The sequence below is a fragment of the Theobroma cacao genome, chromosome 4 (genome assembly GCF_000208745.1).
Source record: "Theobroma cacao cultivar B97-61/B2 chromosome 4, Criollo_cocoa_genome_V2, whole genome shotgun sequence".
Classification (NCBI taxonomy): Eukaryota; Viridiplantae; Streptophyta; class Magnoliopsida; order Malvales; family Malvaceae; genus Theobroma; species Theobroma cacao.
In genome coordinates this window covers 27407039-27476584 of record NC_030853.1, presented here as the reverse complement: position 1 = coordinate 27476584, position 69546 = coordinate 27407039, and the positions used below count along the sequence as shown (strand labels likewise).

At 34.5% G+C, this 69546-nt stretch overlaps 11 protein-coding genes and 3 pseudogenes across 16 annotated transcripts in view; 6 read left to right on the top strand and 8 right to left on the bottom strand.

Moving 5' to 3' along the window:
• LOC18602914 (ATP-dependent (S)-NAD(P)H-hydrate dehydratase) overlaps positions 1 to 1601 on the top strand; it is a 4731-nt gene extending 3130 nt beyond the window's left edge. For both annotated transcript variants that reach the window (XM_007034577.2, XM_018119694.1), the window contains exons 8-12: positions 206 to 267; positions 643 to 709; positions 946 to 1011; positions 1124 to 1252; positions 1330 to 1601. In XM_007034577.2, coding sequence (XP_007034639.2) covers positions 206 to 267; positions 643 to 709; positions 946 to 1011; positions 1124 to 1252; positions 1330 to 1357 — 352 coding nt within the window. In that variant the 3' untranslated portion in view covers positions 1358 to 1601. The remainder of the gene's footprint in view (positions 1 to 205; positions 268 to 642; positions 710 to 945; positions 1012 to 1123; positions 1253 to 1329) is intronic.
• On the bottom strand, positions 1945 to 4280 carry LOC18602913 (nuclear transcription factor Y subunit C-3). The gene is made up of 2 exons (XM_007034574.2): positions 4003 to 4280; positions 1945 to 3091 (listed from the first exon to the last, which is right to left on the bottom strand). Exon 2 carries the CDS (start codon positions 3038 to 3040, stop codon positions 2270 to 2272), a length of 771 nt encoding a protein of 256 aa, XP_007034636.2. The 5' UTR covers positions 3041 to 3091; positions 4003 to 4280; the 3' UTR covers positions 1945 to 2269.
• On the bottom strand, positions 7732 to 11150 carry LOC18602910 (stem-specific protein TSJT1). 2 transcript variants are annotated; one of them, XM_007034571.2, is made up of 5 exons: positions 10699 to 11150; positions 8941 to 9181; positions 8713 to 8833; positions 8489 to 8598; positions 7732 to 8060 (listed from the first exon to the last, which is right to left on the bottom strand). In XM_007034571.2, the coding sequence occupies exons 1-5, from the start codon at positions 10899 to 10901 to the stop codon at positions 8025 to 8027; spliced, it is 711 nt and encodes a 236-aa protein (XP_007034633.1). In that variant the 5' UTR covers positions 10902 to 11150; the 3' UTR covers positions 7732 to 8024. The 2 variants fall into 2 exon arrangements, with proteins under 2 accessions (XP_007034633.1, XP_017975287.1); XM_018119798.1 differs by lacking the exon at positions 7732 to 8060 and adding an exon at positions 8085 to 8417.
• Positions 19863 to 22143, bottom strand: LOC18602909 (probable aquaporin NIP7-1). Its single transcript, XM_018119308.1, has 5 exons — positions 21839 to 22143; positions 21056 to 21280; positions 20788 to 20982; positions 20527 to 20588; positions 19863 to 20404 (listed from the first exon to the last, which is right to left on the bottom strand). Exons 1-5 carry the CDS (start codon positions 22040 to 22042, stop codon positions 20182 to 20184), a joined length of 909 nt encoding a protein of 302 aa, XP_017974797.1. The 5' UTR covers positions 22043 to 22143; the 3' UTR covers positions 19863 to 20181.
• Positions 24356 to 25542, top strand: LOC108661635 (annotated as a pseudogene).
• Positions 27083 to 28305, top strand: LOC108661634 (annotated as a pseudogene).
• LOC18602907 (basic 7S globulin 2) lies at positions 29456 to 30999 on the bottom strand. The gene has a single exon (XM_018118817.1). The coding sequence runs from the start codon at positions 30947 to 30949 to the stop codon at positions 29639 to 29641; it is 1311 nt and encodes a 436-aa protein (XP_017974306.1). The 5' UTR covers positions 30950 to 30999; the 3' UTR covers positions 29456 to 29638.
• Positions 34795 to 35983, bottom strand: LOC18602906 (annotated as a pseudogene).
• LOC18602905 (basic 7S globulin) lies at positions 39445 to 40924 on the bottom strand (the record flags this gene model as incomplete). Its single annotated transcript, XM_018119111.1, has 1 exon — positions 39445 to 40924. A coding segment is annotated over one exon (1371 nt), but the record flags the coding sequence as incomplete, so codon positions are not given.
• On the bottom strand, positions 41882 to 43472 carry LOC18602904 (basic 7S globulin 2). Its single transcript, XM_007034564.2, has one exon. The coding sequence runs from the start codon at positions 43324 to 43326 to the stop codon at positions 42064 to 42066; it is 1263 nt and encodes a 420-aa protein (XP_007034626.2). The 5' UTR covers positions 43327 to 43472; the 3' UTR covers positions 41882 to 42063.
• On the bottom strand, positions 45443 to 46967 carry LOC18602902 (basic 7S globulin 2). Its single transcript, XM_007034562.2, has one exon. It carries the CDS (start codon positions 46708 to 46710, stop codon positions 45547 to 45549), a length of 1164 nt encoding a protein of 387 aa, XP_007034624.2. The 5' UTR covers positions 46711 to 46967; the 3' UTR covers positions 45443 to 45546.
• Positions 47827 to 52046, top strand: LOC18602900 (dual specificity protein phosphatase 1). The gene is made up of 6 exons (XM_018120208.1): positions 47827 to 48113; positions 48802 to 48945; positions 49040 to 49175; positions 49765 to 49885; positions 50895 to 51040; positions 51737 to 52046. The coding sequence occupies exons 2-6, from the start codon at positions 48838 to 48840 to the stop codon at positions 51766 to 51768; spliced, it is 543 nt and encodes a 180-aa protein (XP_017975697.1). The 5' UTR covers positions 47827 to 48113; positions 48802 to 48837; the 3' UTR covers positions 51769 to 52046.
• LOC18602899 (dual specificity protein phosphatase 1B) lies at positions 52454 to 55783 on the top strand. Of its 4 annotated transcripts, none has more exons than XM_007034555.2 (6): positions 52454 to 52763; positions 53596 to 53744; positions 53883 to 54018; positions 54450 to 54570; positions 55165 to 55310; positions 55469 to 55783. In XM_007034555.2, exons 2-6 carry the CDS (start codon positions 53646 to 53648, stop codon positions 55549 to 55551), a joined length of 585 nt encoding a protein of 194 aa, XP_007034617.1. In that variant the 5' UTR covers positions 52454 to 52763; positions 53596 to 53645; the 3' UTR covers positions 55552 to 55783. The 4 variants fall into 4 exon arrangements, with proteins under 4 accessions (XP_007034617.1, XP_017975696.1, XP_017975695.1 ...); XM_018120206.1 differs by having other exon boundaries at positions 52610 to 52763; positions 53604 to 53744; XM_007034556.2 differs by having other exon boundaries at positions 52611 to 52763; positions 53576 to 53744.
• On the top strand, positions 59380 to 60880 carry LOC18602898 (transcription factor MUTE). Its single transcript, XM_007034553.2, has 3 exons — positions 59380 to 59503; positions 59618 to 60004; positions 60716 to 60880. The coding sequence occupies exons 1-3, from the start codon at positions 59408 to 59410 to the stop codon at positions 60806 to 60808; spliced, it is 576 nt and encodes a 191-aa protein (XP_007034615.2). The 5' UTR covers positions 59380 to 59407; the 3' UTR covers positions 60809 to 60880.

The following is a 69546-nucleotide window of genomic DNA, read 5'->3' as shown; positions in this document are numbered from 1 at the left end:
AGCTGATAAGTGTCCATTTTTAGCACTAGGACCACATTCTTTGGGTTTTCATTTGTTAGTGTAATATTTGCTTTATTCCATGCCTTGTATATGATTTTGTAAATAATTGGTCATTAGATGGTCTATTTTTTTCCCCTTTTTGCAAATGGAAGGAATTTATTGCACTATTCTGAAAATTTTCTAATTTGAAGTGCCCTTATGTCAGGATTGGTGGTGTAACTATCTTAAGGAAAGGAAAGTGTGACCTCATTAGTGATGGTGAAATAGGTATGGAACCTCACTTGCAAAATTATTATGCTAAATATATTAATTCATATGATTCTACTGCATTTATGCAGTGTTGTTACTCATATCTAGCAGCCCAAAGCCCTCTGACATTTCTTTTTCCATTTCCAAACTCTGTGTTGGTCACTATCTTCCTATGCATGTCAAAATATCAGCAAAGAGTCTTATGAATCGATTTAGTTTAATCCACTTGCATTTTTTTTCTTTCTATCTTCTTTTTTCTTTTTTCTTTTTTTTTGCCAAAAGAAGTGCATTTTCTGATTGTTGACTTTCTGTGATTTATGAAGCACCATTGTTTTTTTTTTTGTTTTTTTGTTGGGAAATTGTGCAAGTGTTTTAATGCTCTGTGTTATGCAGTCCAATCAGTGGGAATTTATGGATCCCCACGGCGCTGTGGTGGCCAAGGTGATATACTTTCTGGAAGGTAATTGAATCCTTAAAATTTCATCTTACATTTATATAATTCCTTTGATTTTTATAATATCTATTTCCAATATATGGGGAAAATAATTCATGAATATCCCTTTTGCTTTTCTTGTGCATTGTACATTCCATTGGACCTATTTTCTTACCCTTTCTATTGGAGCAATGCATCTTTCCCACCATGCAGCTTTCAATAGCTTAGAATAATTTTCTTCTTTCATGGGGCTTTTCTGCCAGTGTTGCGGTATTTTTGTCTTGGGCTCGTCAACATATGTTAGCCACTGAAGGGAAACCAATCATCAGGTAGTACTGGAGAGAATTGTCTCATATTCCTGTAACTTGCTAATCGCTATGGTTCCTTAATCTTCTCTTTTACATGTTCATTGGTTGTTTTATTAAAAATGGGATCATACAGTCCAAAAAATCCAACTGTGTTGGGCTGCATTGCGGCCTCTGCTTTATTGAGGAAGGCTGCATCTCTTGCTTTTGAGCATCAGAAAAGGTCAACTCTCACCACTGATATCATTGAATGCTTGGGACAAAGGTACCTCTCCTATGATTAGAATGAATTGAAAGTGAGAAATAAAATTTCAATCTAACCATATACTTCTATTGTTGCAGTTTGGAGGCTATTTGTCCAGCATCTTGATAACGTCCACACTTATGTCCTGCACCCACTCGGTAGACTGCTTCCTCAACAAAAACACTTTGTGCCAAAACTCTTCTTCAATGTAATGTACAATGATCTTGGTGTTTCCATGCAATGTTAATAAAAGCATACTGTAAAATTATGGCTTCAACGGATTGAATAGGCTTTTCCAATCCTTGTTTAGGAAGCATGGGGTATTGTCTTCTTGCATCTTTAATTTACCATCTGTTGGATTGGGTGGTTATCATGGATGGCTTCTTTCAGGTACTTAGGATTTCCTCTTGCACAGTGATTGAGGGTTGCCTTGGGGGTCCCAAACACTTACATTAACACCATAAACATGAGAAAATGCGGTCTGCATAGTTGGTTGAGAATGCATTCATACTGGACAGATGTGTACAGGCAGGTCAGAAACATCAGCTGCACAAATAAAGCTGACTACTTTGTCAAGGAATTAATTGCTTTGAATAAGTACAGTATGTTCAAGAAAATTCCCTCGAGAACCATTAGCTTCAACTTACATTATTAAAAAGAAGAAAGATGATCATTTTTCTTTCACTTTAATGCTAAAGATTTGGCATTTGTGATAAATGAATTTAAGAAACAGGTTATAGCTTGGAGAATAACATGAGACAGCCATAGACCTCGGTATTCACATACAAAAGGCCATGCAATTCCAATTCTTTACAGCACTTTTGAGTTTCACATCCTCAATGTAAATGAGAATAATTATAAGTTGAAAGAAAAAAGAACTATGGGCCCTATAACAAGCATCTTTTAACTGTTACACTATATATAGAGGAGTAATTAACTTGTAATGCAAACACTAATACTATGTAGACTTCAATCGCAGACTATGTCAATTCACTTGCATTCTCCTTTATGCCTTTCAAGTAGCCATTAGCATCCCATTTAAGAATCTGAAGGTGGCTGCTGTTGTGGTGGCCACATCTGCTGACCAGCATAAGGGCGAGAGTGTTGGCCATAAAGGGCATGATCCATCACAGGTTTACCCACAGTCATACCTGGAGCACCCACCTGTGGAGCAAGCTGAGGTGGCATGTAATAGTAAGGAAGACCATCAGCTGGACCTCCAACCCTCGGAACTGATGCAAGTACCTCATCTTTTAAATCCTCTCTAGGGACGATATCAACCAGAAAATCAAATATATCAGTCCTTGTAATTGCTGCTGCAATGTCATTCTTCTGGAGTGTCCTCCTCTTATTTTCCTCAGTGTGATTCCACGACCTCAATGTCAACTCTAGAATGAACATCTCACAGGCCCTAGCAAATACTACTGGAGCTTCAGCTGATATCATCCTCACATCCTCATCTGCCTTCATAATCTTCTTAATCCTGGCCAATGGTAGGCTATGATTCTTAAAATCTGTAGTCTGCTCAATTTCTTGATATTGATTTGCCCAAAAGCTCTGGAGTTGTTGTTGCAATTGCTGTTGCTGTTGTTGGTGGATGTGCTGATAAGCAAGTTGGTGTTGTGCCAGCTGAGCTGATGAGGCAGAGAGACCTGCTGGCTGGGTAGGGGATTGGATTGAGCCAACTGATCCGGGAGCAGAGGTTGCCATCATTTGATTTGGTTGATAAGTGGTTACACCATATGGAACTGCTGCTGCAGTACCAACTACACCCGTTGCAGAGGTCTGCCCATGGCCTTGCTGATCCATACCGGTCTAGATTGACTGGGAAGATATTCTTTATGCTACCACTTCTAATGCCTAGCAATACATAAATAATTAAGCATTTTACAAAAGAAAACAAATAGATTGATTTCCAGAAGCCGGAAAGACAGCACAAACTGCCAGAAAACTGCTTCAACAAGTACATTAACAAAAACTACTATTCTAAATGAAAAACACTAGAAATAGAAAAATAGATTTCCAGAACCCAGAAAACTCAGAATATGAATACTTTTGATCTTGATGGCAACTGAACTTATATCTCAAATTCTTAATCAAACCACCAAAACAACTTCATAATTTCAATCAATTCATACTAAACAGTTACAATAAAAAAAAATTAAGGACAATCTAGACATGTGGCATGTCCTGTATTTTTAACCAAAGAAAATTCAGTTTTAAAAATCCTAGCCAGTAAATTTGTTTGTAAGAGGACTTTCTTCATTGCCAGTTGCCAAGTTACTAGTAATACTTGGTCAAAATGTTTCTATAACCGTATAGAATTTGTTGGTCATAGCTAGGACAATGGCTTAACTTCGGACAAGTTGGTTAAACACAGTTGATAAAGAAAGAGCACCATTGATAGTAGAGTTACATCGCTGTTGTTTGCTTGAAAATTCCGCTAAAGCGACAGCCATCACCACAACGCATAACCCAAAGCAGGGGAAGAAAATCCCAATATTCTAAAATAACGCGAAATCCATTTGAATCATTCAACACTCGCAACAACTCCAAAACTAAAACACAGATTACTTACCAGTTCACATAAACAAGCAAAGCTACTGCACTCCCAAAGGTTGCAACTTTACATACATACATACATACATACATAGCAAGCAGTTCGACTGTTTCTTTAGGTACAAAATGGAAGAAAAAAAAAACTTTACCAATTATATTAAAAAAAAACATAAACTAACAGAGTACATTAAAGATGATCAAAGCAACTCTACCTTTTGCTGCTGCTCGTCGTTTGGGTTTCGATCAAGCGATCTTATTCAAAAACTGTAACCCTACAAAAAAAAATTAAAAGAAAAAGGAAAAAAATTGATCGATTCGGTTAAAGAGCGAGAGCGCTATGTGTATACATATAAAGAGAAAGCAAAAGGAGAGAACGGAAAAATGCTTCTTTTTTTTTTTTTTTTGAAATAAGTGTTTGGATTAGTGTGGAAGAGAAAAAAAGTAGGGGTTAAGGAAGGGCTTAATTAAGATTAATTAAGTGTAATTAAACAGAGAGAGAGAGAGAGGAAGTGGATGATGAGTTGTTTAAATAGCTGACCAAACTTTCTTTTCTTCCCACTTCCAAAAGGGTACTTTCTCTTTCAGTTTCAGTTTGACTTTTTTTCCTTACTCTTTTGCCCTTGCTTTTCATTCCTATTTTCCATTCTAGGCTTCATCATTTTTTTTCTTTTAATTTTTGTAACTGTGTCAGACTTTTTTAATTTTTTGAAAAGCCTATATCATACTTTTTTGTTATTAAATTTGGATGATTTTTATTTTTTAGTTCATGAGAAATCACCTTTTTTGTAGAAGATATTTAATGTGAAAAAAAAATTTCTTCTTCTTCTTTTTTGTAAAAAGACAAACGTTTTCCATCATCATTTACATGAAAATTTTGGGTTTTCTTAAGTACTCTTCATAGAATAAAAGAGATGGAAAAGTGTTTGACGTAATTCAATCAATAAATTATATGCTTATATTTATAATCTTATTTTTTTTGCCAATAATGCAATCATGTAATGGTAGTTTATTCAAGAATATGTCATTTTCTCAAAAAGTCAAAGCTTCACTAGCCTAAAGTGAGCATTATAAAAATTTAATCCTAACCCACATTCTAGAAGCACTAGGGAGTTAAACCAAAATATAATACCTAGTAATTAATTGGGTATATAAAGTACTTTAGCCTATGTCACGCTATAAATATCTCAATCTAATAAATTCAACCAAAGATTTGATGACTTACAAGTCACTAATTAATATAAGTATTAATGTTAACCTAAACTTAACTTTGGTTAACATTCATGTTGACTTTGCGTTTAAATAAAGTTGGAGCTATATCTACTCTTACAAAGAATTACCTACCCCGAATCATATGGTAAATTAAATTTTCTTTACGAGATTTAATTTCTTTTAAAAAGTAAAGGTGGCTAAAGATAACCTTCACCACTAGGTGCCTTCCCCCGATATATATTGCCAAAAGCCAATGATAGAGTTAGTTTACGGTAATTTCTCCAGTGAAATTGAATCCCGCTCTCTGGTATTCTCACTTTGTCACAACCCAAAGGTTGTAGTATGGATAGGCCCCTCAATGATAGATTGCAAAGCTGGAATTTTGATGATTTTGTGCAAGGGGGAAGCCTCCCTCTTCTAACAGCTTCTTCCATTCAGGCTCAGTCAGCAGGCTGCAAGCAGTACCAAATCCAACACTAAGGCTATGTCATCGAATTGGCAGTTTCCATATCAACACTGGTATTGCTTTTTTCTTTTTTTTTTTTCTGCAAATCATCAAGATCTTGACACAAACTTTGTCTCTCCAATCACGTGGTATCCGCTGAGAATGGAGAAAAAGAGATGTCAAAAGATTACAAGTCTTTTCGAGTGAAAACTACCCTTAGTATTCAATTGGTGAGACAAGTTTCAGACTTTTGGATTCAGTACATATATATATATACTAACAATGGGCACTTTTTCCTTTTACCAATACGACATATGGATTTAGAACTTGGGTAGAAGTGAGGTGAGATTATATTTACCTTCATAAAGACTACATGGATCAGCATTCGGAATTGACTCAAGCATATGTATTACCTGTGCGAGTCCCCATGGTAAGTGGAAGATCATAGTTGATAGCTTTGATGTGCGGCTAGGATTTAACAATTTGAGCTGCCATTCCACCAGGCCCCCTTCCGATCCTATGTTGTTGAACCCATCTAAATTTGTACCCTTAGATAACTGCCTTTGAAGTTTGAAGTGATACTGTTGTTACATGCCAAACCAGAGACTCTAGGATTGTCATGTTTATAAGGTCACTGAAATTTTCTTAAATGATGTTAGGTTTGGTTGGATTTTAAGTAAGTTCCAATAGGTCGCATGAATTTCTTGCTATGTGTAGATATTAGTTCTATAATCACTCAGAATTTATCAAACTCGTACCAAGCGAGTTAAGACAACTTTTGCCAACTCTGCATAACTGGAAGCAAGTTCCAGGTTATTGGAAAGAGAAAGTGTATTCCCAGATGGGTAGTGAATTGCATCCAAATTCCTAAATTTGTTAGATGATTTTCTTACACTGGGTTTGATATCTGACGCTGAGCTGAAAGAAGGTTATAAGATTTGGTTCTTCAGCTTCCTTCAGCACCTTACCTACCGTCTACCGAGATATATCTCTTTTCAACAAAATCCCATCCCAGAAGTGGTTTTTCCATTTCCTGGAGGGATCAACAATGGGAGCTAAACAAGCATCTGATGCAATTCGTCATCATAATTTATGCCAAGCCAAGAATATCATTATGTCAATGATCTAGATTAAATAATAAAAGTAATCCAAAGATGGCGTGCGAGGGGTAAAGGGCGAAGGGGGCACAGGGAGAAGAGGTAAGTTTTTGAAGGAACAAATTGTATACATTCAACCCTATGGATTTGACAAGAAGCCTCCAAATTGAACGCTTGGGTTTTCATTTTTCAACTTTGGCTGGTGGTGCAGCTGGCCCCTACATCGTTGTTATCCAGTCGGATTATTATTCTGAGACAAAGAGTCCTGTTTGTGGGACCCTTCGGTACGCTGTTGATCTAGAAAGAAACAAAGCATGAAAGTTTAGAGATAAGCTGCTTATACCATTAAATGCAAACGAGTAAGGGAAGAAATGTGCAGGTGGCATTACTGGGATGCTGGAGCTGCATTGCCATTGCAATGGTTGAGAACATAATCTTGCTCGAAAATGCTCGTCCTGGACAATATGGTACAATCCCATGTTTTTGATAATGCTCAACGGATATGGATAGGCCATTTGGTTTCGAGGGATGCTTCGAAAGGATTGGCATTTGTTTGTTCAATAATCGATTGATGTGACCATATCTAACAGTTACTATTTTTCAAATGAAAATTCTACTATCATGGAACTAGCAAGTGACATTGAATCATGACGTTGTTGATAAAAAAAAAAACTCTGGGTTATGATTAACTGGAAACTGGTTTGATTCATACAGGCAGAGGATGCCTCACTTCAGCCGCAGCTGGGGTTACTGTCATGTTATGAATTACTAATAGAGAAACTGGACTTACTATGTCGTATGGGCAAGAAGCCAGGGGAAGGTTCTTTCAGAAGGAAATGTGTTTGTTGCAGGAATAAGGCACCAGGATAAATGAATCTTCAGGACATACAACTAGGATCATTGAATCATCAAGGGTCGAATTCTAGAGCGGGCTACTTTTCCTCAGTTCCTACTCCCCAGAATAAATGAGTTCCCTTTGTATAATCTTCTCGTTTTACCCACCGTTCCTGTCAAATTTGATTACCCTTGTTATGACATCTTGTTTCCAATATAAACGGTAAAAATGTCAATCAACTCAATGAAAAGAAATGTTTGTTCATCTTGTCAATTATGTCGGTGCTTCTCTGCTCAGTCTGCTGTTAAATGTTATGGGATATTTTGGTTGCTATATATAGAAATTACCTTGATCATCATAACAAATTTGGGACCCTCAAACAAACTTTTATTGGACTAGAACTTGAGGCTATACAATGGATGAAAGCTAGAGCAAACGCTAGTTTTAACAAGAAGATAACGCTACCTACAAAGAAGTTACAGCCATCTCTCATAAGCATACAGTTCTTTCCATTCTATTAGCAGTCATACTCAGGTATTCAAATGGAAACTAATGCATATGCATTGCATTTGCAACCACATAAAAACTGCTCCTTTTTTTTTTGTTTTCCCACGGATAGATTTAGGTGCTGGGCAGAAGGAGAAAGATCTACTCTGTGCCTGCGAGAACTGCTGGTCCTTCCACCTGAAATTCCAAACCACCAAACAAAAGTAAGTAATGATAGACTCGGAATTATGTGGTTCAAAGTGAAATCTTTACAGGTAGTTGACATGGACAATTGATGGCGCCTAGCAACCACAAACAAAACAAAACAATAGTCATGTCATAATGGACAAACAGAAACAGGATTTATATGTTACAGGCCTCTTTACTTAATAGGTTATACTTCTTCTTCGGCTGTCAACACAGTAAGAAGCTTTACACCAGCTTCCTTGTGAATGAATTTCCCTTGGTACCACATATCATGCTTTAAAGGTCTGCTATTGAAAAGATTAATCTTTGCGCCTATCATCACATACAACGTATGAACTCCCAAGTAACCTAAATTTGGGAAGAAAAGGCAGTCACAAATGAAGTTGCAGATATATGTATTTATTAGACAATCACGTTACCTTAAATGTAGCACCCCATATCTCCTCTTCTTTAGCGGGAACAGCAGTGATCTTGTTCTTAGGATTCTCGTAGCTCCTTAGTTCTCCAATAGCTGTGGAGAAGAAACAACCTGTAGAAATGAACAAAAAAATTGTCAAGCGAGCTAGTGATCAAGGGAAAGTGAAGTTAACAGTCCACTAGAAAAAAAGAAAAACACTTTTGCACACTGTTTTAGTAAACCCACCTTGAGGGAAAGAAGCAAGAGATTTGCCACAGGCACCTTTAAGCAATTCAGCATTATTAGCAAAGGCCACATATCCGTCAGCCGTGATTCCCCAGTAAAGAGGAACCTTACCAAATTGATCCTGTCAAAATCGTACCACCACCCAACTTGCTGTCAGGGACCAACCGAGCAAGCAATTAAACTCACCAAGACATTTAAGATAAAGTAGGTGAGAGATGATTAACTTACAGAAGCCACAAACAAGGTGGAGGTGGACTTGTCAAAGACAACGAAAGCGAAGCTCCCGCTTAGATGGCCAACCACATGGTTGGGAGGGTAAGGTGCTCTGTCACGAAGAGCCTTGTAAGCTTCAATAACCAATATCACCTCATTGGCTGACTTAGCAAGTCCATATTGCTGCTTTAAACTCCCCAAGTTGTCAAGTGCACCCTCAAACAAACAGAAGATTTCATCTTTCACAGCAAATGATCTGCCATTTACAAGCACCGAAGAAAAAAAGATTAACAGCCATACAACTTAAGGTGGGTAGCAACATATCGTGTACATGAAATTTTAGTGATGAACAAGTTTCCATCAATACACTCAATGATACTTCAACTGATCTTTTAATGAAAAGGTATGGTATTTAGACTTGAATCAACCAGTACTATTTTCTCATAAACAACCTCGGATGCTCTATCAATTAATCTAATTACAAGAAATCAATAATGCTTCAATGCTTTAGCAAAGCACATGAATGACTAGAAAAGTAGAATTCCATTTCCATCACAAAAGAGGTCAAACCCAAATTTGCCAGTAAAACAATTACTCCAAAAAAGCTATTGGTGAAGGGGCAATTTTTCATTAAGGGGGACAAAATTGATTTCCAAAACAAATCCTGACAACCAATCAGAGATCATGATTTTTTCCACAGGCCTCAACCCATCCAGCCTTTAGACTAGGGGGACCAACATTGGAACCCATATAAAAGCAAACCTTATCCTTTATCCGATCCAAAATTGACTCTCCTAGATATAGGCTTTGAGTGATAGGCTAAAACAGAAACACACCTAGGGGAGGTTACTTTATCAAAAGTTAATTAAAAAAAAGTAAAAAGATTAATTATAACGTATCAATTAAATTATCGACCGTCACGTGTCAAGATTAACTTTACTTATCAATTGATGAGTTTTTTAGATGTTTGACACGTGTTCAATTAAATTTCAGCAGACCGTTCGATTGTTGACAGTGTCTGTTACCAGACAAATCTCGTCAGAAGAATCTTTGAGCCTTTCTGTTTGTATGGTTCAAGATAACACGCATGCAGGAATCACCTGACCCCACTGAAAAATTCGCTACGACTACATCGGACAGTCACGGAATCATCTGGTTTCGTCTGAACATCTACGTGATTGTGAAATCCTGGCCATCGCCCATCGGGATATTGAATCCCTCCTCCCTTCCCATTTTTATTATTTCCCAAACGCTAGAATCTATTATTCTCACGGCCAGACCTTTATTTGTATAAAAAACTTTTAAATATTTAATCCCACGTGAGCTTCGGGCACATCGTGGCTTGATTGGCTGTTGATTCTCCTTTCATAACAAAAAAAAAAGGTGACGTAATCGTTGGGTTATCTTTTTTGCCACTCTTCGCTATTCTAAACAATCATCATTTCATCAGCCGTAAATCATTAATCCGATTAAATAACTTACAGTCCTTCTCTCAGTTCCTTCGAAAACATCGGGCATCGGGGGGAAAAAGCAAGAGACTAGGTGAAAAAAACCAAAAGAAAAAAAAAACAATTTTAGTTTTAATTGAAAACTATTTAGTTTTTTTCTCTTTAATTAACTTATTTGTACGGAAAAAATGAAACACGACGTCTTGCAACCCTCCGATCATCAAATTAGTCCACCTATCAACGGTTGAGATCCAGCAGCGAAACCATATAGCCAAAGAAAAACAACATGGCATAGCGTTTTTAATTTTAATTTTAATATTTTTACCTGGGCTGTAGAGCGGACTCGTTGTGGTGAGAATAGGCGAATTGGGCATGGTCGCCGATCTGCATGGACACGGCGGAGGAGTTTGTCTCAAGGAACCGTTTCACCAGAGCATCCGCGGTTATCTTAGGCGACGGAGTTCGGCAACCAGCGGCCACTAGCTCGTCCGGTGGAGACATTATCGAACTGCTAAACACTCCCAACATTTTCTCTCCCGACTAAACCCTCCAACTTCGAAAGAAAGATTTTTTTTTTATATTATTTTCTTTCTTTTTCTTTGCTCTGAACTAAAAGAAGCTACTTTTGAGGGACTCGAATATAGGAATGGAACAATGGAAGGGGAGGCAATTCCATTTATAGGAAAGAAAGCACGACGCGGGCATTCTTGTAAATCCATGAATTTGGGTGTCTGTTTTTATTTTTGATTTTTTTTCTCTGCTTTCCTCTGTTTTTGTGCGCATTAAATGGAGGGATAAATTAATAGTCCAAAAAAAGACGACGTGGCACGTGATGGCGGGTCCCACCAGGTGGGCGATGATTCTTGAGCGTTAGATGCTGACGTCTTGAGAAGGAGGGATGTGGGGTCCACGCACAGGTTTTGTTTCTTTGTCTTTTAGTAGCTCATCATTTTTGATTAACAGCGGTGAAAAGCATTTACTTATTAAAATAAACCTTATTCTGACAAAAATTAAAATTAAATAAACTTAAATTAGATTTTATTTCATGATAATATCTAGTTAATTAAAATATAAATAGTATTAACGTCACGAAAATGTTCACGAATATATCACCGAAAATAGTTAAACTATTATGAATACTAGTTCAATTATCCAATTTCCATGAATTTTCGTGTCAATTTCAGGACATATCACTGTTTTTCACAAAACAGATAAAAGTGCTCATCGACACTGGTCATGCATATCTGCCATGGGCATTTTGAGGCTAATTTAATTTAGTTTATCGATATTTATTGAATTAGTGAATGTATGATTGTCTTTTATAAAAAAAAATCAGGGTCATTAAAATTTTTATTTTTAAAATTTTAAGTTTAAATTTTAAAAATAAAGATTGAGAGTTACGAAAAGGGTTAAAAGTTTTTTTTTTATGTTTTTAATAGAAATAATGAAAATTTTCACTGATTTTTATAAACTTTTGTTTTAAAGAAAGAACCAATTACAAGTTACGTCTAAATTGTATAAACTTTAATGAGATCGTGACTAATTGTGTTAATACTCTAAGTGGAAGGTAAGTTTGCATAAATTTCAACTTATCTAAATTTAGAAGGGTGGTATTTTTGGACAGCTTTGCCTTACCTCTCAACTCTACAGCTACTAATATTAATTAGTATGGGAAATTTCCTAATGTTGAATACAGATAACTATGTATGTTGATCAATTATGTTGGATGCTAGCCAAAAATAGAGAATAAAGGAGTTAAATTTGTCATTTGAGGTGGACGAATTATCATTTATGTTTTGTTAAATCACTTAAAATATAGTTACATGTGAATGGAGATTATTTTGGCCTAATCATATGATTAAAGTTCCTAAACAGCAGCAGTGCATACATCTTTACCCAGAATTTCACCTAAAGAAAAGGTGGGTGACAAATAAGGAAAGGGAAATTTTGAGTATATAATCATATGGTATGTATTTATATATTTTATAATTTTATTATTTACGTAAGATTTACAATTTGAACGAATTCCTTTTGAGTATTTGTTTGAAAATTATATAAACAAATTAAGACTGAAAATTGAAGATTATGAATTGACAAATGCCACTTGAGACGTCAAATGTCAGTAATTAAAGTAAAAAGGATGAAATATTCCAAATTTGAAGCAACGAATAAAATATTATTTAAATTAAAATTTCTCCGCCGTTAATGATCTGAATCAAATAATTTTTAATTATAGATCTTTGATTCCAAACTTGCAATAAACGGGTCTAAGCTGCTAACATGGCAAAACTGGGGATGAAGTGATTGTTTCCTGTGTTCTGGTGGCAACTTGAACCTAAATTAATTGGTCACAAAATGTTGTTTGGTGGGGTCTAAGAATCAATATGTGTTGCTAGTAACATTTTAATTAATACCATGTCAATTAAAATAATTAATTATGCATTGAGGGACAGGCAGGCCACAGATTCTACTACATGTCGTAATCTCATTTTTGCTTAGTGCTTTTCCTAGTCATCCCAAGAAAAAAAATTTCTTATTTTTCTCCCTTTTGTAAAGGAGACACTCATATTTAGGAATCTAGGATTCTATTTAAAAATGCTTAACAACAATATTCTATATTGCATTAATCGTCAAGAATAATTGAATGGTTTGGTTTCTGTGTTAACTATGAATTTAATTATACGGTAAATGATCAAATTAGAGTGAAATTAAATAAGAGAAAAAAAAAAGGGTATTTCTGACCAATTTTATGGAGAAAAACTTGCATGTGTCAGTCACACGGAAAATGAACATGCGTTTGAGATTTTGGGTCTCCAGATTGATGATCAATGATTAATCAAGTTGGTGATGTGAAAAAAGATGGGATGGGAGGAGGAAGGGGTCCACTAAAGTTGGTGGATTAGGTTGAAACTTTTAGATTAATTGACTTGTATACATGGGAAAATTCTTACCTGCAAAAAGAAACAAAATTGAAAAAGGGAGGAATCTCACATTTTTTAGATATATATATAAATATAAGGAGGGGACAACACAGACAACCAAACCCATAGTTTAGCTTTTAGCCCATGGTTTAAGTAGGTCCCATCTCATCTCATTTTCTTTTAAAGATTTTGTTCAATTTTGAAAAAAAAAAAAAATCCCTTCTGATCTGTCCAACAAGTATTCTTGATCATTCACTCGATAAGTTTTTGCCAAACGATTTTTCAACGTAAAATGTTTTGCTGGATTAAAAAAATACGAAAATATCTTATATTTAAAAAAAGTTATAAAATTTTTTTTATCTACTTTCTTCTCTCTTCAAGAACCCTCTAATAAAATCTTGAGATTGATCTTCCTTGAAAATTATTATCTTCCTCTTCTTGTGAGATCTATCCTATAAAATGATAAAATATTATTTTTTATTTTTNTTTTATTTATCATCTTTTTTCTCAACAAAATATTATTAATTATTTTTATTCAATCGTTTCATAGGTATTGTATCACTATAATTATTTTTACTAAGATACTATCATTATTAATATAATATCAAATAATTAAGATAAAATAGAAAATAAGTTAATGATGAAAAATAAATAAATAAATAAATAAATAATTTAAATATTATTATATTTTTTTAATGTTAAAATATATTTTAAACGTATTATTGAATGTTGATATTTTTATCGTGTTATGATAAAAAAAACAATTGATGAACAGAAAATATTTTATATTTAATAATATAAATAACAAAAAATATTTTTGACAATTTATTTAAATAAGTAAAAATATTTAATTTTTTATTTAAATATTTTATATAAAAAAAATTTTTAATAAATTATTTTCCGTCATCAAACAAAGCCTTTTTGCTTATCTGTTTTCCCTTCCACCTCCCTGAGAAAGAAATATATGAAACGAAAAAGGATGTTGATTCCAAAGTTGAGTCCTATTGTTGCAAATTTGATGAGAGGGATAAAATCATACGCCTACCATCATGGGTAATACAAGCATTTCGAAGTGCAAACTAATGATTTAGTGCATTGACAAAGAAAAATTGAATTTGCTAGCAGAAATATGGATTCGGTTCTTCTCCAGTCCTTTGGAGTAGATATAGCAATTCGTGTTAACGTGTCGTAAACGTATCAAATACGATTAGATACGAAACACGTTAAGATTAAATACGAACACGACATGTTTAATATTCGTGTCTTAAATTTGAAACACGTACACGTATACATTTAATACATGTGTAACACGATACGACACGATTAACACATTTATTAAACATATTAATATACGATACAACACAATTAATAACACGTTTAACACGATTAAATAAAAATATTTATAATTAAATATAATTTTATTATTTAAATTTAAAATATATAATTATAAAAAAAATTATAATAAAACAAAAATAATAATAACATCAAATAATCACTAAAAGTTAAAAATTAAGATTGAGCATGTATAATTATATTATACTCTTTATAAAATTAAAAAAACTTATTAAAATAATTATTTAAAATTATTTATATAAGATTAAAATAGTTTTTAACTATTAATTTTTAATAAGTTAATAAATTTGTCACGTATATACGTTTAAACAAGATAACACGATTAAACACGATAACATGATTAAATAAACGTGTTTAAACGTGTTTGTCGTGTCTGACACGATTAGACATGAAACACGTTAACTCTAAATTCAAAACCTGTTTAACCTGTGTCTTTTAGTATCGTATTAACGTGTCGTACTCAAAATTATCAGGTCTACTATGAGGAGGCTAATTCATTTTCCAATGTCTTGTCATGTGGTCTTACTAAAATCTATGGTCTTAAATTAGCCACATTTTTGTACAAATAAGCATCTCCATACATATATCCATTTTATTTTTTTTCAAAAAATAAATTGAATAATCTGCTTGCAAATGTAGAAACTAAATATTGCTATATAATTTTTTTAATAATAGAGAAAGAGGGGATTCGAACCTTACTTTTTAGGCAGGAGATTATGTACCAATCAATTAACTAAATATTCGAATTAACCAATTATATATAAAACAATTATTTTATGCAACTGCACAAGAATTGACAAAATTTATCAATTTAAATTACTTGCCCTTCTGAACTAGTAGTAAATGACAATGATAAATTAGTACTAGGTTGTTAATTATGAATAAAAAATTATTTGCTACATAGGTGAAGGTAAATGAAGTGACGCAAATAGTATTTTTTTTCTTATTTTATGTCATAATATTTAAAAAAATTAGAATTTTTTTCTTATTTTATGTCATAATACTTTAAAAAAAATTTAACTATTAGGAGAAATTTAAATAAATGTTTATTTTTTGTGTAAAATACTCTTATTTTTCTAAGTTTTGATCGAAATTATATAAAATCCATTAGTTTTCGAAATGAACACTTTACTCCAAGAGTGCAAATACCGTTAACAGAAATTGTGAAACGATTAAAATGCCCTTTTTTTCTTTAATAATTTTAAAAAATATTATTATTATACTTAAAAAAAAAAAGAAGGGAGCACCAATCGGTGCTCCCTAAAGGAGTTTCGGTGCTCCCTAGATGCAGAGCCTTTTTTTAATTAATAAAAATAAAATAAAATTATATAATAATAATTATAAAAATTAATCAAGAGTAAAATTGTTTTTTACTTTTGTCATGTCAGTAAGTTGGTGAAAATATTAACGGTTGACTAACAATTGGACTTACGTGTCTAACAGATTGTTAATACCACATCAGTGCTATGTGTTAATGTCACATTAGCATCGCATAAATATACAATAATAAATAGTATTTTAATTAATGATAATTAATTAATCATTAATCATAAAAATTTATTTAATTTAAAATAAAAATATAAAAATTTGATTAAACGTAATTAAAAATAAAATTTTAAATAGTTCAAGAGATATTTTAAGCATTATACTTTATTTTATTAACCAAATTTTTGTGTAGATTTGTACAATTCAGATGAAGCAAATTGATGAAATAAATTATCTTTGAAATAATTTGACAAGTGGTTGACAAGGAATAAAAGAATTCTTTTTTCCTTTTTATCCGATACAACTTCCAAACAATATTATAATTAGTAACTCGAAAAGACAACTCACTAATAATTGAGTGTACGATTAATATACTTCCTATGCATACACATTGCTTGAGCATGCAATTTATATATTTCACATAAAAGAAAATACTTTCTTTGTATTTTAAAATTTGCACCAAGTAAAAATTGGAATTAAATTTTGTAAAGGGAAGACATGCAATGTTTGTCAGCCTTAGGCTACCCTTTCACGAAACTGTCGGCTTGGAAAAGAGTTGGACGGATCGTTGATTTCCAATACAAGGGAATGGCTGTCATGCGTTTGGTGGGGAAGCCAAGGAGTGGGTCTATATATGGCTTGATGTTTACAAGTTGGGTTTTTATGAAGAGAAGAAAAAAATCAATTCTACCAAGGAAAAAGGGGTAAAGCACAGCCACTAGTACCAATGATTGAGACTATAGTGTTATAAATTAACATACAATATTTTGGTTTGAAAGGCAAAGTGACAGCCACTATAAATTTTTCTTCATCGCTCCTTTGACCTTTTGGGTTCCTTCCAAACCAGATAACAACTTTGAGAAGGTGGCATTTCTCAAATATCACTTTGCATCTCCCAATTGACCTGCTTAATTGGGACCACTAGGACATCCCATTTGTATGGAATATAGATCAATTTCTTTTATCATTAATATTATCCAATTCCACAAGAATATCTATGTATGTGTCAGCCATATTGCCAATTTTCAGGGGCCATTTCGAAAATTTGTGTTGCCTTTTTATGGAATGTGTATCATTAAAGGTTCAACAAGAATCCTACCATGTCACAGTTTGTATTAACCATTTATAAGGAATTTGCCGGTGAATTTAGAATAAATTTAAAAAATTAACTGGAGCTGATCGATTTCATCTACATTTCTATATGTTATAAATACAATCTCAAATTTTTAAATACACTAAATAAGCATGAAAACAATATATAAAACCGAACGTCAGTATTAAAAGAAGGTAATTTCATTATCTATAGATTTCGTTTAATTTGATGTTAAAATATTTTCAGTGACAAGCTAATTAATTAATTAATTAATTTTGTCTATTAATAGCAATAATTGTCTAATTTTTATTTATTTCTTCGGTTGGGTTCAATAGTGACAAGAGAATAAATCTAAGGTGAAGTTTGATTTACTGCTTAAGCAAAGATTTAATAGGTTAGTGCTTACTTACTTCGTCATTGCTTTTTGATTACTTTAAAGAATAGGAAAAGAAAAAAAAGAGTAATAGAATAGCCGACAAGAAAGGTGGAAGAAGTGTTTCTTGCAATCAACCCAGGGTGCTTGGAGGGTGGATTGTCCTAGGCTTTTGGAGCTTCATTCATGTCTTTTTTACACATTTAGATCACCTGCCGCTTGTCTGTTAGCTTGATAATACTATGGACGACTCGGTCTCACTAAGCAATACCCTATAAAATAATCAAAGATAAATTTTATACAGTAAAGTAATTTTCTTTACTAAAAGTCTTTTACATGATGCAATTTAAGAATTAATTTTGAGAGAAGTCACCTGGCCCAATTGTCTGCTGAACAGATACGACTTATGCTCCACATTACAGAAATACTAGTCAAATTACTGTCGGGAATGATCTCTTTCATTGAATGAGGTCAGGATCAATTATGAATAAAACTCAAATTTGGAAATCATTTAATATAGAGATAAATGGTCTTATCAACCGAGTGAATTTGTTTTTGATATATAAATTCATTTTTATTATTTTTAAATAATCAACAATATACATACTCTAATTATTTGGAAAATGATGTGTTTAATTGAGTGGGATGGTGTTAATTTTATGCTTACATAATCTCTAGACCCTTGGGTGTCTTCTCCAAAGAGGCCTCTGATGGAACGATGATAAGTTGGTAGACATAGTAGCCATGAAAATTCGTTGCTCGTATTAGTTTTGGTTTTGTGACGTATAGGTTGGAAGACTCGAGAACAGTGCCTGAGGTCCCATTGGCCATTTGCCACGTGGCCACCTCCAGAAAAGGAGGTCCATTATTCATTATTCGGCAACCACAAATTTGAATGGTTGTTGGATTTTTGGGTGGGTTTTAATTACTTGGGAAATTACGTGTACGTGCACGTATGCGTTATGTTTATTATTGTTAGCCTAATTTATTTATTTGGGAAATTACGTATATGTAGTCTTTATTATTGTTAAGCTAAATGATTTTTTTATGATCTGACAGTTCGTTTAAATCAGAATATAATTTTTAATGGTTTTATACATTTAAAGAAAACTGATGCCAAAAATATATAAATTACCGTTAATAGAATTAATAGGTTCAAATATATATATTTGTTAATCTTGTATTCGTTAACTTTTATCTTTAATTTTTTTAAAATGAATAAAATTTATAAAATTAGATTTTAATTTGAATAAAATATTACTTTGAATCTTAAAATAAAAAATTTGACAAACGATGTAGATTCCAAAATGAATATTTAACCTGCTAGTTATTATCATTGACAAAATACCAATCAAGATCTTAGTTGAAGTGGTTATATTCTTCTTAAATTACGTGATTATATTTAATTCGTATATAGTTGCAATTAATAGCAAAGACGAAGGAAAATGTGTAGAACAATCATGGGCCCATTACACAAAATTACAGGCTGAAAATTATAGCAAATTCTGATGGGATGGCCTTGGTTTGGTTATCAAGAGAGGTCTTTCCTAGATGAAGTTTGGGCATGACGTTGAGCTTTCAGATTGGGGGAAATCAGTGGAGCTCGTATCAGAGTTCAGAATCAAATAGCTACTGATGAGTTCTTGATGGGTTTCAGTGAGAGAGGCTGTCAAGAGTTTCTCTGATCTTCTTCTCTAACATGATTTCATTTTCTTTCTAAGAGAAATGAAAATTGTTAATCCCATAAAAGAAAGAAACAAGTCTTTTCCTTTTAGAACAGGTAAAAACTAGCTCTATCTATTTGGATTAGTCTACTCCACCAAGCAATGCCCTTTTTCTTTGAGAATATTGAGTACGAGTTTGATGGTTCTTCTCCTCAAGAGACATGTCATTCTCAAACCTTAATCATTTTAAAGCCTTAAACAGCATATGAAGAAATTTAAGTCACCGAAATGTTGATTTCATGATTTCTTAAGTTTAACAATTACGTATGAATTTCAGAAGTATTATTTCATTAAATTTGTTTATCTTATTATTAAATAAAAAAAATTTATTTATAAATTGAAGATCAATCATACTTTTGGAATAATCAAAATTTTCTTCTTGATACAACTTTTATATCCTTTCCCCAAAAATGCAATTAGTAAATTTTGATACTCCACTGCACTTTGGCTCTAGTTGAGGAAAGGGAAGATTCCAAATTCCGAGTTTAATTTCCAGGCCGATTATGACAAATAAGTTGCAAATTATCGCTGAAACTTGTATGTTAAAACCCAATTGACCCTAGTTATATTGAACTCATAAATGATAACAATGCACATTTCAACCTAAATTCTGGTTTATTAGGATTATACTAAACTCATAAATGATAACAACGCACATTTGACAGCCATGTTCTGAAAATTCTTGAGACAAAGCTCAATCTATCTCGTAATGCCATGCTTCAATCCTGCTTTTTAACTCCCTTGTATCCTCCAAAGAAAACCAACTCCCCATGATTTTCTGCTTTGCGTTGCTTGTAAATATAGGTGACTTAATCAACTTTTGGGGAATCAGCTATCTCTAGATCAACTGCCTTCTTTACTAGCTCCTTCCAAAGGCCAAGGAGTGGCTAAGCATACTGCTGTCAGGAGAGGAGCTGGGACTATATGCTGGGCCTTGGAGACGCAGAAATCGATACAGGAGGGCACCTGTGACAGCTCCAATTACTGGGGCAGTAAGATATATCCAAAGTCTTTCGAAATTCCTTGAAACAATTGCAGGTCCCAATGACCTGGCAGGATTGAGTGATCCTCCTGAAATAGGCCTGCATTAGAACATAAAGGAGGATTGATTATGATAAAAGCCTTAGAAAGTATATACAAATGATGACTAATTTCAGCAATAGGCGAATAAAAAAAATTCAGAGTTTGAAATTTTGTTATGTACCCTGTGATAAGGACTGCAAGCACAATGGCTATTCCAATAACCAGTCCAGACACTGGACCAACCTGCAAAAAATTTCAGGGTCATGGATCGCGATTTGAAAGATTTTTCAGTTTCTTTAATTTGGCATACTAGAATAAAGAGTTTTTTTTTGGATTTATATTGGACAATGGTATGTCTAAATCCCTAAATATATTAATCCACTGGAGGCCTGGAGCTGTTTGATTTACACTTCAAGAAACTAAAATATGGCAGTTCCCTTACAGATTGTGATTGGTGTGTTAGTGCTGCAAGTACAAACACGACAATGAAATTGGCAATGAGCTCCACCCAGAAGGCCGCTTCGCAGCCTTGGCCTGGCCGGGTTACCATAAGATCTGATTTTATGCCATAGATAAACTCCCCCGTAAATGTTGCCAAAACAGAACCCAGAATTTGTGCCAGTATGTAAAGTGGTACCTGTTAAAAAAAATTCACGGTTTATATCAAAGAACGTGAACTCTTCATTACTAGACAACAAATTATGAAGTACCCTGGACCACTGGAAATGGCCAAATGCTGCAAAGGCAATCGTGACTGCAGGGTTAACATGGGCACCAGATATGGATCCTATGGAGAAAATCAGCACAACGATTGTTAACCCTGCCGTGGTTGCGTATTCCAGCAGAGCTGCTCCACCTCCAGTTAGCCTAGTGCTTGTTATGATCCCGCATATGCTAAACATTAAAATAAAAGTCCCCAGCATCTCTGCCAAAATCTGCATATTGTTCAAGCAAATTCCATCTCCGAATTATACTACTAGAGCATTTTTTATGCAAGCTAGAAAGCCCACACCCCAGAATTAATGGCATTTGAAACCTTGTAAAGGTAGGAAGGAGAAACAAATTAACATGTAAAATATTGATAGAGCAACGTCTTTATGCAGTCAAGAAAATCGAATTCATGAATCATGAAGTCTATTACGATCCTTCAAGTTGTCTGATATTACCAGTTCATGCGCTTTGTCTCTCAAGACTTGTCTGGTAGAGTTCAGGTTTGCTTTATGGTTAATTACTATTCTAGAAAAGGATTAAGTAAGTTATTAATGTACTTCTCAAAATTTATTGGTCACACCTCACATACTTCTGTTGGCAGGGTAGGGATATTCTGCTAGAATTGTGTAAATGCCTATCTAATCACAAAGCTATTGCTTACTCCCAGGGATTGAAAAAATGTCCATTAGAAGAGATTAAGCTAAAAGTATACTTGATTATTGGATTGAAACAATGAAGGAGCTGGAGTTAATTGAGTGAATTGTAAAAACAAATTTTCTTACCGCCCGAGCAAGATTTAGATCTTTTCCATGGGGAAAGCAGTGAAAACCTGAGTTTTCGATCAAGATATCCCCATTCCCTGACATGGTACTTGAGCCCATCTCTTGATCATCTCTAGACAAGTCTCGGATAGATGCATTGTTGGAAATACTAGGCAATGAATTCTCTTTGAAAAAATGTTTCATTTTCATGATCAAACTTTTCATGACAAGCGAGTTGATCAGGAGGACAAACGGAGTCTTATTGAACTTCTAGAAAACTATAATGTGTAAAGGTGTAAAGAACATGTAGAGTAGAAAAATCTGAACTAATTCTTTCGTGCATAGAAGGCAAGGGTCATTGATATAGCAAGGGAGGGTTTTAAATATGGTTGAATTGTTTGTTGTTCACGCAGTTTCAGCTGCTTTAATTGGATGGTGAAAGTTTGAGAAGGAATTGAGCCAATTGTGAAGTTCAACACAATCCATGTGGTGCTCAGGAAAGGGCCCGGGGAGAAGAGCAATTCGTGTGTACTTCTCAACTGTTTCACTTCCAAAGGTTAACAAGTTTCTTCCCAACAAATTTAAGAGGTTATATTTGGCTTATTTAACACCTTTTCTGATGCTGAATTTTGTTAGCTTCCGGGGCTCTAATCATCAAGTAGAGTAGCTAGTTTCATTATCATTCAGGATTCTGTTGCCATCACCGAATTTTTTCCTCATAGTATGTTACGACGTCAGTGAGCATGAGACTTCCAATCAATTTGCTCACGAGTTCCCTTTTCATACATCAGATTTTCATGATTTCAGTTGATTAATTTCAGAATATATTCTTCCTTGTTTCCAAAGCTATACAGGCAACTTGGAGTGCAGTATGCCTCATGCCGGCCGAGCTCACAAGCTTAAGCTTAGACCCAAACTGGGGTCAAGATTAGGTCGAATAAGTTGCTCTGATTTGCTACACAAAATCTATTTGCCTCATCATCATTATATGAATGAGAATTTCATTGTTTTGTCTCTCTTTTTTTTTTTCTTTTGGATAACAGGGTTTGAGAAAAAACTTGATTTCTTCATCTTGTCAAAGGTATATACTAAAACTTGAATTTAGAGTGTGAGTATTTATCACAGTATAATAAATTGTTAAGCTACACTGGATTCAACCTAACCCTCTTATTATCAAAACTAAACTTGTATGAAAATTATATATTCATCTTTATTACACACATAGAGTGCTCCTTTTTTTTTTGTTGCAATTAAGAGGAAAGAATTATAAATTCAAATGTAGGACCCTCGAGCAAACGAGCTTATGACATAGAATTGACCTAAAAATTAGTAAACACTTTTTGAGGTGGGATACCAAGTTTGTGCAATTGTAGAGGCATGAGGCATTACAACAGCTGCATACTGGCTTGATGTTATTTTGCAATTTTATGTTTTCTTCACCAGGTTTTAAGTGGGGCAACAACTTCATGCCAGAATGTTGTCAACAATAATTTAATCAACTTCTTAGATCTACAATAAGAGGATCAAGTTCTTTACAGATGTGGTCAAAAAGTTTTTGGAATTTGTTCATGATTCCATAGAGTAGAAGCCAAATTAAACCACATTGCTCAAACCACCAGGCACCAACCTTTGAGTCTGTATCTTATTGCTACTTTCCTACTAACTGCAATTTAATGTAGTATAATTTCACTATTTCATTTTCTTTTTTCAAGCTATAGGTTTGGTTCTGGCCAAAGAGGGAAAAAAAAAAGAACTTAGGTTTGGTTACTACAAAGCGAACTAGTGATATATATAGCAATAACAATCCTCATTAAAATCAACAAAGTTTTTAAGAATGTTAGATTTCGTTCAAATACTGTTGCACTTTAATTAATAAGGAATTCTATGTAATTATTCAATTAATTAGTATTTTAAGTTAAATAGGAAATTCAATTTTAATATGGAAATAGGTAAACAATTAATCAATTTTTTTTAATTTTATAAAAAAATACAATGAAGGATAAAATTATTAAATTTAAAATACTATAATGTATACTATTTATTATTTACACTATATATAGTAATAAATGAAAATGACACAACTTGGATTTCCATTTCTTAAAAATCTGAGGCTTTCAAAGACCAGTGGTGCAATGGGCGTTTCTATTTCTAATGCGTAGTCCAAACCCATGATGAAGACCACCTATTATACAACTAGCTAATACTGTGGCAAAATGGCCAAGAGCTTACTGATCAGTAGGTGGATATATGTTCAATGTGGTATTATCCACTGTTTTTAATTACTAAATAAAGGAGCCACTTGCTTCTAACCCCCTAAAATTTTTCAACCCAATTTGTTAGATCATTCTCATACTTCCATTCTTGTTTCCCTCCTAATTAATTGTATTAGATTTGTGTATCCAGAGAGTGAACAGCACATTGGATCTCTTCCTTCTCAACACTGCAAAGCCTCGTCCAGTTCTCTAATTACTCTTGACATTGTCAAAGTGTTTCTTTTTTTGGTTTATTTTGATCAGCCGTGCGAAGCTCGTTGTCTTGATGGAGCCCATAGTGTATCTCCACTATCCAGCAGTTCTTATATCCACCATTTATTTAGAACCTCCAAGGTCAGGAGTCAAGACACTCAGTTCCTGTATATACCCATTAGCTCAACCATCATCTCAGCACTTGCAAGCCAAAACAAAAATTAAAGCTCATTTCCAAAATGCATCCTTTTTCAGTATTTCTCCTCGCATTAACCTTCATTTGCCTTGAAGTATTTCTCCTCTCTCCTGGCGCCTCTCCAAATTGACTTACAGAATTTTATAGCCTGTTGGACGAATGGCAAAACCCCAACTGGTATTTGCCAATTTGAATAAAATCTATTTCTCTTATGCACCTAGCTCTCTTTTCAAGTCTCTCCCTCAAGGGATTAGCGGCTTGGCTGCTCTATCTCGAGCTCCAATTGCTTTTTCATCTCAGTTTACTCCTCCTTATATTGGAATAACCAAGAAGTTTTGCAATTTGTTTGCCTGGTGGAAACAGGTCTCGCGGGGTCACTTTCTTTGGTGATGGTCCATACAATCTTCTTCCTCGTTTCCATGCAATGAAGTTCTCTCTTACACTACATTGCGACAGAAGTCTAACTCACAGGAATACCATGTTGGCCTGAAGTGTATATCAATCAATGGAAGGGAAACCAACTTTCAGCCGAACGCATTTTCCTTTGATTCTTATGGCAATGGTGGTGTGAAGCTCAGCACAGTTGTTCCTCACACAACACTTAGGAGCGATGTTTACAAAAACTTCATGGAAGATTTTAAATGTCACACAGAGGGTATCCCACGAGCCAAGAATGTGAGCCTTTTTTTTTTTTGAAAGGTAAGAATGTGAGCCCTTTTGATCTGTGCTTCAAAGCTAGTCTTTTTGGGCAGGGTCGTTTTGGATTCATTGTTCCCCCCATTGACTTGGGAGTTTGGAAACGGGGTGAAATGGTCGATATTTGGAGCAAATTCAATGAAGCTGGTTGGCCGGGACACAGCATGCGTGGCCTTTGCCGACGGTGCAAGACAGCAAAAGAAGCTGTCGTGATTGGATGGTACCAGATGGAGAATAACTTCCTGTTGTTCGATCTGGCTGCATCGAAATTGTGATTTTGTTCTTCTTTATATGCACATAAGACTTCATGTGCTAACTCAACTTTACAAAAGCAGCTTAAACCCAAAGGAGTCCTATTTCAACAATGACAAAATGCATGAATAAATAAGGTATCCCATTTAAGCTAGATTGTGGGATTTGTGTTTGCAATCGTTTGATTTGATTAGATTTCTTACTGGCAATTGTAACTCCAGAAAAGGAGGAACAATAAGATTATGCAACTCTTTGCCCTTTGTTATATATGTTATTATTTCATCCTATAAGAAAATAAAAGTGACTCTAGTCCTCTACCTTATTCAATACAATAAGATTAAAACGATTATGTTTCTTTATGTCTTCTGCGTCCAACTCAATAATTCATTTGTTCCCTTTAATCATTTAATGGCCAGTATTGAATCGCACAATTTTTATTTAATGCTCTTGATCAAGCTATTATAATTCGGCCATAAAGGATAAAAATAAAAAGTTAATCTTAGTCCAAACCCACATGTCATTAAATGTTTCAAATAATCTTAAAATGTTGTATAAATATGCACCAAGAGATAAATATTGAACAAATATTGTTCTGATTGATTTTGTGGTCGTGGATGCCACAAACAATCCCATGCAGCATATTGAGCTGGGCCTTTCTACTTCTAAAATAAAGGTCTCAAACCATGCAGCCCACATCCATTTAAGTATAAGGGACAAAAGCCTAGACCCAATGACCAAATACAAGACGTTCGCTAGTTCATAATAATCTTTTCTTTCTAGTGAACAGCATATATCCCTTGTTTTTTACTGAGGAATCGAGTCAGTATGCTCTTGGCTCCATACCCACTTTAAATAGTCTTCTCAAACGCTAGTTTTGCTTTTGTTTTTGGCTGATTAAAGCCAATGTCAAATGCCAGCCTTGCATTCTTTTTGTTTGTTCGTAATTAATTGCTGAAAGACTTATTATGGATGGGTTTTCTATATTCTGAAACGAAGGGTCTCAAACCCATATGCAGCCCAGGTCAATTAACGAGGGAAAAAAAAAAAACAAAAAGGCATTAAAAAAATGACCAAAAACTGAATGCATTGAGCCGTTGACCAAATTGAGCTTATAACAGGATTTTCATAGTTAACCATCCTTCTAGGGAACACTATATCTACTGTTTTTTACCAGAGATTCAAGTCAGTGTGCTCATGACTCTTAGCTCCTTAGCAATTTGAAGCAGTCCCAATCCCCTTGGTATAGTTTTGTCAAACACTTAGTTGTTAGGTCCTCAATTTTTAATGTTTGTTGCTAATTAATTGTTATAAGACTTGTGCATCCAGATTTAGGAGTAGAATTTGCAACTTGGAAAAGTAGTGAACAGAATAGGCTAATAGCACAAGGTCCAATGTAGGTTTCCCATGGATTTCTTCCTTGTCAACATTGCAAAGCCTCATCCAGTACTCTTTTTTTGACACTGTCAAAGTGGTTTTTTTTTTCCCTTATAATGCAGTCTGCAAGCTTAGAGTCCCGGTTGAGCCCATGGTAAATCTAGCTGTTCACAAAATTTTCTCCTATATATAACCATCAACTCAAACTTAAATCTCATCACCTAGGAACCTAGAAAGTTTTGAAGCTAATAGCGTTACAAAAAATGCATCCTTTATTTTTCAATGCTATTCCTCATTGCAGTATCCTTCATTTCACTTGAAGTCTCAGCTCTGCCAAATAAAACCCTGGTTTCACCCATCATCAAAGACCCCAAAACCTCCCTCTACAGCACCACCCTCAATTCCCGTGAAAACTATGTCATTGACATTCATGCTTCTCTGTCATGGCGCCTATGCCAGAATCCATACTTCCCGATCCCTTGTTCTGCCTATAATGCATCCAGGCTCGGTCTTTCCTCTCTGGCATGTGTCCTCCAGCTGACAACATAGTGATGAAAAATGGCCAATACCGTTGCACTGTCACGACTGTAAATTTCGTATCAAAATCATGTGCCTTGGCCAAATTAAGTTATGGAAATGTTATCCTCTCTTGGACCAATGGCAAAAACCCCACTGGGAATACCAACTTGAATAAAATCTATTTCTCATGTGCTCCCATAAGTCTCTTTAAGTCTCTCCCTCAAGGAGTTTGTGGCTTAGCTGCTCCATCTCGGGTTCCACTTGCTCTTTCATCTCAGCTTACTTCTCCTTACCTAGGCTTGACAAAGAAGTTTGCAATTTGTTTGCCTAGTGGAAACAAAGATTCCCGAGTTACTTTCTTTGGTGATGGTCCTTGCTACTTTCTTCCAACACAATTTGAACCCACGAAATTTCTCTCTTACACCCCATTGCTGAAGAAATCCAACTCAGTGGAATACTACGTTGGCCTCAAGGGCATATCGATCAATGGGAAGGAAAGCAAGTTTCAGCCTAATGCCATTGCATTTAATTCTTATGGCAATGGTGGGGTAAAGCTCAGCACAGTTGCTCCTTACACAATACTAAGGAGCGATGTTTACAAAATCGTTTTGAAAGATTTCTCCAGGGCTACTAAGGGTATTCCTCGAGTCAAGAATGTGAGCCCTTTCGGTCTCTGCCTTAAAGCTAGTGCGATGGAGTGGAGCCGTGTGGGTTTGCTTGCTCCCACGATTGAGTTGGAGTTTGGAAATGGGGTGAAGTGGAGGATATTTGAAGCAAATTCAATGAAGCAAGTTGGTGGAGATGTGGCATGCCTGGCCTTTTTTAATGGTGGCAAGACAGCTAAAGAAGCCGTTGTTATTGGATCATACCAAATGCAGAACAATTTCCTCCAGTTCGATCTGGCCGGTTCGAGGCTGGGTTTCAGTTCTTCTTTATACTCCTATAGGACCTCATGTGCTAAATTCAACTTCACATCAGCAGTTTGAACTCAGTAAGGGTCTTAAATGAACATTCTCCAAGTAATAATCGGCCCTTTCTCCTGTATTCTCTAGTGATTAAGATAAAATGTATGAATAAGTAATCCCCTACAGCTTTTACATACTAGTTCCAGCTAGCTGGGGCTTTTGTTTTTCCAATTATTGAAATAAATTTCTGACTTGTAGCTCCGAAGTTGGAGGTAATGAAATGATGTTTTAATTGTTCATGTGATATGAGAAAATAAATTCAAAATTTATTTTTGCATATTGTCTAATTTATAGCAACATCTCTTTGCTAATAAAGAAAATCCAAAGATGGCAATTTCTTCCTTTAATATTACTATCTAGAAAACGAAGAATTGATTGTGTAAATAATGTTTTTCCTGTTGAGATGTTGTGTTTGACGAAGTGCAAGCCATTGAAATCACTTTATCTTTATGATTAAGAGTTGAAAACAAAAGAGTGGTACCCTATCTACATAAACTACTAATTAGTTTACAATTCCATCGCCAATGACATCAATGAAATTCCTTGACAATGATGTGCAATATTCAACGGTCAAACCTCCGTGTCCAGAAGTGATGAAAGGTACTAGAACCAATTGTTAAAATTAAATATACAGCTATAATTGGGTTAAACAAGATCTTTAACCCCATTTTTTTTTTTAAGTACTCTGTTAGCTGTCAGGTTCATGAATAAAATATGTCCACAAGATTCAACCTATACCCCTTCGGCCAGTCTCAAACAAATAAAGAAAAAAAAAAGGAAGAAGAGAGATTTAGTAGACGAAAAGATTTCATCTCATGAATTGCTACTGGATTCCCGATTCTACGATGCGATTAATCAGATAAGGTCGAATGTTGATTTCTGTGTACTTCCCCTTTTCAGTTCTAGTACTTAGCAAGGAATTTGATGTGATATGAAACTTAGCCTTCCTTCCGGTCTACGTAATTAGAGCTAAAGAGGAAATTAATGATGGTTGTATTGTATAATTTTTTAATGGCACAGTCCCAATCCAGCCATGTCCCAGTTCGATTATGAGAGAGAATTGCTTCAACGAGCTAGCTAGGAAACAGTCGAACCTCCGCATCATTCTGAATCTAGGACTTTAAAACTCAACACACAGCCAGCTGTTCAGATATATCAATCAGTCTTTTCATAAAGAAATGCACCACTTTTTATTGCAACTTGCAGTTTGAATAACAAGGGCGAGACCTTTGCCAAGCAACCAGGCCAACTTTTTTTTATACAAATTTTAGTCTTCGAAATCGACAAGCAATTTAATCCTTCACTCAATCTTTAAGTTATTGCTAATGAGAGTGAAAAGCTGGACCCCCTAGCTTTAAGCAGTGGATGTAAAGTTGAAGTTGGAACATGTTGTTTGTCGGAACAGGAGAGAAGAGGTGAATCCAAGCCTTGATGTGGCTAGATCAAACTGCAGAAGATTGTGCTCTATCTGATACCCTCCGATCACTATCGAAGTCGCGGGCTCCAATCCTCCATCAACAAATCCAAGACACAATACATCATTGCTGACTTGCACCATTGAGTTTGCACCGAAAATCGTCCAAATGACATCTTTACTTTGCAGCACAAGATCTATTTGGGGCACAGCAGGGCCAACGCGTGTGCTGCCAAAGCTTTTCGCCTTGAAACATGCACTGAATGGTGCTACTGCTGGTACCCTAGGAATCTGGGAAATTGCCTTGATAAAGGCATTAACTACAGCTCTGTAGATTGAAGTTTCCATGACAGTGTAGGGAGTAACAGTGCTGATCTTTGTTCCACCGTGGCCTTCTTTGTTAATGGACAGCAAAGTATTGTTCAATTGCACGGCTTTTCCATTGATCTTGATACCCTTGACTCCAATGAAGTAGTCAGCAGAAGGTTCACCTTCAAAGGAAGCAGGTGCTGTGCTGACGGGATTGAGAATGAGAGGGGTGTAGATGAGAGATTGGGAGATGTCAATGTTGTTAGGAAGGAAAGCGTAAGGCCCATCACCAAAGAAGACAACACCATTAGAACTTGAAGAAGAAGTCAAACAAACTGCAAATTTTCTATGGAAGCTAAAAGCGGCAGCAAATTGGGAAGACATGGAAATCTTTGTTCTTCCAAGACCAGCCATGCCCTTAACACCACTAGCAAGACCTTCTAAGAGAAATGTAGACCCACAAGTGAAGAGAAACTTAGGCACAGAAACAACTTGCCCAGGATTTTTTCCATTGGTAGATTGGACTGACACAACATCTTGGGCAACCTCACCACCGGTGGCAGTGCGGGTGACAGTGTTGGCTGGGAGGAGACCGCAAGTGTTATTGTTGCAGCCTGGCTTGGGGCCATCGAAACAACTTCCACAAGACTTGGACCTAGCCAAGGAGCATTGTGCCGAGTTGCAACGAGCAGGCATGTAGGAAGATGAGACATAACCCTGATCACAATCAACCCAAAGAAATTCACCACCAAGATCAAGGGTCAACTTGACAGGCACTAAAGGGGTTCTTTGCTTGATCTGGGTCACATATTGGTTAGTTGAAGCGTCTTTTGAGACCGGAAGGACCAATGCTTTAGGCCTAAAGGAAGCTTGAAGGGATGGAGAGGCGAAGAGGAAGAAGAGCAATGCTGTAAAGAGAAGGAATTTACTAGAGACAGCCATTGTATTTGGGTGGAGATACTCAGAGTTTGGATGGTGTGGAGAGCTACTGAAAGCAGAGGTGTATTTATAGCTGCAGCCAATGTCATTGATGGCAACTTGGGAAATGTAGCTAGTTCTATGAAAGGGGGCGATTTGCAAACTTTGACCATTGATATCAAATGTAAGAATATTCAAACCCGAATTTCAGTGTTTTCATATGCAACCGTCCGGGTTGCACATTAAAGATATTCAACTTCAAATTAATCTCGAGTTGCAAAGAAATGAAGGAAAATATAGAAAAAGATAAGGACTGACCATTGAGGGTCAAATATTCCAAAATCCATAGAATTCTCATTAAACCAATGGCAAACATCTATACTACAAGATACAACTTTGAAAATGAGGGAGTATTCTTCAGAAAATTTGATATAAGAAAGAAAGCCGCCACTCTGTTTATGGGTAATTGAGCTTCTCTTTTTTTAATTTCATTTTTTCCTCCCCTAAAGAATTAGTCAATAAATATAATTTTGACAATTCAAGATTGATACAAGCCCATTGCAACTGTAATTAAGGATTTCCTGATTATTGCTTATCCTTTTCAATGGGTAGTAATGAAGTAGTAGACAAAATAATTTTGGAATGTATGTTATCTTTCTAAATAAGAGCAAATGTTCTTGAGTCAAATTAATGAAAATACTTGTTTAAGAAACAAAAGTGTCAATAATACATCACATTATCTAACTTTACAAAAAATGATACATCACATTATCCAAATCTATTTTATTCAATATAAATCTACGCAGTCAATGTCAAATTGAGTTTGACCAAGGGGCTTGGCCTAAATGGCCATGTAACCCACTAATAGAGGGTGGGGAGGCTTGCTGCAAGCTTGATTCCAGTCCAGGTCCTCTTAGCAAAAATTTTCTTTTTTCCTTTTTAAATGAAAAATACAACTTGGAGTGTCAAATTCATTAAGAACAAAAAAACTTTAATGGGTTTTAATGTACTAATCAAATCACTGATTTTAACTTGAAAATGGACAATTTTTACATAATTTACTATATACTTTATTAAAAAAGAAAAGAAAAAGTGCTGCTGACAGCATAATCAGATTCTGGACCAATTTTCACTTTATTTTATAAACTAATACACTAAATTATAAATAATCCTCGTGTTAAATCAAGACTTTCAAAGCAACTTGGATAAGGTTAACACACTTTAGAAGCTGCTTTGGTGTTTTTAATAAACACATTGGTACTAATACTATGAGAAAATAGTAAGGAAAGAAGAACAAATTCTTAATAATTTAGGTCTTTTTATGCTTTTGCTTGCATGCTTTTAATTTGCTAAACAAATTTAGTATGCTCTACCACTCATCCATTAACGACATATATATATATATGTATATCTGCTAAATAGGAAAGTTCAAAGATGTTGCCCAAATAGAGAATTAGTTGTTTTTTTATTATTTATCTTTCTTTATTTTAATCTTGACCTGCAAAAAGAAAAAAGGAAAAATTGTTTCTTCATTTTTAATAGTATAGTTGTAATAATTTAAAGAGAGGACAAGTACACAAGTTTGGCTGGTACAACCTAGCCTAGGAAAACAGATTTAGGGCTTCTTCCATAACAATTCTCTTTGCCTTCTCATCATGCTTGAGGGGCACAATAACCATGCATTTTTTTTTTTTGAAACGTAGCACAATAACCATGCATTAATTAGTTATTTTTTTAAAACAAAATATGAGAAAGTTAAAAATTAAATATAGGTGAAATTATACTATCCTATACTATAATATACTAGGATAATAGTGTATAATTTTTTTAATGAATAAAAAATTAATTTCAAACATTATATATAATTTATGTTTGATATAGAAAGATTTGAATAAAAATATTAAAGTTTCAATGTCAAAATAAATAAATTGAAGTCTAACTAGTAACTAAAAGAGGCATAAAAATACCTTTTAACAAAAATTAAATGTAAGATTTTTTGTAAAAATTAATGACTTAAGTTTCTATCATTTTTTTCTATTAATAGTTCAAAAAGAAATTCAGTTTTTTTTTTTTTTATAATCGAGAGATGAGAGATTCGAACCTTACTCTTTAGGTAAGAGGATTATGCACTAACCAATGAGACAAATGCTTGGGTGCCAGAAAGAAACTCAGTTGATGCAATGATTAATATTAATTTCTTAATTTGATTAATGGGGAAAAAATCCCAATTTAAGGACCTAAAAGGTCACATGTAATTATGCTTAAAATATTATAGAGAATTATGTAAGTAATGAAGTTTAAAGTTAAAATAGTTGACAAGTTTATTGTATCAATCTACAAATTTTAGAAAAAAAGGGGGCCAAAGCATAATTTCACCTTTCTTAAAGTTGGAAAAACAGTATATAAATGAGGATTTTCAATGACTGCTACCCTTTTAAATAGTTAATATTAATACCTGTTATTAAAGTATTTAATTATAAAAATTAGTTAATTTCTAAAAAATTACTATATACCCTTATCGGTTATTTAATTAATCTAAAAAATTTTGAATTAGTATATCGTAGTAGTATTGATATTATTTTTCAAGAGGGCTGCTTGGTTTTTCTATTGGATATTCAAGAAATGTCAGGAGCAATCAAGTTGTTTATCTCTATGATTAACTGAAAACGAGTCTCACAGCCGAGGGCAAAAAAAAGAAAAAATACTATAAATTAGTATATTTTGAAGTTGGACGAATCTAATAAGGGATTTGTTTAGGTAAAAAAGAATCTAAAAGTATATATTCATTTATTTATTTGTTTTAAAAAATCAAAAAATAAAAAATATAAATATAAACGAATTAAACGAACTTTACTAATATCTCTTTCAGCCCCTTTTTATTATTTTCTTCTCCACCGTGTGTTCGTTTCTTCTATTTGGGCTACAATAGATTGGGCCTCAACTGATTTGTAACCCATATATGTTAAGCCCAACACCCAACACTCACGAGTAAGAAAACAAAATAGAAACTAAAACCAACATGCCTTCTGACTTTGATTGAACTCGGCCTCAGTCCATTTTCGGAGAGAAAACATTCACAGATGCAGCAATTCCCTTGATACCATCTTGCAGCACAGTAAAAACCACACCAGAGGAAAAAATAGTCTTTAGCAAACAATAACACATAATCCAGTAACGTGAAGCTAAAATCTATCTAATTCCTTTATTCACCCAGACCACCATCTGTTAAGACTAAATCTAACACTTTTTGGAAGAATTAAAAACACCCAGATCAAATTATTACCATTTTAATATCATCAAATAACGAATTTAATATAAAAGTTAACAATAACGAGAGAGATAATTCATATTTTGATAACATGTTAAATTTTTGTGACAAACATCTAACTTAAAATCAATTAACAATAGATGTAGAGATTTTAATTGTTTGCATATGTTTAAACTCCAACTCCATAGAAGTGAAATATATTTTTTTAATCAATTCTCTAATATTCCTCTCTTCCATTATGAGAGAATTGCTTCCTCGACTAGTTAGGAAACAGTGGAACCTCCGCATATTGTTATCCAAAGAAGCATTCTGAATATTTAATCTACCATATAAGGGTACTTTTTGTAAACATGTTTGATGAATTAAAATATAATTTACCTTTCAAAAAAAAAAAACACACACACACACACACCGCTGTCCAGATAATCAGTTTTTCGTAAATAAATGGAACATATCTTAATGCAACATGTAGTTTACATAACAAGGGCGAGACCTTCGCCAATTCATTTTACACAAATTTTAGTCTTCGAAATCGACAAGCAATTTAATCCTTCACTCAATCTTAAATTATTGCTAATGAGAGTGAAAAGCTGGATCCCCTTTAGGCAGTGGATGTAAAGTTGAAGTTGGAACATGTTGTTTGTTGGAACAGGAGAGAAGAGCTGAATCCAAGCCTTAATGTGGCTAGATCAAACTGCAGAAGATTGTTCTCTATCTGACGCCCTCCGATCACTATCGAAGTCGTGGGCTTCAATCCTCCGTCAACAAATCCTAGACACAATACATCATTGCTGACTTCCACCATCGAATTTGCACCGACAATCCTCCAAATGACATCTTTGCTTTGTAGCACAAGATCTATTTGGGGTACAGCAGGGCCAAGGCGAGTGCTGGCAAAGCTTTTCGCATTGAAACATGCTCTCAATGGTGCTACTGCTGGAACCCTAGGAATCTTGGAGATTTCCTTGATAAAGGCGTTAACTACAGCTCTGTAGATTGAAGTCTCCATGACAGTGTAGGGAGTAACAGTGCTGATCTTTGTTCCACCGTGGCCTTCTTTGTTAATGGTCAGCAAAGTTTCGTTCAACTGCACGGCTTTTCCATTGATCGTGATCCCTTGACTCCAATGAAGTAGTCAGACGAAGGATCACCTTCAAAATAAGCAGGCGCTGTGCTGACAGGATTGAGAATGAGAGGGGTGTCGATGAGAGATTTGGAGATGTCAATGTTGTTAGGAAGGAAAGCATAAGGTCCACCACCAAAGAAGACAACACCATTAGAACTTGAAGAAGAACTCAAACAAACAGCAAATTTTCTATGGAAGCTAAAAGCAGCAGCAAATTGGGAAGACATGGAAATCTTTGTTCTTCCAAGACCAGCCATGCCCTTAACACCACCAGCAAGACCTTCTAAGAGAAATGTAGAACCACAAGTGAAGGGAAACTTAGACACAGAAACAACTTTCCGAGGATTTTTTCCATCGGTAGATTGGACTGACACAACATCTTGGGCAACCTCACCACCGGTGGCAGTGCGGGTGACAGTGTTGGCTGGGAGGAGACCGCAAGTGTTATTGTTGCAGCCTGGCTTGGGGCCATCGAAACAACTTCCACAAGTCTTGGGACCTAGCCAAGGAGCATTGTGCTGACTCAAATAAAGATATTTAACTTCAAATCTCTAATTGCAAAAAAATGAAGAAAAATAAAGAAAAAGAAAAGGAGTGACCATGAGTTTCAAATATTGCAAAATCCATAGAATTCTCATTAAACCAATGACATACATCTATACATGATTAAACTTTATTCCACTTTTCTTCCCTTTGAAAATGAGAAATTATTCTTCAGAAATTTGATACAAGAAAGCCACCATACCACTCTGTCTTATGGGTAATTGAGCATTTGAACATGCCAGGTACAACTGTAACCAATGGTTTCCTAATTATTGCTTATCCTTTTCAATGGTTATTAATGTAGTAGACAAAATAATTTTGATAAAGTATGTTATATTTCTAAATAAGTGCAAATGCTCTTCACAATTGAGTCAAATTAATCAATACTTCTTTGTTAAGAAACAAACATGTCAATAATACATATCAGATTATCAAAATTAATCTATATTGTTCACTATAAAGCTATGTACTCAAAATGCCGCATTGAGTTTGTTACTCAAACTCGTATTTGAATATTCTAGACACTACTCATAAAATACCTGATTACAATAAATTGAAAATCAATTTTTATGTATATTATTAATAAAAATTAAATCAATAAATTAAAGTTAATTCATAAAAATAATTTAAAGTCTAAAATAATAATTAGAACAATTAATAAATTTTAATAAGTATTAAGTTAGTTTTAAAAAATTTATAAAAAAATAGATATAAAACTAAAATTTAATATTAAAATCATTATTTATAATCAAGTTTGGGTAATGGATATCCTAAAACCACTATTTGAACCCATGATGTGTAATAATTTTACTACTCATATACGATTATAAGTTATCTTAATCTTATTTAGTCAGATCAAATAATGCAAGATATCTTATTAAAATATAACCATTACCATCCCTAAGTTTTACCCATATGCTTGGTCAAAATGGCCATGTAACCCACTGATAGGGGTGAGGAGGCTTGCTGCAAGCTTAGGGCATAATTCCAGTCCAGGTCCTCCTAGCAACAAAACTACTTGAAGTGTCAAATTCATTTAAGGAAAAGAAAAAGGTTTAATGGGTTTTAATGCACTATTCAAATCACTGATTTATAACTTAAAAATGGACAAACTTTACATAATTACTATATACTTTATGAAAAAAAAAAAAAGGAAAAGTGGTGCTGAAAGCATAATTAGATTCTGGACTAATGTTTCACTTTATTTTATAAACTAATACATCAATGATTAATAATCCTCGTGTTGAAACCAGACTTTCAAAGCAACTTGGATAAAATTAACACTTTACAAGCTGCTTTAGTGTTATAAATAAACACATTGGTACTAAGTAATACTATGAGAACAAGTAAGGAAAGAAGAACAGATTCTTAATAATTTAGATCTGTGGGCAACTTGATAAACCTTTTTATGCTTTTGGTTGCATCCATTTAATTTTTGCTAAACAAATTTAGTACGCAGTCCACCACTCATCCATTATAGACATATGCTGAATAGGAAAGTCCAAAGATGTTGCCCAAAATAGAGCATAAGTTATTATTATTATTATTATAAGAACTCCACTTCTTATGTTTCTTTATTTTAATCTTGACCCCAAAAAATTATTTCTTCATTTTTAATAGTATAGTATTAATAATTAAAGAGAGCACAACCACACAAGTTTGGTTGGTTCAACCTGGCCTAGGAAAACAAATTTAGGGCTTCTTCCATAACAATTCTCTTTGCCTTCTCATCATGCTTGAGGGGCACAATAACCATGCATTAATTAGTTATTGTTTTTTTTAAACAAAATATGAGAAAGTTAAAAATTAAATATAAGTGAAATTATAATATAATAGGACAATAGTGTATAAATTTTTTAATGAATAAAAAATTAATTTCAAAACATTATATATAATTTATGTTTGATATAGAAAGATTTGAATTAAAATAATTAAAGTTTCAATGTAAAAAAATAAATAAATTGAAGTCTAACTACTAACTAAAAGAGGCCTATAATTACCTTTTAACAAAAGTTATATGTGATATTAATTTTTTTTGTAAAAATTAATGATTTAAGTTTCTATATATAATTTTTTTTCTATTATTAGCTTAGAAAGAAATTCAGTTGACACAATAATTAATATTAGTTTGTTAATTTGATTGATTGGAAAAAAGAAACCTAATTTAAGGTACTAAACGATCACATGTAATTATGCTTAAAAAATTATAGATGAATTAAGTAAGTAATGACGTTTAAAGTTAAATTAGTTGACAAGTTTATTGTATCAATATACAAATTTTAGAAAAGGAGGGGCCAAATAAAAATTTTTTAGGGGGTGAAAGCATAATTTCACCTTTCTTAAAGTTGGAAAAACAACATATAAATGAGCATTTTCAATGACTGCTACCCTTTTAAATAATTAATGTTAATACCTGTTATTAAAGTATTTAATTATCAACTTTAATTGATTTCTAAAAAATTACTATATATACCTTTATCGGTTATTTAATTAATCAAGATGAATATAAAAAAAATTAGAATTAGTATATAGTAGTATTTATATTATTTTTCAAGTGGGCTGCTTGGTTTTTCTATTGGATATTCAATAAAGTTGTTAATTATTATCTTTTCCCAGCCCCTTTCTTACAATCTACATCTTCTTTGTACGGTTTTTTCTTACTCTCTGGCCTACAACAGATTGGGCCTCATATTTCTACATTCGTTTCTCATCCCTTGCCTGCTTCCATATATCAACCCAAAATCTTCCTTTTGAGATCTAAAAATCTTAGATTTTAATTTTTTAAAAAAAAAAGAAAGAAGAAGAGGAGAGGCTTGGAAAAATAGTTTTTTTTTTTTAATCTTGACACAGTTTTTATCATGTGATTATATTATTAAGTCATATTATATATCGCAAGAATAAAATTGTCAATTGAAATTGAGTTTTATGATAATTAATTATCTGTTACAGTTAAAGGATTATTTAGCATAAAATAAAAATTTAAGAACTTATTTGAATGTAATAATAAGGGATAGTTTAGTTGAATAAATGGGTGTAGTACAACAACTTTTTTAAGGTTTAAGCCTTTAGATTAAGAAAAATTATCTTGTACATTGATTGTGAATTAAACTTCACAAATAAATTTAAATGATTAATACAGTCTTTGAATGGTTAAATACATTGATATAATTACAAGAACAGACAAATGTGAATCGTTTAAGTCCACTTAAAAAGTTTAAAAACTCCCACCCATTTACATGATAATTTATTAACATAACTCTGGCCACAAGGATTGCAACTAATGACTAATTAATAGTAATTAATTGGCTTTAAGTTGATCACATTTCCTTATTGTATATGATTAAGGAGGATTTGTATGTAATCTGGTTCTCCCCTTTGCCAACCTGTTTATCTTGATCTTTTTAGGCAGTGGGAAGAGCAATACAAGACTCTCTAACAATTGTTTAAGTGGACTGAATCTCATCTCCGCATAGTCTTAAACAGAAAGCGGCAGAGATAAACCTCACATCCTTGATTGAAAGCATCAAAAGAGAACAAAAGTATAAACCCACAAGTCTTAAACAAATTACCTAAATATATATATATATATATAGCAAAATCCACCTTTAATCGAAAGCATGTTACAATTTGCATTTTAATATTACACAGAAAGATTGTCATTACACTAATTAATAATATATCAATGGTGAGATTAGCCTTCTGAAGCAGTAGATGTAAAGTTAAAGTTTGAGCAAGTTGTTTGCCGGAACAGGAGAGAAGAGCTGAACCCGAGCCTGGATGTGGCTAGATCAAATTGTAGAAGATTGTCTTCCAATTGATGCCCTCCAATCACTATGGAGGTTCTGGGGTTGGAGCCTCCATCAACAGCCCCTAAACACAAAACATTTTCACTGACATGTACCATTGAGTTAGCACCAAAAACCCTCCAATATACGAGATCACTTTGCAGAACGAGGTCGATTGGAGGCACAGCCGGTCCAGCTCGTGTTTTCTCAATACTGTTGGAGTTGAAACAAGCCCCAAAAGGAGCCACCGCTGCCACTTGACTGACGTTTGCAATCTCTTGGAGAAATGCTTTGACTACTGCATTGTAAATGGAAGTCTCCATTAACATGTAAGGCTTGACGGTGCTGATCTTGGTCCCTCCATTGCCTTCATTGTCGAAGGATAGCAAGGATGTATTCAGTGGAACGGTTTTTCCATTGATTTTTATAGATTTAACTTGGATGAAATATTCAGTCGAAGGGAAGCCTGTGTAATAGATAGCATCAGTGCTTACAGGGTTGAGAACAAGCGGGGTGTAGATAAGGTTCTTAGAGACATCAGTATTTGGGGGGAAAATGTAAGGCCCGTCTCCGAAAAATATCACTCCATTGGATTTGGTTGCTGAACTCAAGCAAATGGAAAATTTCCTATCAAAGCTAAATGCAGCAGAAAAAAAGGATGGAAGTGAAATTGGATATCTTCCAAGACCAGCCATACCGGTTACACCATTTGCAAGACCTTCCAGTATAAATGTAGCCCCACAAGAGAAGAGAAACTTGGGCACTGAAACAACTGAGCCAGGATTCTTTCCATCGGTCGATTGGATGGAAAAAACATCTTGAGCAAGCTCAGCAAAGGTGGCTGCGCGAATTACTGTGTTGTCTGGGAAAAGTGTACATGTGTTGTTGTTGCAGCCTGGGCTAGGGGTGGCTGAAGAAGAACAATTTGAACACAAAAGAGCTCTAGCAAGTGAGCACTGAGATGACCGGCAAGTGCCTGGCCTATAAGAAGATGAAACATAATCCTTTGCACAATTAACCCAAAGAAATTGGCCTCCCAGATCAACAGTTAAATTTACAGGCACAAGAGGGGTTCTTTGCCAGATTTGAGTGAGGTATTGGAGAGATGAAGGCTCTTTCCAAACAGGGAGAACAAGGGCTTTGGGCCTGAAAGAAGCTAGAGTTATGGAGGGAGAAACGAAAAGAAGTAAACAGAAGAGAAAGAAATGAAACAAAAGACGCCATGGGAAAATCGATGAGTAGAGAAAACTAGAAGTAGTTTGTGGCCACTGGCCATGTTATAGCTGTTCTGATAGTGCTTGTTGTGTTGCTTTGTTGCGTTGGAATGTGACGTTGGGTTCGGAACGTCAAGGATGACAAGTTTATGGTGCCAATATTGCCACCAAAATATAATTAATTATCAGTAAGGGAAGATAATTAAGGTATTAAAGCATGACTATAAAAAAAACTTAGCAGCAGTAAGCATTGACCCTGACTTGGATTCGCACGTGCTATTTAGGGAACAAGAGCTAATTTTTTGTGTTGAATAAAATATAAAAAAGGGTTTTATTTTCAATGAAGCAATGGGGATTGTGCTCGGAAAGGAGTAAAAAACTAGCAAGTAAAAGATAAAAAAGATAAGAGGAAGTGCTCCCTCCATCGAGATGGATGACATGGATCCGATTAATACAAGCCAAGCTCCCAGACATTGAAAAGATAAAAGTCTCCCAAGCAATAGTACAAATATATATGGTTTTCTAAATAGTCATTTCTCCAAGTTATTTCAAAGCTTGCCAACCAGAATAATTGGCCGGATCTCCACGTGCTTCTGAGATAGTGAGCATCAAACTAGCATATACCCACAAATTCTTCGTACTTATCAAATGGGCAGCACCAACTTGGACTTATCAAATCATTTATTTTATATAAAGCAGACAAAGCCGTTGAAATTAGTAATGGTTCTATGACTGTATGCTTAGTATTTGCTAAGTCTAGACCTAATCCTTTACGTATTTAATGATTGATACATGAAACAAAAGTTGAGATGCGGAGACTAAAAGATGTCAAGAATGGCAACCTTTTTGGATAAGCACTGGCAAAGCCTTTTGGGAAGATAAGAGGTTGTTTTTGGAGTTTTCTAAATTGGGCTTCGTCATTGTTTATTTGGATAACATCCATTTTTAGATTGAATTTAATCAACAATGATCCAATACATACATTTGCACTTAAATTTAGTATCCAATACATCCAAGATATAATCATTTTAGACGTACATATATTGCTTTTCTTATTCAAGTATGTAACAGGTCAGAAGTTGAACAAAAATCTTGATATTCAAAGTTAAGAGTACTATCTTCTCATTAATACTATTCATGCTCTACAGCGCTAGCCTTTACAAAATCAAAAAACAAACAAGAGGAAGTGGAAGATAATAGAATCAGATACACTGCTTCCGCTTGGTATCTTGGATGATGGTAGAGCAAGTTGTTTCCTTCAACAGCAAAGAGGAGCTAAACCCTAGCATGGAACTCCCAACATCAAACTCCAAAAGATTATCCTCCAATTGAAGCCCTCCTATAACAATCGAGCTACTCTGTTCCAAGCCCCCATCCAAGAACCCCAAGCACATCACCTGGTTGCTCACTTTCACCATCGAATTCCTCCCCTGAATTCTCCACTTCACCATCTCACTTTGCAAAATTAGATCAATTTCAGGCACCAAAGGGCCAAGAATTGTGTTTTCTACCCCTTTAGAACTAAAGCACAACTCAAATGGAGCCACGGCAGCCACCCTTGTCATATTCATGGAATCAGCAGCCTTGGCATAAGCTTTGGAAAATATAGCATAAATGGAGCTCTTCACTGTGGTGTAAGGCACGATTGTGCTTAATTTTGTCCCTAATTTGCCTTCTTCATCCCCTAATAACATCGATTTATCGACGGCTAATCTCTTCCCATTGATCTTGATGGATTGGATATTGATGAAGTAATCATGTTGCTTGGTAATCAGGGGTGCATATACTAGCGACCTTGTTATTTTGGTGCCGAAAAGGGGGTGCCCACTGCCGGTTAATACGACACCGTCAGATGATGATAAGCAAAGAAAAAACTTTTGAGGGTGCCCAATTGAAGAACTGAATTGTGACGGCAGTGAAAGTGAAGCTTTCCCTAGGCCTAACGTTCCCTTGGAACCACTGGCCAAGCCTTGTAAAAGAAATGTTGGTGCACAAGAAAAGAGAAAGTGATCAACAGTTTTGATTTGGCCTACCTCCGACCGGCCAACAGAATCAACAGCTATGATATCCTCCACTAGTTCCCCCATCGCGGTCAATCCGGTTATGCCATTGTACGAAAACACGTTACAGTCGGTGTTACAGAGGCAACCGCCCGCACTCTTGCTTCCATGGTCATGGAATTTGGCTTTCGAACAGTTGACAGAGCAGCTTGAGATCAACCTGTTTGATGACGACACGTGTCCCGAATCGCAATCCATCCAAAGAAACGGACCGCCAAGATCAATCACGAGGTTGGTGGGTCCCGACGGAGTGCCGTGAGAAATCTTGGCAACATACTGGAGAGTGGCTGCATCTTTCCTAACAGGAAAGAAAACGGAATTCGAGTGAAAACCCAGAACAGGGAATGTGTTTCCCAGGCAGGAAAGGAAAGAAAAGAAGAGAAGAAGGTGAAAAGGAGAAGCCATGGGAAGCGTGGGAATGAAGCTGTGAAAAAGGAGACAAAAGAACAGGGTAGCAAGCTATTAGTTGTTTATAAAAATGGGACGCGATGGGTCGCCGCGGTTGGGCGAGAATTGTCCCAAGGGCAGTAATTGAAGGGATAAGATTTGTTGTAGGTTTTTTTGCTGACTAGACTAGTGTGCCTTTTATGTGGTGAAGGGTCCCCATAAAGTTTTTCTTATTGAAATGCCACGCCATGTGACTCCATCTGCTTCCTTTTTTTTAATTTTTTTTAACGTACTAGGTGTAATTTGTGGACAGCACAGCAGTGAAGAAATATCTTCGGGTACACTTCTTGGAAACTCCCCACCAATAGAAAAAAAGGAAAAAACCCACGTGTTCCAAGTGTGTGTCGTTCTTTTGTTTGATTTATCCTTCCTTTTTTTTTTTTCATCTTTTTACTCTGATTGTGAAGAAGAGGCAAATTTTCTTCTTTTTAGAAGCGTGCTGCTTTTGAGCCGGTCCAGCCCTCCAGCTCCCAATGGTTTTTGAGCTGAAAACATGCATCAAATGGACCCACTGATGCCATTCTAGTTCTAGTGATGCTCGTTGCTGTGGAATCGTTCAGAAATTGCTTTTACTAGAGCCTTGCAAATTTCACTATGCAACGAAATATTCGTCACGAGGATCAGCTTCTATATAAACTGGGTTGGAGCTGTTCTTACAGGGTTGATGATAAGTTGAGTGGTTAGAGCAATTTTGGCAAATCTTTAGTGTAAAAGATGAGACAAATAGTATTAGCTAAAAGATCATTCTATCTTTTCATCAGAAACAAGTATCCTGTCCTATTATAATTCCTAGAGAGAAAAAATCTGCCTTCTTTTCCAACTTAAACGTGATTGGTTTGGCAGAAAACAGAAAACAGAATGACAAACAATTCGACCTTCTCAACTCTGTCTCTCTCAATTGACATCTACAAGTCCTTTTAAGAAGAAAACCAAAATTTTGGGAAATTTTAGCATCTACTTTAGGCACGGGCTGAAAGAGTGGTATCAAATTTAAGTAATCATAGTATGGATATATGAGGCTCAACTAACACCATAGATATCTATGGTTTTATCAGTTAACTTCTAACTTGGTCCTTCGTACATTTGCTTCACTTTCTGATTTGATACATAACGAAAACTGCAATTTCAAGCAAAAGGAAAATGACAGTAACATTTGTTAATGCTTTAAAATACTCTATAGTGGGAGCTGCTTGTATTTTTAAGCAGGAGCGAAGAGCTAAGTCCTAGCTTTGAGGAAGCAAGGTCAAACTCCAGGAGATTGTCCTCCAACTGATGGCCTCCTATAACAATTGAAGTTGTTGGCTCTGATCCTCCATCTACAAACCCCGGGCACATAACTTTTTTCTTGACCTTTACCATTGAGTGATGACCATAAATCCTCCAGATCACCCTGCTGCTTTGCAGAACCAGACCAAGGACCGTCACAGCCGGTCCAGTCCTTGAGTTCTTAATTGTCCTTGAATTGAAGCATGCACCAAACGGCGCCACTGGCTTAACTCTTTTGATCTTCATTGCTTTTGGCCTTGTCGACAAATGTCTTCACTAGAGCCCTGTAAATAGCAGAATGCAAATCCAGACATGTGTATATCTTATTGGATTATTAATTTAGATAGATGGTGAAGATTTTTAAATTTTAAAAACATGTTTATATATGAAATTGCCGCGTTAAGCAGAATGTACATTTGCGAATGAAAATTTTGTCATAATTGGTATATATTCAAAATCTTTTGATTACATAAACTTGCAAATTTTCAAGGAATTTTGTTATTTACCATTTAAACCATCCATGGTTGGCAACTTCTGCATGATGAGTAAAAATGGAAAATTGTAAGCATATTTGTGGGAATTAGCGGCAGATGCCTTCTTTTCTTGTGCATATGTTGCAGAAGGGGGTGACAAAGGATAATTAAGATGAAGTGTGGAGTAGTACAGTATGGATAAGTTGAAGTGGAATGGTCAAAGGTAAGAAGTATGGTATTGCCACTTATGAGTTAAATAATTTTGGTGTAGATAAACGTCACGTGAGCTGAGCTATCCTGACATCAATGAATTAAATTATTTGGCAATTGGAGAATTTTACATGCATTTGCTTGGACATTCAAATCAAGAATTATTTTGGTACAAAACTTAAACAAAGAAAATGACAGAAATATTTGCTATTATTACGAACGCATTGCTCTAAAATACTCTGAAGTGAGAGCAGCTTGTGTTTTTAAGCAGCAGTGAAGAGCTAAATCCCAGCTTTGAGGAAACAAGATCGAACTCCCCAAGATTATCCTCCACCTGATGACCTCCTATAACAATTGAAGTTCTTGGCTTTGATCCTCCATCGACAAATCCCAGACACATGACGTTTTTATCGACCTTCACCATTGAGTTATGACCATAAATTCTCCAGGGTGCACTGTTGCTTTCCAGAACCAGATCAATAACCCGCACAGCTGGTCCAGTCTCGGAGTTCCTAGTTGTTTTTGAACTGAAACATAGGCCAAATGGTGCCACTGATGCAACTCTAGTTATCTTCAAAGCTGCAGCCTTGTTAGCGAATTCCTGTCCCAGAGCCTTGTAAATATAAGTGTGCAAAACGGTGTAAGGATCAATAGTACTAAATTTGGTACCACCAAATCCTTTTACATCTATGGTTAGCAATGAAGTTTTCAAGGAAGCTGTGTTTCCATCAACTTTGATGGATTTAACATTGATGAAATATTCTTCTGAAGCTTCACCCTCTGAAAAGATAGGTGCTGTGCTAACTGGGTTAATGACGAGTGGGGTAGTAGTAAGAGACTTTGAAAAATCTTTAGTATAAGGAGGCATGAAATATGGACCGCCACCGATGAAAATGTCTCCCAATCCTGAGTCAGGCGTTGAAGAGGGTAGACAAAGAGCAAACTTATGAGGAATTTTTAATTTCAAAGAGAGTTGCGTTGGTACTGCAATTTGACCCCTTGCAAGGCCTATCATTCCTTGAGAGACAGCGGCAAGGCCGTCCAAGACAAGTGGATCTGCACAGGAGAAAGGGAAGCTAGGAACATTCGTCCTCAACAAGTATTGCAACCCATTTGTTGAATACGCAACAAGTTCATCCTCGCTTAGACTTCCGGATATGAGGGATCCATTGAACGGATTGAATGGAGAGAGACCACAAGTGTTGTTGGTGCAGCCTGGCCTAACAGGTCCAAAGCAACCAACGCAGCCCAAGCCCTTTGCAGCTTCCCATTTGGCTGAGCCGCAGGCGACAGGGCGGTAGGATGAGGAACTGTAGTTGCCATCACAACTGAACCAAAGGAACTGGGCTCCAAGATCAATGACTACGTTCATATCCATCCCGGGATCACCCATTTTAATGTTTGTATAGTATTGCAGGGTTGTTTGTCTTTATATATGGGAAGTATAAAGGCATGGGGCTTGGGAAGTGTAGCTGCATTAGAGCCTAAAATGAACGCAAAGGAAATGGAGAAGGGGATCAAAAGGGAAGAAGAAGCCATTGAGGAACAATGGAATAAGCTGAGGGAAGAAGGCAATGCCAGTGAGCCGTGCTTTTTGCTCTGATTTCATCTATACATATATATACACGCAGCAAAACGGTCAATTGGTCAAAAATGGTCTATCTTGGAGGTTCCCAATTCCTAATTGCCAAATGAGAAAATAGTGGACTTTTCTTCTATACCATCTGTCAGAGATTGTAAGTCGGCTTCTTTTCCATTACAACTAAATGGGGAAATAGTAACAAATTCTTTAGACCACTGAGTAAACAAATATCATATATAAAGAAGCAGCAAAATTTCACATTGTTCATTGAAACTGAAGAATTCAATGAAGAGATATAAACCCCTTTTCCATATAAGTGATGATGCATAAATAATACACCCATTAGCCATTGAGAGAGGGGAAAGAATCTAATTACAAGGAGCAACTTCAATCTTAAACGAGGGCCCATGAGCTTGCCAGGGACCAATTCTAGCTAGACACACGCTCTGTAATCGAGCTGGGGTTGCCAATTTAGTCATCGAATTCGTGATGGGCAGGCGACTAAGTACCTTTCAAGGCCTCAGTTTGACTCATATTTTCCCCACAGCCAGATAAGTCTAGGGACCAAGGGGTTGGGACTTGGGAGATGTTAAAAGTAAGTTAAGAACATTCTCATGAATGATTTATGATAACTTAATTTAATTAATAAAGTCATTTATCTCAATTAAAGTGATTTTAAATATAAACTTTATTTATGATCTCAATGTTACCTTATAAAAAAATAATTTTCAACCCGTATTTTGATATAATCTATTTATGTTGAAATTATTGTAACCATATCATAAAAAGAAAATCATTCTTATCTCTAATTTTATATTGACAAATATTAATGAGTGGTATTGAACACAAGTTAGCTGCTCTTTATAAAAATTGCATTTACTATATTGTCTATGAATAATATGGTTTCTTTAATAAATAGTGTCTTAATTAGTGCTCCTTTAATTCAACTATCCTTCTCCTTATATCGAAAACTTAACTATTCTTGATGGATAGATCGATTCTCGATGGACAAAGTTGGGAATTAATAAATTGGTCAATGAATGAAATCAATACTTCTACTAAAACTTTGAAGTCCAACGCCCCGTTTTAGGAGACCCGAGCGATCATCGTTGGACTCTGTTTCTCTAATGATAATGACAAGGTTATTTTCTCCAATCATCATCCTTTTTTCTTACGTTTCCCCCTGAATTCCCGGTGGATTCACAGCTCAACAGGTAAATTATTTTGCTTACTTTTAATAAAGATTTTAATTTTTATGCGACGCATTTGATCTTGGTAACACGTTGGTTTTTGAGTTTTTTTATTGTGGAACATGGAACTGCCCAGAGGGTTGTTTTGCAAGTTGAGGTAGATTTTGATGATTTTAAAGATGTTGGTTTTGATTTTTGTTGAAATTCTGATGATGAATTTGGTTTCTTGAACTACCCATTTCTCTTTTTCCTTGAAAAGTTACTTTTTCTACATGTAATATGATCCGCTTTTGATGGTGTTTTCTTTTTTCTTGGAGAAAGGAGGATGATAAACTGAATGTTCAATGAACTTTAATTAATCTAGTACTGGAAAAAGAATGAACCCCAGATTCTGAAATTCGGCATTTCATAGATATGTTAGTTCTTCAGTTGACTCAGTCTGTTATTCTGAATATCTGAAAAATCAATTCTGAATGGTGGTTTCTTTTTCTTTTTATCCGTTTGATTAACTAAATTCTTGCCCAAAATCATTTCTTGAATAATTTCAGAAAGTTTCTGAGATTGCTATGGCTATGACATGTTAGTGCAGTTTTATTTGCTGTGTATCTTTGAGTATTTTCTCTCCACTGTTTCTTGAAGTCTGACGAGGATGCCTGCTTTAGCTAAGGTTAGTGAAACAAGCAATTCATGACAGTTTATGCCTGTTTTGAAGGGGAAAAAGATCAAGAAGAGTTTATCCATTTTTGCAATGGATCAGATTGATGATTCCATGCGGAACCAAATAGCAGCACTTTTGAGAGTTGTAAATTTCACAAGATGCTTTAAAGAAGACAATGTTCCATGTAAAATAGAAGAGGTAATAGACATGGTACCTTTCCCACTCTGTTGTTTTGTTTATTCACCTGATTTTTTTTCTGACGTTTTTTGTTGTTTTGATTTCAATTTCTCAGGGTCTCTTTTTGGGTTCTGTTGCGGCTGCTTATAATATGGATGCACTTAAACATTTAAATATCACACACATCTTAACAGTGGCTAGTTCTCTGAAACCTGCACATAGCAATGACTTTGTGTACAAAATTATACCAGGTAGGAAAGTTTGTCTTTAATCAGGTGATATAGTTTGAGCAAACTTATTATAAAACTTTTTGGACTTTTCATGCTGTGATTCGTTTATTTGTCTGTTGTTCTTTAAATGGTATGCATTTGTTCAGTTGACTTATTCTATCTAAGCCATTGGTTCGTCTTACCTAATTGATAGTTTATTTTTGCAGGAATGTCGTGCTAAAATGAGTTTCTAACTAAAATTATAGCACATTGTCCTTAACTTATAATTGTATGCTAATGTCTGCATATTAAGCTGTCTGAGCTTTATGCTCAGGTATCCTCTGATTGCCTTAATGTTGTATTAATTTCAACCTTGTATAGTCCTCTTGTTATAAATGATTCGGTATAGCTTCTTTTTCTTTTTTCTTTTTTTTGTTGTGTGTGTGTGTGTGTGCTTCCTCAGACTTTGGCAATAGATTTCTTCCGTCCACAGAACAAGTTTTTTAATACCTTAATCTAATGTGTATCCTGATGCAAAGACTTTTCTTGCTTATTAATGCTATAAACTTATTGAACATCCTGAATTGGCATTTAGCAATAATTCTTATGATCTTTTGTGCTAATTTAACAGTTTTGGACAAAGAAGACACAAATTTAAGTCAGTACTTTGATGAATGTTTCGATTTCATTGATGAAGCAAAAAGACAGGGTGGTGGTGTATTGGTTCACTGCTTTGTTGGAAAATCAAGAAGGTAATGTTTCTAGTGATCTGTTCTGCTTTCTGACATGATTGTTCCTACAGATATTTTATATCAACAGGTGTTTAACATGTTTGATTTGTGTTCAATATCCACACTTCAATGTTGTGCTGCCGTACTTATGTTTTTCTCTGTGATTCAACTAACTAATGGGCAATATTCTGTAGTTTTTATTGCTGGAATCTCAGATTGAGCCCAAAGAAAAAAGTATGAGATCTGCTGCTCTCTGGATTAAAACTATGCAACTCAAATGTTTCAAATAAATTATGCTTTAAAAATTAGGTGCAAGCCTTAGGTTAATTGCCTTAGTTACTGCTGAGTGATTTTGGTTCTGAAAACTCATTTGATTCTGAAAACTCAATTACTGAAGTTTATGTGCGTACTTCAACAAAATAAGGTCACAGGCTTCAGCCTTCATTCTTTTCTTCTGTTTCCAAAATTTATTGGACAATGGTATGTTTGGTAGCTCTACACATCTATTTGAAGCAGAAAAGAACCTAACAGCCACTTGTGGAAGTTTGATTGAAACGCTTACTTTCAGATCTCAGATTTAAATCATGAACAAAGGATTTTGTTAATTGTAACTGCATGCAATTTGTATAAAGCAGAACGTACAAATAAATATTTTAAAGCACGGTTACTTTGCTTGTGTTGTTGCTGTTGGCATTATTTGAAGCAAATGTTAAGAGAAGATGTAAAGGTGAAATAGAAGTAATATAGTTAACTGAATTGGGAAATAAAGTTAAAATATCCAGGGGATGTCATAAATTATATAAGCGTGAAGTCCAATAATCAAGGGATAGTTTCCAAGTAGTTTGTTATAAGGATCAGCAACTTGTATGCATCTTGTTAAATATAGTTTCTTTTTCTCTCTTTCTCATGCTTAAAAACACATTTTAAAAAAACATTCTTCAAACTGCACTTTCCTGCTTGAAGATAATGTCTATTCTTGTTTTTTTCCAGATAAAGTCATTTCATGTGTTCAAATATTTTTGTCATGCAGTGTGACCATTGTTGTTTCCTATCTAATGAAAAAGCATGGTATGAGCCTATCACAAGCCTTGGAACATGTGAAGAGCAAACGACCACTGGCAGCTCCTAATTCTGGTTTCATCCAACAATTGCAAGAGCTTGAAAAATCTCTTCAAGGTGCGTCATAATATTTTTTACAAACAGATAAAGATATATGTGTATTTACACCTTGACATACAAGTCCCAACACACATACTAACATGGTTGGATATAGCATGCATCAATTGCCAAAATGAAGCTTTCTAGACATAAACCTTCATGAAGTTGGATGTCTCTACCGTATTGAAACATCTAGTTATGCAGCTTCTGCTCATGTTACTATTGTTTATAAAGGTGAAAGATGATGCAAATTGTTTTGATTCAAAAGGATGCTGTTGCTTGCATTTGTTCTATACCATGTTGTTTAAACAACCTTTTTAGATGAGACCATGTCGGATGCTATCACCTGCAGTCCAGCAGAATGAACAGCCAGCAAGCACTTCAGCAGCCTTGTTGTGATTGTTACCTAACTGATCTTTTAGTAATGTGCTTTAAATAATGTCTAGAAATGTTTTCGCTCTTGAGGAAAGGGGCAAAACTTGAATGTGGACCAATTTTTGTTTGGGGCAGAGTTGTTTGTTTTGGACCTAACAAAAATAGCTCTGTAATTATCTTTTGATTTTTGTAGTTAGTTTCCAACTGGATTTGCTTATCACTATAAACTTTCCATTTGTTGTTTTTCATTATCTCTGTGGTTTATACATTTTCGTCTTTCCTGTTCAAATTTTGTATTAACTGAAACTTTTCCTTGTTTGACTTCCCCTTGTGATGCAGCCAACCAAGAACAGATGAAAAATAACGAATGAAGAAAAGCTTACCTGTGGAGAATCACTTGTTAGAAAAACAGTTGGCCCGAGATATTGATGATCAAATACATCCAATATGCTATAGATTTACAGGCTTGCAGTTGCAGGGCACCATTTCTGCAAAATGTCACAGTCCAACATTGGATGTATCAGCTCATATCAGCACTGGACCTGAAAAGGGTGCAAGGGAGAGTCTCCTCTGTATTTCTTTCTTTTTTAGTCAGTAGAAATTAAACAATAAAAAGGGAGCAATTTCATGGTCATGCTTGTTGTGTTTACTTTACATGTTCTGCTGGCAGTGCCAAATTCAGGTCAAATTCCGTCCAGAGAATTATAAAAATCATAGGTCTCTTAAAAAGGAGAGCATAGACGCCATGAATGATTTGAAAAACAAACAGAGACTGGAGGAAGTCAACTTAAAAATAAAACTAAAATAAAAAAACACAAGAGTTATGTACTGCTGCCTACACAATAACCATAAAACCAAATTTTAACTAGAAAAAATGTATTTAAGTGAGAAATGTAAAAGTGTTGTGAGGTAGTCCAACTATTGGACAAAGTAGTATCACTTCTTTTTGAATATTGGCAATTTTCAATAAAATTGGAGGAAGAATCAAAGTCCCTTGAGAAATAATTCAGGAGACACAAACAAAGCATCATCTATAAAGTTACTTCCAATTATTCTGATTCGTCTCTATTACAATTAAGACTAACAATACTTAAAAGAAAATTAATCATTCTCTTTTGTGGGAATTAGTCTATCAAATCCCAAACCCATCAATGATCAATCACTTACCGATCTAAAGCATTATAGTACTAAATAAAACAAAGTACATGGACTGTGGTGAATCAGAGGCTCCATTCATGAACTGATAAGATAACTGACAGCAGCAAAAAGAAAAAAAGAATCTGTCCCCTCAAGACCATTTATTTAAACAGTTAAACAAGCAAGTCTACTGTATACTATCTTTCACTAGATTCATATAGCTTCTCTGGTGAGTACTCTTTTCTTGTCTTTCTTTCTTCCCTTCTCATTCCATTGTGTTTTTATTCATAGAAACAAGTTAATGTCTGTGAGAAATTTCTCTGGCAATGCTGTTGATTTTCAAGAATTTTGGAGCTACCCAGATGGCCATTTTACCAGATTTATGTGAAATTTGGCATTCTGTTTCTGTTGGTTTTCTGCAAGGATATGTCCGTTTTTTGAACTCCATGCTACTGTTGTCTTAGTCACAAAGTAAAGTTGATGGTTGCATTTAGAAAGACCCCTTAAAGGGACTGTTCTGGAATAAGATATTTTGATTTTTGCAATTCAGGGTAAATAAATAGTTTTCTTTGTGATAAGTGATGACTTTGCTTTACTATAGAACATCTGAAATGTTGGTTGATGATGGACAGCACTGGAAAGCAGATTTCAAAATTATTGACCGAAGTGGAATGCTTAATGATGAAACTTTTAACCTTTTTTCCAGTATTTGTGGGTAGATAATTTTGTTGTATATATATGCTCTTGTTGCCTAAATTTTAGCTCTGTGAACCCAAGAATTTGGAAACCTACTTCTGATCCACCAGTTGATGCTGTTAGGTAATATCATTTTTAACATTGGAAGTGGTTTTTTTATACTGATTAATGAAACAATGACAATGGTTTTTATATATACATTCCTATACATTGTAATTAGACTCTATGAAAGTCTTATGGTAAAATTTAACGGGATGGTCGGTACCTGCTACAGGCTAGTTATACAGCATGATATGCGGTAGCTTAGAATTTTGGTTTTAGAGAATAATACATGTTTCTTACCAGTTCTGCACCTGCCTTTGAAGGGGAAAAGGAGTAAGCCAAAAAGAACTAGAAGAGCTTCTACTTATTAGTTATGGATCACATTGATAATTCCATCCAAAATGAAATACCAGAAACTTGGAGGGTAAATAGATATTTTGAAGCAAGTAATGCTCTATGCCAAATCGAAGAGGTACTCATTTTAATGATTTTCTTTTGCAGCATCATACTTTTGGTTTTTTTTTTTTTAACATCTTATTGGACTTTTTTTTATTGCTTTTCCTTTTTGGGTCCTGAATTTTGTGCCTAATTTCAAATTTATATCTTTTAGGGTCTCTTCTTGGGTTCCTTGCGTGATGCAAGCAACAAGAGTGCACTAAAAAGTTCAAATGTTACACATATCTTAACCGTGGCTAACCTATCAGTCCCTTCATATCCAAATGATTTTGTTTATAAAATTATTGAAGGTATGAAAAACTCTTCCCTTGCTCAGGTAATAAGTTCTTGTTGACAAATCTGTGCATTATATTTTAACTTCATATATCTGTTGAACTAGGACTTGCATTGAAAACCACCTTAGTACATGCAATTAACCATAGGATTATGCTTGATGTATATGCTTTTCAGCAAATCATTATTCCTTTTAGTATCTCCTTGGATCCCTTTATCCTTCCAATTGCCAGGCTACATAAATAGCAATAGGCTTTGTTCACCCTCTTAAATCCCGAGTCCTTGGTAAACAACTTAAGAGACATTAACAGCTAGCTGCAACTTTATAATCCTCTGCTCTCTGAGCATTTAGATTGCAGCATTTACATGCTTGCCATTACCGTGCAGATTTATGGAATTGAAAGTTTAAACTCATCATATTCTTGGTGTTTTTGATAAATTGAGGCAGTCATGGACAGAGAAGAGACAAATCTAATGCAGTACTTTGACGAGTGTTTCAGTTTCATTGATGAAGCTAAAAGACTGGGTGGTGGTGTGTTGGTTCACTGCTTTATGGGAATATCTAGAAGGTGATTTTCCTTACTTTTGTGTCACGTCCTTGATCATGATCACGTTTTTACAGAATTATTTCTTATATTGGAATTATTAGTAGTATTACATCATAAATAAGAATCAATACTCTTTACATTAGAATGTGGCAATCTGTGTATAATGTTTCACTTATAACAGATTGTTAGAGCACCATTCCTTCAACTTGCATTCATGTTATTCTGCCACCTATCTTTGTTTGTCACAAATAGGAATATGCTGGTAGTATCAGTGATCTCATTTAAATATTAAGAAAAAAATGTTTACAGGCTAGGTGTAATTTCATACTACCTCAATAGTAGTACATAATTTGTTGGATGTGGTATTCAGCGACAATTTTTCGATAATGCTATCTTCTGTTTAGTTTTTCAGTTCCCAAATGATACTAGTTTTATTTGTTAGATTTATAGAGTTTTGCTGCTATTTGAGTTGCATCTTGTAGCTTAAAATGCATAATCACACTGTGAAATAACTAGGAAAAGTATGATACAAAGATATTACTTTTGCTTTCAAATTATCTAAACTTGGAAGTAAAGCATATCATGTTAAAGCTTTTGTTTTCTTACATCTTCCAGTGTGACAATGGTTGTTGCTTATCTCATGAAGAAGCACGGTATGAGCTTTTCTCAAGCTCTGGAACATGTAAAGAGGAGACGACCTCAGGCATCTCCTAATTCTGGCTTCATTTTACAGCTGCAACACTTTGAAAAAACTCTTCAAGGTTGATCACTTTTGGCTACTTTCCTCAGCTCTAGAAGTTTCTTCTGTTGCTAAAGTGTATAATTAGTGATTTTGCTGTGTCCTTACAGAAAGATACTTACTGAATTTAAACTAACTTCGATTGAACTTTGTTTGACATGACTTTTGCTTGTAATGTAGGTAAGGTAGATGAAAAGACCAGGTTTGATCTTTCTTTATCAATTTGTCAGTCCATTTTCTCCTTCTTCTTCAAAAGGCAGTGAGAAGGCAATCAAGTGATGAATGCAGAAGAGCCAAGCATTGTAGGAAGTGGCTTTTTGCTTTGTTGAATATATCGTGCTATGGCAAAATGTAATCCAAATGTACTAGCCACATAAACATGATCTTACTCCAAATGAATTGGAACAAATAAGATTTGGGGAAGGAGGGGGATGTCGAGCAAACCTAAGATTAATTGATTTATCTATAAATATTATGCTTTCCTTTTCTATTCAATCAATGAATTAGAAAATTTCATCAACCAGATGCTGCTTCATCTCTCGCATTATCTGTAGATAAGTAGGCTGCAGTTCTCACTTGCCATCTGCCAGTAGTTCAACAGGGGACTTTCTAGCAGACGGGTCTCAATATAATTTGACAAGAGCTAACTGAATCACAGAATCAGTAAAAACTGCAATTTTCACATCTTTGTTATATCATCTATTGGTACAGACCTTTTGGAAGCAGAGTGACATATGTTCCACTAGAATTATCTGTTATAGCCATTGCAAAACTGCAGGGCTATGCAGAGGTGTCTTAACACTGAGTTTGGTAGGAACCAGACAGAAAAGTGAAAGAAGGGAAAATTACCTGATTTAATGTTACGCTACAACTCCTTTTCTATTCTAAGTAAATGATTGGATGAGGCTTCTTCCCTAAAATTACCAACATATAGTATAGGCTAGCAAGGAAGGGATCTGCACGCCCACGTGCATACACATAATGAGATATCCCACATCAAAGAAATGAATGCTATAGTATTAAAAAAGGCCTGCGATTGGTCTGATAACAACCAACTAGTCAGATACTTTTGCAACTTCTTGTGACAAGATTCACGGCAATAGTAACTAGGTTTTCATCTCAACTTATGAATGCTGAATTTTATATACTAAAATCCTGTGTCAAAGTATCCATTCATTAAAACTGTAGATTCTTTTTTGCTTTTAGCTTCATTTCACAAAGCCATAGGTAAGATCTCCTGCTAAGATCTTTTGCTAGTGAATGAAACTGGAATTAATATATTCAAATATATAATAGTGATATCTTATTATGAATCTTGTTATTTGATGAAGTGGTATCCGAAACTTATAAATACCCGATTAAGTATCATTTTTTTAAAGATTCACTAGGTTCACAGTTCTCTTGCTTGAGCAAAATTGAGCATGGATCATTGGGTGAAAGAGAAACATGCAAAAAGGCTAATAGTGAAATGCTATATTCACAAGGCTAATTTAGATCGCAACTTTAAAGTCACAAAGGTTTCAGTAGGACCATGTAACAAAGATGATACTTCAAAGGCCAATCTCCCTCTAACATCGTCTCCATTAACAGCTAAAACTTCATCCCCCTGTTTAAAGAAATTATTATTATCATTACCTTATGAAACATATCAACCATACAGATCTACAGAAACATATCAAAGCAGCCCTTGCTAGTAAAATATCCCAATTCAAGCTGCATACAAGAGCATTATTTTTGTTATTAAATAAACGAGGAGGGAAGCCTCCTCTTTCCACTCTCCATAACATTCTTGTCCTTCTGCAATCTCTCTCACCCTCTTTATGTTGGGTTTCTTTGTTCTCTACATGATGTTTCAGTCAATACCCTTTCTCCCTTTTGATTCAAGAAAACAATTTGACAGCGCATAATTTTGCCTCAGCTATGGTGTGACAATTTGACATGCCTAGAAACAGTGCTATGATCTGAGAAAAGTGGGAACGTAGCCCCAAATCTAGCTAAGCAACATATCAGAAGTCATTTTCTTCTGAATATAAATGACTAGACAGAGCAGTCGATAGAGCATAACACTAACTAACCAGCTCCGTACTTCTGGCAAAACTTAGAGCAAACATTGATAAATGATAATGAAACTAAAACCAACAGCTTTAATTTTATAGCACCAACAGACGCATTGGCTGATGCAAGTATCGGGATACTACTTTTTTGGGGCTACGCTACCTGTGTTACTCCAGCAGTATATGCAGGGTCATGCAATATAAGTCCTTGTGTTATTAAATAGTCTGGCTAGGCAACACTTTCTTGTTACTAAGCCTAGTGATCCAGTTAATTCATTTATAATATTGAAAAAGTTTTATAATAATCTTTAATTAAGGAATAAAATTCATCAAAATTTTCAAGATTTTGTCATAATTCAATTCAGATCAATTAGATTTCAAGATAAACATTTCATATTAAAATAATCAATTAACAAATTTTCATAAATTCTGTCATTAAGTCATCATTACCTTATACTCGTAAGGCTCTTCAATTTTAAAACAAAAAAATGATTCATTCAAAATTAAATTGACAAATCCAAACAATTTAATATAGAAATCACTTCTTACAAACAAAGAAGTCGAAATTGCCTCATATTAGAAGATATCTGCCCGTCACCTACATCTACATTTGCTTGCTTATGTTCATGTTTAGCTTGCTTGTGTTCCAAAGAGGTGAAAAGGTGATTTTAAGGTGAGATTTTACTTATTCTTATTTTGTGATTAGATAATATAAATTTTTTTGATAATATTTGAGTTTGAATATGTGGTTATATATTGGTTTTAATTTATGAACAGACTTTGTAACCAGGTGTTTGATAATATTCTCTATAGATAACAGTCATGTTTTCTTCAAACAATAATCATATATTAGATTATAAGTTTCAATTTCAAAACAAGTATTGTCGATCAAAATATCTTAATCTGAAAATAATTCAACAAAATTCTATTTTATTTGTTAAGAGAGAAAATATGAATTTTTTCAATAATAGCATCGAAACATGATAGGCGGCAATGTGCATTCCAATAGTAATGAAGATATTGACACGGGAAGAAATGCTTTTAAAAACAAAATTGTCTATTTGAAAAGATGAAAATTGACGCTGAGGCTACAAAGGGAGCACAGCAAAAAAACTGAGCATGTTGTGAACTTGGTGAAAATAATGGTTGCTATATTAGTTGTAGTCACGTTTGTTGTTATCTTAAGCAAATAGTGTTGTATGTATTTAGTGTTAAGCATGATTTGAATTAAGATGTTAATTACTGAGTTTTTTTTTTATTTTTTGCCTTTAATTTGGTCTAATGACCAGCTAAAACCTTGTTCTCTTAATATTTTGTACCTGTGACAAAATAAGTTAATCCAATCATTAAAGAAATTTACATACAATTAAATTGGTTAATGTACTTTATCAAAAGAGACAATAACTTTCCTTACAAATGGAGCACTGTCTGTTTAATTAATCTTAAAAAAAACCTTGAGCTTGTCTTGCTAACCCTAGTTCTCACCATAATCAATTAGCACCCTAAAAGCTCCATACAAACATAATGAACTTAGACACATACCGTCAACAACAATAGTTATGTATACACAAACTATCAATATAAATGTAAAGATTATATGATCATGGCTTCTCTCTCTCTCTCTCCTTTTTTTTTTTTTGTATATGACAATTTATTTATTCCTTATGTGAATTATACATGCATGGCATATATAGACACTATATATATACCTAGCAATATGAAGAGAGGGGAAAGTGCATGAGAATTAGATAAGCAGTTAAAAGATCAGCAAAAGCCTCTTGCCTTTGTTTTAACTCACGAGAAGGCATGTAATTGTTCCAAGATAATAAACGTGAGCCAGACGTAATAATAATAATACCTAAGCAGAGGGGGTGAAAAAGGAGGAGTACCCAAGAACCTCACGAGACTGCGACATACAGCATTTATTTCCCAACTAAGTCATCAGCACATTCCCAGCTACATGTAATTCCCCCCATTGTGGGCTTATAAATAGAGGAAAAAGCACACATTCACTACTACATGGAATCACAGCTGAAGAAGAAACCTAGAAATAATCATTATTAACATGTCTCATATAGCTGTGGAGAGAAATAGGAGAAGGCAAATGAATGAGCATCTCAAAGTTTTGCGTTCTTTAACCCCTTGTTTCTATATCAAAAGGGTATTTATTAGTCTGATGTCTCCCTCTCTTCTTCTTCTTGTTGGTTTCTTTTCTATCTTTTTCTTCAGGTGTAACTTGTAATTAACTCGGTGGTTTTTGATTATGATGTTTTAGGGTGATCAAGCATCGATCATAGGCGGTGTGATAGAGTTTATCAAGGAGTTGCATCAAGTTTTACAAGCTCTGGAGTCAAAGAAACGAAGGAAGAGTTTAAGCCCTAGCCCTGGTCCAAGTCCAAGGCCGTTGCAGCAGGCTACCCAACCTGATCATAGCCCCATTGGATTCGAAAGTGTAGGAGAACTAGGGGCATGTTGCAACTCATCTCTTGCAGATGTTGAGGCAAGGATCTCAGGATCCAATGTGATCCTTAAAATCATTTCTAAGCGGATACCGGGTCAAATTCTGAAGATAATAGCCGTGCTGGAGAAATTTTCATTTGAGGTTCTTCACCTGAACATCAGCAGCATGGAGGACACTGTTTTATACTCCTTTGTCATAAAGGTACATGCTCATGAATTTATCTGTTTCAACTCTCAGAAAGCAAGGCTAAAACCCCAAACCCAAATATTCTATGTTAATTAATCAGAAAAGGACAACTTTGGACGACTTGTCTAAGCTGTTGACTCAAACAATGTTAAATAACTAGTCTGGGAACTAATGTTTCAGAGTTCAGACTGTAATTTTCAATGTTAGATATTTGGTAGAAGATGAGAGAACTTTCCAAGAAAACTACATTGTGTTGTGCTTCTAATCAGGTTCATTTCAATCAGATTTCGTTGGAAATACCTGAGGGCACGCTAGCTGCAGCATTTCAAGTGAAAAAAAGAAACATTGCTTGATCATTGCACTCAGCAAGATGCAAGCATGGAACATATCAGAACTGGGGAACCGGACTAAATCACAGAAAAAACATTGCTTCTATTTTAATTCAGATATTTTTGCTTGGTTCAAAGCTGGCATTCTAATTAATTAAGTTAATCTATATTACTCGATGACATTGGATCAAGCACTACCGGTTTAACACTTTTTTAACAATTTTCTTGTTAGGATGGGAAAGTTTTGAGATCATTTCTATGTAAATTCCAGAGTTTACTTTTTATTTCACCATAGAAAGCATAGAATGATCATTCAGTTGCAGTTGAGAAATGGTCAACTTCCATGTATATAAAAAACCCTCCTCTTACCTTTCAGTGTCTTCTATTTTGTTTGCAGATTGGTCTAGAATGCCAGCTGAGCTTGGAGGAACTTGCTGTTGAAGTTCAACGAAGCTTCTTCTCAGAGCCAGTTTTTTTGAACGAGATATAGTTTTTCCATAGTTTGAAGTGTTCATGTTTTCGTGGTTGTTATATATTATATGCATATAAGAAATGAAACATATATATATATATATATTTCATTTCTTTGGCTTAAAACATAATTACTACTAAAATATACATAACTGGTAAATCATCAACTTAATTATCCACTTTTTCATTTCTTTGGCCTTGTTTTGAGTTATATTCTTCTCTTGGCACTATCATGGCTAATCTTTGCATTAGGCTTTAACAGAAAATTAGATTGGATGTCCCATCAAGTCCCACTTGTAATTATCTCAAGGTTAGGGATATGTGGGTGGTTTAAGTCCCAAAATATTCATGGATATTTATCGTTTTCGTTCGTACCAATTTTGTCATCAATTATTATGGAAAAAGATTTTTGTGCACCTACTAATATATGGTTTTACTGAATATTAGTTTTTGTGTCACATGCATTACACATAATTTGATATCTTAATTATATTAGTATATATAAAAAATTAAATTGAGAATTTAAAAATTTATTATTTATAGAAAAACTATTAAAATTTAAAAAGAAAAATAAATAAATATTAAGATAATTGATACTGACATTGATAAAACAGAAGGTAGAATTCAACATAATCAAATAAGAATAAATGAAGAAAAATAGAGTCCTTGCAACTTGTTCATCAAATTAACATATGGGGAAGTAAGTTTGTTCAACTTTTTAATCATTTTTGGCATTTACTCAATGAATTAACTCAGAATCATTATGTTCAAGTAGAGAATAATAGCAAAATGTTGTATGGACTTCAACTTGATAATAGTATTCAATTTTCTTTCACATTATATTGTCTAGCACCTTAGATAATTAACCAGAATATGACAGTCATGATAAGACAACAAATGAAATGTATGTGTAAGGATTAGGAATAGAACCGACCACCTTCACTGCTCTAGTTCTTTCTTTTTTTAATGTATGAAGGAAAATCTGGTGGATTGTGATGCTTTCTGGGAGGCAATGAGTACTTTCATCCCATTGAAATCTGTCTTCAAACCCTTCATCAACATCCTTCCCATTTCTTAATTTGTAGTTGAGAAGCATGTTCTATATATAATCTAGCTCTCAATGATAACTTCATGCATGTTTCTGATTAGTTGCTGTTGCTAGGCCAGCAAAATTATTGGTCAGGTTCCCCTCTTAAGACCTTGACATCGCTTTCCATTGTTGACAACCGTTTGTATTATGTCCTGCAGAATTCAGACATGAATAAATATGCAAACGTAGTCCATTATTGCAACAGACTTGGTTCACCTTTTATGGCATTCCAATCCTTAACTCATGCATGCTTGGTTGTTGATTCCCTCCGTTCTCCAGAACGACATCGTACTCAAGTGATCGGGATCAGGACTGAGTCTTAAGAATGAGAGTACATTGAAAACATTACAGCAACGAATGGTCTTGATGTCTGCTTCCTAACCTTGTGAGACTACCCAACCCTCCTTGGTTAACTACCTTTCTGATTAGTTTTGTAAGTTTAACGTCCTCCCAATCAGAAAGGCGAGGCGTTCTTCGCTCATTGAGGGCTGCTTGAGCTCCTGCCTAGTCCCAAACAACCTCGCTCCAAATAAAATGGCTGCAAACAAGAGACAAATTTCAGACTTCTGCAATGGAAGGAATGTAGATGGAAAGTGACTGCATTGGATTGGACTTGGATTGGGGCTGTCGGGTGAAAAGTTTTAGTTAGTTGGCCCAAACTCCAAATAAATCAGGCTATGCATTGGCTCCCTTTGGAGACTCAACAAAATTTCAGGTTGGTTTCAAAGCTCATCAAATACAGACGCTAAGAACAGAAGCCAATTCAAACCCATCTCAGGACCAGAATTAATTCCAAACAATGGACCACAAACAATTTCTTCTATCAATTAATTACTGGTAATAATTTTCAAACTATAATATCAAACAATTCAGAAGTGAGTCTCTGCGTAAACAGTTCTGAAGGACTGGTGCATTAATTATAGCATTGAATAAAGATGTACTTGATGCAGGGATAGACCTTTTTTGCCATCTGTTTTAATCTTTTTACCACATCCATGGAACAGTAGTTTTCATTCCTCTGTACATTAAATACCCTTCAAAACGTCATGATAGTAAATTTAAAAAATTCTGTAATAAGAATTGAGGCTAAGCCTATATCTCAATTCCACCTACATAAAAAAAGCTTGGCCCCATGTTCTTATGTAGTAGCACAGCCCATAGACGCAATTAGCTGAACAACTTTTTTAACCACTAGGTAGTATGGCACTATTTCAATCAAACATCAATTTATTTTAGCTTATAATGAAAGTTTTTATATGTATATATATATATATATATAAAATTTTGGGTCCACTATTTAAAGAGCTTGATGGATTTAGATCAACCCCCAATATAGGCTACCCTCATAATTGCCAAATTCATGGGTAATGTTTGGCTGTGTTTCATTATATCCGGTCTTTCTTTCTGACCCACATTGAATTTCCCAGTACTGTTTGAGAAAATAATGGGTTTGGCACAAGAATTATAGGGGCATGAGCCCACATGCATGCCAAACCCTTTTTATTTATTTATTTTTATTGATATCAAAGAAGAAAGCAATTTCCAGTCCCCGACAGCAAAGACTTATCTCCATCTTAGTTCAAACTCACATGAGCTTTGACATTTGAATAATTTTTTGATGATGTCCAGTTAATATTGTTTGCTTTTTGTTGTTTGTGTTTTGGAGCAAAGCAACTTAGTTTTTGGCCTTATTTATTTCGTACCAAAATTCTCTTCTTTAGTTATAGGTTTCAAAAACATTTCTTGTTGTCTAGCAAACTGTTAAATTTGACATTGAAATTTCACTTTAAACCCTTTTTTTTTTTTCTTTTGAGAAACCAGCCAAGTTTGTCAATTTCTAAAAGCTTTTCAGAATCTTTGTGATGGGGTTTCTTGATTTAGTTGAATTAATAGTTTATTATAAGCAAAATGGAAGGGCATGATTTCAACAGAAGCTTAAGCAATAATCTAGGCCTATTTTAGCCACAATTATTGGCTTTTGCCCAAATATTGTTAGAGATGAGACTATTTGCTTCGACATTCACCCATTGTTTTAATTCGTCTTCCTCTCAATCAATCATTGTTTTTTTAAGCCCACCTTTTGACACTCATGTAAACCTAAAATGATACATTAACATCACCATCTACTTAGACCCTCATGCTAACCTTTACATATAAAGAAAGCTCCAACTATTCCTTTCTCTTAAATGCAAATTATAATATGGTTTGGATTTGATTGGAAACTTTGCTAAAATTAAGAAAATGTAATTCGATGCCACAAAAAGTATGTCTAACTAAAAATATATGGCACAAAACCATGTTGAAAACAAATGAAGTGTTAGTCGATTTCCAATCACAATGAAGATGCAATATGAGTCATTTGAAAGCCAAATAAATAAACACAAAAGAAATTAATACTAGTAATCATCCAATATAATCATACTAAGACAAAAATGTTTGACCATCCTCACATTTCCAACCCCCCCACTCATGCAAATGATGCTAGACCAAACAAGTGACCCACCCCCACCTTCTCTTTCTCAATAATCATACTTGTACATATTTATAACATATATATATATATATATATATGTATGTATATTAAATATTTTGAGATTTACTAATATCTACATTTTTTAAATAGATAACAATAAAAAATTAATTCAATTAATAAATTCGTTTAACCCATAACTTAGAGGCCGAAATATATATTAAAATATGTATATATATATATATATATATCTATAAAAGAAAGGGAGAGAGAGTGAGGGGAGGGGCTGCGGCGAGAGGAGTGTAATAATGAAGCGTGGATGAGTACTGGATTTGCTGTTTGGGGTGGTGGGACCCAACATCCCTTTAACCCCAATCCGTACTACCCTTGGCATTTGGCCCTTCAGCCCTGAAAATAAAATAAAAACAAAAACAAGAAGAAAAGATTCCCGCGCTCTTCTCCACAGGCTAACTGACAAATTTCGCCGTTCATTAGCTTCCGTTATCTTTTCCTTCTTCATGTTTTTTCTTTACGCTTGTCTTTTCTTTTACTTTTTTACTTTTTTCTTTTTAACGGTTTTCACCGTTTTACCGTTTCACTTTTATGGCTCGGCTCGGCTCGGCCTCGCCGGCTAATGTCTCTTCCCACAGGAGTCATATTAGACATTACAGAATCAAGCTAATTTTAATTAATAAATAATTTTAAAAATCTACAAAAATTAACTAATGCGTACGATTATTGAATTAGAATTAACTCATTTAATAAATAATTTCCACAGTAGTTATTTCCTTTTAATTAGAGAAGTAAGGCTTGTAAGTATTGAATTTATCTAAAAAATTAACTTAAAAATTTTAGGAATAAACCAAGAGGAGGCAGAGGGGACAGAAAATGGAATCCTTTGAAGATTGGGCGTTTGGTGTAACAGGGAAGGAAAAGTGGGCATGTACTTTGGTTTCATTAATTAAAGATAATAAAGATTTTCTTTTGTTTTTTTTACCAAAATAGATGACAAGATCTTTGCTAAGATATTTTTACACTCGAAAAATAATCTGTCATACACTTCTACCAGTCCTGCAATGCCCTATATTGTACTACAAAAATAACCCTTCCCTGCGTTTTAGCAAACTTATAATTGTTTGAATATATATATATATATATATATATATATATTAAAATAAAATATATCCTAAATATCATAGGAAGCCTGCACAAAATCTTGACAGGTACCCTTGCGGATCATCAAAACGTACGTTCATCAGACTGTACAAAAATCAAATCCAAAGCGTGCCATGTCCAATTTTCATTCTATTTAGACTGCGTAGAAACAAAAGGGACACATTAATCATAAAGAAGAAAAAAAAAATACAAAAACCAATATTTAAATAAGATGCAAAAATGAGGGTTTATTAAATAGGTTTGCTTTACAAGATGAAGTCACACTGCAGTTTGCAGTATTAACATAAACTAAGCTATGGGTTTTAACTTAGTATTCAGTGAGAGGAATTTAAGTGTTTGTTTATGTAATGCATATGTACAGGCAGAATGGAAAATTGGAGTGGGAATATGGTTCAAGTTTAGGTTTCAGTAATCAAGTAATTGTCTAATGCAAATAAGACCATGAATCCAGGGAGCCGTGTCGGCCCCCTTCTTGCCCTAAAAGTGCCTTTAGTTAGTAGGCGGCAATATCAACAGAAAAAAGGTTGTCTTTCTAGTGACAGATTGGTGGTAGTGATGAATGATGATGGGTCAAACAGTTTAAGAAGCGTTTTAGGTTTTTTCTTTCCCGATGGCCATTGTTGCTCTAAAATTAAGTCTCCAACTCCACCTTAAATTGTTTGCTACCTAATCATGATTGTTTAATGAAATAGATAATGCTTCTATCACTCTTGGGTTCCCATCTCATTTTTACCCTTAGATATGGGATTTCCATCTGGTTTTATTAGGTGATTTCGCACCCCAGAAATGAAAACTATCAGATGTGTACTGATCAAACCCCCCGAACCAAAAAAAACAGAAGAAGAAGATATGACCTAGTGAGTCTAAAGCTACACCAAGCAGAATAATTTAGCTAGCTATGAGCAAGTAGAGACTAGAGAGTACTACTTGAACTCATCAACTCCATTATGTGATGTTGCATGCATGTAACAAACTTAGTATTTAATACACCTCCTTTGTCAGATGGAGCCCCCCCTCGCCATTGCAAACTGTAAACTAGCCTCTGATTCTGAAAGACAAAGTTACCACTATTCCATTCAATTCAATTTTTATCCCCTATAAAATTCTGTCCTATGAAAAGGACAGTCAATAAACAAGTAGGGAGGAGCCTAGAACTCCTTGGAAAATTAAGCCAACTGCAATCAGAGAGAGAGAGAAAATTGTCCTAATACATAGGAATTTGGCAACCCAAGATCGAGAGAGAGAGAGAGTATGTGCGTGAGTCATTCGGCCATTTCTGCTTTCACCATTTTCACCTTGCCACGACCATTGCCTGTGCCAGAAACATGGATCCCATGTGATTTACTGCTCAAATTTCCTTGGTCCTTGTGCTTTGAACGTAGAATTCCTCACTTTGACTTCTACTAGCATAATTCCACTGGATCACTATTTCTTTATTTAAAACATCAGTACTGCATGGTATAATTTAAAACTGTGCTTAAGCAAGGAATTATTCAAAGCATTTAAATACTTTGCTTGTATTTGAGTATAGGAACTAGGCTGCAAAGAGTCAGAAATTGTGGCTGCACTGAAACAGCTTGCTCGAATTTCAAGACCAAAATTGTGATGCCCTCTGCCACTGGTAAAAGTATCTTTTCACAGGCATATAATTGTGCCACGTTTTCAGTATGTGCTCGACCCTCCTCCTTCTCCTCCTGGGGGGCATTGGCACATGAAGTCACTGGAGACATAGAAAGAGATTTAAGTATAATTTCCTATTTTTGGTTACAAGTTAATTTGTGCATTTGTTTCTTTCTTTATTTTGTTTACATGTGAGTGTTGATCGCTAGGAAACTTTTCTGAAACATTTGTTATGGTATCTTCCTCCTCTCCCCATCCATCATTTATACAAACAAAATCTATCCTCAATCTTAGCCAGAAATCCGAGCAACATGTTTATCTTTTTCACTTTCTTAGAACACAATCAAACTTTAAAAGCTCCAATTAAATTCATCCAAAAGCTATCAATCTTGTTCTCAATAGATAATGCACTCAATCACTTTTGCTACTAAATAATTGAGCACTTGCATGATTCAATAAACAAAAAACCTAGTTTTTTGTTAAATGAATGTATCATTGAATCGCTTTTGTTTTGATTATGACTTTCAGGCTCAAGTTTTCAACCCTATGCTCATGAACTATCTTTAGGATGCAAAGAGCTGTCAACTTCTTATTATTTCACTTGGGGTACAAGAAAATTGAATAATATTAAAATAACATCTCAACTTTTCTTTTCTTTTTCATTAGCCGAAAAAGATTCGACTTCAACTTTTAAATTATATATTTATATGTACAATTATATTTTTCCTTCTTAAAGAAAATATTCATGACCAATTAATTAGTGATAAAAGTGGGTTATGTACTTTAATATGTTTATGTTATCCAATTATTCAAGTGGGAGGGACAAGAGCTGATCGTTTTGGGATTTTTTTTAAATTTATATGCATTAACAGTATAATATGATAATATAAAAGAAAGATTTTGGACATTAACAAAAGCAGCCTTACATATTAAATTTGTGCTGCCTGAAAATTAGTAATTAAATGGTGCTGGCCACCATATAGCTAGTTGATTCAATCATGTTGAGGACTAGTTTTTTTTTTCCCTCAAATTCAACCATTTATATACTATAAACATGCCCATGCCCCCACATTGCATAATCTTTATTTATTTCTTGCACCATCTTGGCCCCCTACCTACCCAGCCTAACAAAACCTCTTTACATTAGTTATTGAAAATCATCTTATTTTCATCTTTTTTTTTTATTTCTCTATTTACCTATGAAGAGTATCTACTAGCAATACATTTATGCAAAAATTTTGATGTCTTACTAATAGATAACAATAAATATATATATAAAAACTATAGTGCAATAATTGATTTCATAATCATAGTCGGGAGGCAAAGTTGTTGAATGTATTGAAATATTTCAACATGATTGACTCTTGAAACTAATAAACTCGTTCAAGTGAGATTGGTTTGTTGACTTGTTATCTCAAGTGGAACCTAGAGGGATAAAAAATAAAACTAGAGTACAAAAGATAATGATAGTCATTTCCTTCTCTAATTATTCTTACGAAGAAACGGATCATGCTTGAATATAAAGGTATCGTTTTAGTCTTCCCTTAATCACTCTCACTAGAAATCTTTGATATGATCAATCTTTTGTTTTCCTTAATGCATTAATCATTTGACCAAATATTTGAATGTAAATTTTCTTACAATTTAATAAGTAATTTAGATCATAATTAAGTTAAACTTTATCTCATAATATTTATGTGACAAACGATGGAGTAGGATGGAAGGATTTGACCTTGACCCCGAAAAGGCACAAGAAAGATATAAAAGAAATTCATACGAAGCCCAAGTTGCCTTCATCAAAGTAATTTAACAACTATGTACAAAGCAATTTGCTTTTCTCCATAATGAAATCATGGAAAACTAAACCGAAAGAAAAAGAAACAGTAGTGCTTAAGTAAAAATAAGTTCCATTCTTGGTTAAGATAGCTAGTTAGTTGGTCACTTTATCAGAGTAATGATTGTATTCAGGGTATCTCTCGATATCCAATGGCACGTGAAGGAACATACAATGCAAATTACTTAACCTGGAAAGTTTAAAAACCAAAAAGGAAAAGTAATGAAGATGAACAGCTTATGAATCAGCAGCTTTTGCTGATTTTTCTTGGAGATTAATCAACTTTTAAGACAACTCAAAGCAATCATCCTGTAGGCCAAGTCCAATCTGTCCTTCTTTTTTTGAAAATTATAAGGCTGCAATGAATCTGTCCCTGCCTGCCTTAACCCCCTGAAAAGAAATCATCCACAGTTAAATTTCTTGTACGATTTTGATCTCTTACCTTTGTTTTTTATATCAAGATCTAGAGTAAATTATTTGAGGGCCTTTTATGTCTTGAAAAGTTAAATACAAGAGGATAATTTGAGAAACGAACGGCTTAATGTTTACTACTATATCTCAACATTT

What these genes read in the sequence shown, in the direction of transcription:
- LOC18602898 (XM_007034553.2), top strand. Translation starts at nt 59,408, where the DNA reads ATGTCTCATATAGCTGTGGAGAGAAATAGGAGAAGGCAAATGAATGAG. An exon ending in CTTGTTTCTATATCAAAAGG is followed by an intron (nt 59,504 to 59,617) that starts GTATTTATTAGT and finishes ATGATGTTTTAG; the next exon opens with GGTGATCAAGCATCGATCAT. An exon ending in TATACTCCTTTGTCATAAAG is followed by an intron (nt 60,005 to 60,715) that starts GTACATGCTCAT and finishes TTTTGTTTGCAG; the next exon opens with ATTGGTCTAGAATGCCAGCT.
- LOC18602913 (XM_007034574.2), bottom strand. Translation starts at nt 3,040, where the DNA reads ATGGATCAGCAAGGCCATGGGCAGACCTCTGCAACGGGTGTAGTTGGT.
- LOC18602910 (XM_007034571.2), bottom strand. Translation starts at nt 10,901, where the DNA reads ATGTTGGGAGTGTTTAGCAGTTCGATAATGTCTCCACCGGACGAGCTA. An exon ending in GAGTCCGCTCTACAGCCCAG is followed by an intron (nt 9,182 to 10,698) that starts GTAAAAATATTA and finishes TGTAAATGGCAG; the next exon opens with ATCATTTGCTGTGAAAGATG. An exon ending in TCTTGCTTCTTTCCCTCAAG is followed by an intron (nt 8,599 to 8,712) that starts GTGGGTTTACTA and finishes TCATTTCTACAG; the next exon opens with GTTGTTTCTTCTCCACAGCT.
- LOC18602899 (XM_007034555.2), top strand. Translation starts at nt 53,646, where the DNA reads ATGGATCACATTGATAATTCCATCCAAAATGAAATACCAGAAACTTGG. An exon ending in CTCTATGCCAAATCGAAGAG is followed by an intron (nt 53,745 to 53,882) that starts GTACTCATTTTA and finishes TATATCTTTTAG; the next exon opens with GGTCTCTTCTTGGGTTCCTT. An exon ending in CTTTGAAAAAACTCTTCAAG is followed by an intron (nt 55,311 to 55,468) that starts GTTGATCACTTT and finishes CTTGTAATGTAG; the next exon opens with GTAAGGTAGATGAAAAGACC.
- LOC18602909 (XM_018119308.1), bottom strand. Translation starts at nt 22,042, where the DNA reads ATGAAAAGTTTGATCATGAAAATGAAACATTTTTTCAAAGAGAATTCA. An exon ending in GCCATTTCCAGTGGTCCAGG is followed by an intron (nt 20,983 to 21,055) that starts GTACTTCATAAT and finishes TTTTTTTAACAG; the next exon opens with GTACCACTTTACATACTGGC. An exon ending in CTTGCAGTCCTTATCACAGG is followed by an intron (nt 20,405 to 20,526) that starts GTACATAACAAA and finishes GTTCTAATGCAG; the next exon opens with GCCTATTTCAGGAGGATCAC.
- LOC18602907 (XM_018118817.1), bottom strand. Translation starts at nt 30,949, where the DNA reads ATGGCTGTCTCTAGTAAATTCCTTCTCTTTACAGCATTGCTCTTCTTC.
- LOC18602900 (XM_018120208.1), top strand. Translation starts at nt 48,838, where the DNA reads ATGGATCAGATTGATGATTCCATGCGGAACCAAATAGCAGCACTTTTG. An exon ending in TTCCATGTAAAATAGAAGAG is followed by an intron (nt 48,946 to 49,039) that starts GTAATAGACATG and finishes TCAATTTCTCAG; the next exon opens with GGTCTCTTTTTGGGTTCTGT. An exon ending in GCTTGAAAAATCTCTTCAAG is followed by an intron (nt 51,041 to 51,736) that starts GTGCGTCATAAT and finishes CTTGTGATGCAG; the next exon opens with CCAACCAAGAACAGATGAAA.
- LOC18602902 (XM_007034562.2), bottom strand. Translation starts at nt 46,710, where the DNA reads ATGGGTGATCCCGGGATGGATATGAACGTAGTCATTGATCTTGGAGCC.
- LOC18602904 (XM_007034564.2), bottom strand. Translation starts at nt 43,326, where the DNA reads ATGGCTTCTCCTTTTCACCTTCTTCTCTTCTTTTCTTTCCTTTCCTGC.